The 69,107-nt window shown below is 36.2% G+C and overlaps 2 protein-coding genes and 1 pseudogene across 5 annotated transcripts; all 3 read right to left on the reverse strand.

Moving 5' to 3' along the window:
* Positions 1 to 809: 809 nt before the first annotated feature.
* On the reverse strand, positions 810 to 23,445 carry LOC113436880 (phospholipid scramblase 1-like). 3 transcript variants are annotated; one of them, XM_026701581.2, is made up of 9 exons: positions 23,140 to 23,445; positions 12,112 to 12,141; positions 11,177 to 11,275; positions 9,576 to 9,664; positions 7,759 to 7,801; positions 6,589 to 6,815; positions 3,774 to 3,935; positions 2,337 to 2,498; positions 810 to 1,286 (listed from the first exon to the last, which is right to left on the reverse strand). In XM_026701581.2, the coding sequence occupies exons 2-9, from the start codon at positions 12,119 to 12,121 to the stop codon at positions 1,230 to 1,232; spliced, it is 849 nt and encodes a 282-aa protein (XP_026557366.1). In that variant the 5' UTR covers positions 12,122 to 12,141; positions 23,140 to 23,445; the 3' UTR covers positions 810 to 1,229. The 3 variants fall into 3 exon arrangements, with proteins under 3 accessions (XP_026557366.1, XP_087789417.1, XP_087789418.1); XM_087933291.1 differs by having other exon boundaries at positions 12,112 to 12,286; positions 23,140 to 23,306; XM_087933292.1 differs by lacking the exon at positions 9,576 to 9,664 and having other exon boundaries at positions 23,140 to 23,308.
* A 1,270-nt stretch (positions 23,446 to 24,715) lies between these two features.
* LOC113436946 (phospholipid scramblase 1-like) lies at positions 24,716 to 31,200 on the reverse strand (annotated as a pseudogene). The gene is made up of 5 exons (XR_015743663.1): positions 31,194 to 31,200; positions 27,949 to 28,176; positions 26,941 to 27,102; positions 25,862 to 26,023; positions 24,716 to 25,750 (listed from the first exon to the last, which is right to left on the reverse strand). The product of XR_015743663.1 is annotated as a phospholipid scramblase 1-like (transcript).
* A 13,737-nt stretch (positions 31,201 to 44,937) lies between these two features.
* Positions 44,938 to 66,940, reverse strand: LOC113436881 (phospholipid scramblase 1-like). Its single transcript, XM_026701583.2, has 9 exons — positions 66,463 to 66,940; positions 61,742 to 61,772; positions 60,592 to 60,708; positions 57,312 to 57,454; positions 52,191 to 52,233; positions 49,784 to 50,004; positions 47,820 to 47,981; positions 46,472 to 46,630; positions 44,938 to 45,917 (listed from the first exon to the last, which is right to left on the reverse strand). Exons 2-9 carry the CDS (start codon positions 61,752 to 61,754, stop codon positions 45,858 to 45,860), a joined length of 918 nt encoding a protein of 305 aa, XP_026557368.1. The 5' UTR covers positions 61,755 to 61,772; positions 66,463 to 66,940; the 3' UTR covers positions 44,938 to 45,857.
* Between the last annotated feature and the right edge of the window lie 2,167 nt (positions 66,941 to 69,107).

The raw sequence follows: 69,107 nt of genomic DNA on the forward strand, positions 1-69,107 counted from the left end.
TGATTCCAAAAGAACCTGCAATAGAGCAATTTGATAGGATTCCAGGTGGTGACTAAGTCAATCTGTCCATCGTAGCCTCAAGAAAATTTACAATTTCAAGAAAACAGAGTAATCTGAGAACAGAGAGATATTCCCCCAACTTCTAATCATTTTTCAAGTGATAGGCCCTCAATAACTCAGATTAGGTTCATGGTTGTCAGGGAGACCATGGACTCCAGATTTACTTCAAATTCCACATCAAGCAAAGGCTGGCTGAAATCTCCCAAGATAAGATATGGCTGCTTTAAAGTTTTTAAATGATCAAAGTAGATTTTCAGTTAAAATAACGGTTTTAAACATTTATGGTGCTTGCTGAGCCCCCTGAACATTCCTAAGGTGTTTGATTATCCAACTAGGTAGCATTATCAATGCTAGCAAGTCTGTTCTGAGATTAAAGCGATTTCATCAGTTCTTCTGATTGCTAGTTGGTGTTAATGGATGTGCTGTTATCTTTTGTCTGTCCTACTTATGTTGTAAATGACTCTTAGTTTTTTCTCCTAGGGCTACTAGATTTTTTGGTTTCCTTAAGATGTTTGGTTTTAAAACTTTTATTGGACATAAATCTCTCAATCAATTAAGGTAATCTAGTTATTCTTGCTCTCAAAAGAACTTGCACGCTTACTCTCTTTGCCACTTAATCATATATATGGTTGAGAGTTCAGGAAAATAAGATTATTTTATGATATTGGATAGGATTGCTGGTTGAACGACAGACCAAAGTTAGAGCTCTAGGAAGCAAGTGTATTAATGATTCCTTAAATAAATCACTCAAAAAGGAAAAGATCAACTTTATTGAATTTGTCTGTAATTGTCTGAATATTGAGATACCCACTTTCATTCATTTTATTACTGCAACATAATACACAGTAATCACAGTAAAGGAAGACATAATAGAAGGCAATTTTTAATATATAAGAGCAGGAAAAAAATCGCAAAATGGAATATATCTGTTTGCTGAGTGAAAATTAGCCAAATGTATATACTACATATCTTTGTTATTATATAAGGATATCAATATACTGCATATCAATATTTGTCAAATATTTTGAGTTATATGGAATATTTTGACATAAATGGTATATAATAAAGGCATGATTGTAAATATTGAAATAAGCAACTTTAGAAATTAATAAAATTTATCCTGCAAGCTTAATTCAGTGTGATGAGACTCTTTTATGTCCTGATTTGAGTTAACGTCTACGATTACGATTGTTCCTATTTGCAGCCCGTTCGAAGAACATGAAATCCTAGAATGTAAAAGAATAGGAAAAATATTAGTCAAAAAAACTTCAGACTAAAACCCTTGTTTATTCATATCTTACATCTGCTACTCCAAAAAATAGCATGTGAAGTAACATACAAGCTCCTGAATGTATGAAAAGACTGTTGGGATATCTAATAACATCTCCAAGGAAGGAGTGCAAACAGTGCCTCTTCTTATTACCAACCTCTGAGGATGATCAAGAAGGATACCATGTTTGATAGTGTAAAAGGTTACTAACAGAATAAGTAGAACTAGAAATGTCTTGCTCCTTATCACAGTCTCACCACAGGCTATTCACAAGAGCAGAAAGTGAGGTCTTGATACCACAGCTTAGCTAGCAGCTGAACTGAAAATACTTCAAATAACCTATTTCATCTAAGGTTTCCACATAGATAAAACCATCACCTTCTCTACATTCTTCCCCCGAAAGGGGAGGTTGGAAATTAGTTGATAATTCTCTAAAAGAGTTGAATCAAATGATGTTTTCTTGATGATAGGCAACTTTTTCAATCGCCATCTTCATCCCATTTTCATCCGGCTTCCTGTTACCTTGGTGGAAATTGTAATCAACCTAAAGTATTTGGATCTAACCTACATACTATATACCCCACTACATACTACCGACCTACCTAATAAGTGGTGGAACTGATGTCATAAAGAGCACTATCCATTTTTCTAAAGATAAATAGGATCATATTGTCTCACACAATGTTCAATTACACTGTCTTTGCTCCCTGCATTCAGTGCATATTACCTACTAGCTACAATAGCTGAACAGTAAAATCTCAAGTTAAATGAATGATATGAGCTGAAGCAAGACTTCTGTCTAAATTATAATCTCACACATGCCAAATTTCAATATCCTATCCTACACCTTCTGTTGATGGTGTAGAAGGTTACTACCACTAAAGAAAGTGGACATGTTTGTTTATGGGTCGCCAAGAGTTGTTTTGTTCCAAATTCCTTTTACTAGTTTCAGAACCCATTGTTTACAGAATTCACTGAATTATAATGTTTTAGGTCTAAGACTTACCATAAGAAAGCAAGCCCCTGTTACGATTGCTTTCATGTTAATATCAAGATCCATTGGAAAACGGATTTGAAAAATGCTTGCATCTGTAGCCACCTCTCTTGCTAAACCAGTCCATTTTTTTACTATGTTACCAATTGTAGATTTCCCATCTACAGTTTTCACCTGATTTTATAAAGAACAAGAGAAAAGAGAAAAGAACAGATTTTATCCTTTCTAAAATGTATTAAAATTTTTAATACAAACATTATATTTAAGAAATTATTACCTTTTTTTCTGTGTTTAAATTCCCCACATTGATGTCCCAGATAGCATGATAATATCTCAAAGCAGCTGAATTAATATTTATATGTCACCATCAATTAAATTTCAATATAAATAAATTCATTGAAAAAGCATCATGTTACTTCAAGGTGAACAGCACAACTCCTTTATTTTATAAGTATACTATACTTATATATTTTTATGGAAGATTTTAATTACACTAAGAAAAATACAAACTTTGAGAGAGAAAGAACAGTAGAAGAGACAGAAAGGGCAATAAAAAATAAAAAGAACAAAGAAAGGAAAAAATTTTAAAAAAAGAAAAGGAAAGTGAAAAATAAAGAAATAGAAAAAAATACATAAAGAAGTGGCTTTTAATCTTCATCACAAGAATAAACAAGTTTGGTAGTTCTTCACCTTCTATAAGATTACAAAAGATATATCTTTTTCCCGTAACCCATTTTTTATCTATAAGCAAATCCATAAAAGATCAATTTTTCAACACTACTGTCAGCAAAAAAAATCCATAAAGGTATTGCTAGAATTTTATAAAAATGCCTTTTTACCCTTGATCAAATAATCCAATTTTATATTTCTTCCTTCTACTCCTGAAAATCTTAACCTTTAATTCATTCAATTACTGATAGGATTTGATTTCTCTTAAATTCTTCTTCATCTTATCACATATGCTTCTTAAAGGCTTTAACAAGCCTCTTTTGTTTCAAATGGTTCCAGAATCATAGTTACGCAACTGACAAAGAATAACTAGCAAATTAGCTCTAAGAGGAGAAAGTTAATATTAGAAGGTGTAGCCAACATATTTCATAGATATTTATGATATAAAAGAAGATAAAAACTTAGAAAGACATGTTGTAAGACATAGCTTGATAAGAACATGGAATTCCATTAAAACAAAATTCAGTAATCTCATATTTAACCTTCAGAATTGTTAATGCTCTCCACAATAAAAATATTCTGGGATAATTATTATAAGAAACAAACACAATTACAATTTAAATGGACAATTTAGAAATGAGAAAAAAATAAAAGTAAGAATTTATATTCACCCAAAATTGCTTTGCAGAGTAAAATATGCAGCATATAAAATTAATAAATTAGTGTATATAATCCAGGTCTAAGGCCTACTAATAAATAGTAAATGGAGGGTTTGTTTACCTCAAAATTAACATCCTGATAGCATTGGCAAGGCACACAAGGTGCAGTAATTTTAAGAACATTTTCTCTGGCTTCATTCTGGATAGTAAATTTTGGTAGGCATGGATGCCAGTTTTGTTTCACATATCCAATGATGTTGCCTAGAGGTGCCTGAACTTCAAGCTAAGAGAGGAAGAAAGAGGGGAAAATCCCAGTTAATAAAAAAGGTATATATTATAATTCTTTCTAGCACAAAAGTACATAAACAAGATTTCATTCATTCATTCATAGTCAAAATCAGTGTACACTAATGCTGAAGGTTAAGATAAAAAGACTTGAGGATCTTAATTAACAGAACTAACAGATAATAAAGAGAGAACAGAAATATACTTGAGAAAGTAAATCACTGTCTTAGCCTTAAGTATCTCACCATCCTTCCCTTCTAACCCCCCAAAAGGTTCATGAGGTCTTGCCTTCCTTCAGTGGGAAGATGTCTGTCTTCCAGTGCAATATAGCGAAGAGAGATGCTGAAACAAATTCTCAATATACACATACCAAATGATTTAGATGTGCTTAGATGTTAATATGGAGCCATTAGACTACTTTAGAACTATTTACTATCAAACCCCCATTCATGTATTGCAACTGCCATGTTGGAAGGCCAATTTCCCCATAAGAATGAATGTATCCACTTGGGTCAGTCATGTCTACAAAGAAAAAGTTGTAAGTGAAGTAAATTTATCCCACCTTTTATAATTTTTCTAGATTGCATAGGGAACCTCTCTCTCTTCAATTATCAGATAGGCGGTCAGATAGGATACCCATTGTAGTCAAATCTCTTTTTCAGAGCAGATCAAATCTACCCTGAGTTAATAGCAATTTAAAAGTATTTGTAATTCCTTTAAAAACCCAAAAGGTCTAGGTCTATTGGGACAATGAAATTTTAACTATGCCATTGTGTAATATTTCCTTTGTTTTAGCCTGGCCTTTTCCCCCTAAATCTCACAAATTCTAAATCCCAAACTAAAATTTCATAGAATCATAGGGCTGGAAGCGATCTTGGAGATCTTTGAGTCCAAACTTCTGCCAAAGGCAGGAGTCCTTATATACATAGTCCTCATATAAGGACTCCTGCCTTTGGCAGAAGTTTGGACTCAAAGATCTCCAAGATCGCTTCCAGCCCTATGATTCTATGAAATTTTAGTTTGGGATTTAGAATTTGTGAGATTTAGGGGGGAAAGGCCAGGCTAAAACAAAGGAAATATTACAGCAGTTTGCTTAGTGATCATCTGAAGTTACAACAGCACTGAAAAAAGTAACTTATGACCATTTTCACACTTAAGACCATTGAAGCATTCCCATTGTTACATGATTTACATTTGGATGCTTGACAACTGTCTCACATTCATGATGGTTGCAGTGTCATGGGGTCATGTGATTACTTTTTGCAACCTTCTGAAAGGCAATTGGGAAGCCAGTGATTCACCTAACAAATGTGGCAAGAAAAGTCATAAAATGGGACAAAACACACTTAACAAGCTTCTCTCTTAGCAACATCAATTTGGACTCAATTATGATCATAAGTTGAGGACCAGACAAATGTTGTCCAATCTTTTCTTGAAAACTTCCAGTGATGGAGCACTTACAACTCTGGGAAGCAAGCTGTTCCACCGATTAATCATGTTCACTACCAAGAAGTTCGTTTTTCCAGGTTGCATCTCTCTCCATCCATTGCATCTTGTTTTGCCCTCAGATGCTATGGAGAATAATCCTCCCCCAAGCCCTCTCTTTGTTAAAGATACCTAGTTTGCTTAGCTAGTCATCATCCAAAAACACTAGACACCATCATCATCTTTGTTGCTCTTTTCTGCACTCTTTCTTTATACCTCAGGATCTCTTTTATATCATAGTGACAAGAACAGACACAATATTCCAAATATGGTCTCACTAGTGCAGTATAGAGGTACTGTAGCTATCACTTCCTATGATCTTGATGCTATTCCTCTGTTGGAACAGTCTGAGTTGACTTTTTTGGTAGTAGCAGCATACTGCTGACTGACTAACCGATTCAAGGAATTTTATTACTCACAAGTTTTATTGTAAAAATAGTTTTACTCTTTCTGTGTTATGTTAATATTTGTATGTGTCATATATAATCTGGTATAACAGGTACCCTTTTGCCTATCAGTTGATAAGAGAGTCAAAATGGTTGCTCGGAACATGATACATTTATGTTCAGGTGGAAATAAACTTAAGAGAGCTGTAACTATCACTTGAAAATCATAATGTAACTTCAGAACAAAGAATGGTCCTGCTCTTATACAATAAAAGGACCTGTTTATTACGGATGCAATCATTAGTAGCTGAATTTTATTTTCCCACAAATGAAGGAATGCACTAATTATTGCTTGGTAACAGAATACTATTTGTTTTCCTGATACTCTGCAATATCCTTGCCTCACAATTATTCTCACATTTGATGAAAGAGTATAACATTAGCTACACCCCCTCCCCCTTTTCTGTAATGACTTTCTTCCTGAAACTGTAATTAGTAATGACTTTCTTCCTGAAATTTTAATTCTGGAAATTCAAAAGCTTGCAAATGTTTTTGTAAATATTTGGTCTATCTAGCTGTTAGAAGGCTTCCCAATTGAAACAAAACTAAAATTAATCCTTTGAAATATTCAAAAAATATGTGGAGAAAGACACAACCGACTTGCCAAGTTGTTGGAAGTTGCATTAGAAGGAATTTACAACAGCTGTTCTCTTGATGATAAAGAAACCAATTTAACAGAAAGAATCAAAAATTGGACATGGGAAAGGAAAAGCTGTTCACCTCTTGCAGGCAACAAATACAAGGACAGCAGCAACTGGAGCAGTGGAACTCTCTTGACAATTGCATTACTGGTTGGTTTGTACTGTCAAAGAGTTTTATGGTAAACGATCTCAAAGGGCCGTAACAATTAATGGTGAAGTCATCATTTTCTTCAGCTGCAAAGTATATCCAATGCCCCATGGCGTTTTTTACTTCATACTTATTGCAAGTTTCAAAGCCACTTATCACTGAAAAAGAAGCAAAAACATTACAATTAAGTGAATTAAATGCTCATCATCAATAGGAACTGAGAAAAAAAGAGAAACCAGCTTGAGAAATATTCAATTCCATAACACATGATACAGTATGTTGACATCCAATTTCACCAGCCAGTTCCATCTGGTCAGCCAGAGAAGGTATTTTGTGGATCCCATCAGTCAAAAAATTCCAACTGGTGGGGTCCAGGAAGATAGCCTTCTCTGCCATTTGTCCCATCCCCTGGAACATTTCCCCTCACCAAGGTGAGGAGGCTCCCCCACTTTCCTGGTCTTTCGGAAAGGTGTGAAAACATGATTCTGTGGGCTTGCTTGGGACACACAGAGGAGCATGAAGTCATGGACTGGTTAGTGCCATGAAAGTCTTCTCCCTGCCTTTTACTTAATGTTAATATTGAATTTGCCTCTTTTGAAATTTTATATACCCTTTTTATGTATTAATGTTTTTATTTGTACACTGCTCAGGATCCCTTGGTGAGGGAGATGGGTAGTTTCAAAATTTGATAAATAAAAATAAATTGCCATGTAGACTGTCACATCCTTACTGCTCTTTTCCAGCCCCCAATGAGTTTTAATTAACATATTTATTTTTATTCATTTATCACATTTTTATACCATCCATCACATTTGCATGACTCTGGGATATTTATAAATAATCTCCATCTCTAATATAACCTTAAAAAGAACAAGGCCAGATATGACCAAACAAAAACAGTTTTGCCATACACTCTTCCCCAATTTTATTCCCAAATAATTGTAAGACCCCAAATAATTTATTGGCTAAGTATCATTGTGGATTATGTATAGAGTGCACAGTCAATAAATAATATCTATGATAAATGTTTCAGATTTACAAAACTATATCTTTTTCTAATCCCCAGTAATTACTGAAATAATAATAAAGCAACATACATACTTTCCATGAGCTCAATCTGCTGTTCAATTGTAATCTGATCAAGCTGTTGCCATCATAAAAAATAAATAAGACACAAGTATTAAAACTGAAGAAATATTTACAAGCATTAAATGACCTATTATCCCATAACTATAAATATTTTCAAAAGCCTTAATAACTCTGCCATTTTATTGGTGTTATTTATTCAGATTACATGCTACAGCCAGGAAGAACTAAAACCTATTTTGCTTGGTGTTCTTTTTTCCCTCCAGACAAAGGATAGGATGGCAGTACATGTCAAAACATATTTCTGGATTATCTATTCTATTCAGTCTCTAATTGCTGTTCCACATTCATTATATTTAAATAAATTCTTGAACTTATGTATCAAAAATACGCAAAACTGCAGCATACATTCATGGAAGAAAAGTTAGAACTTGGTATCAGAACCTGGTATTTCTGACTAGCGATAGGAATTTAATACCCTGATTGGACCATTTCTGGTGCTTTGCCTGAGCATAATTTAACTAATCCTCTGAATTTTCTGCAATGCATCACCTAAAGAATTTTGTGCACTGTGACCAATTTAAAGAATAAGTATTGTGCCAGGAGATAATCTACCAATCTTTGCCAAAACAGAATTGTTTTTCTAGGTCTGCTGTCAATTAGAAATGCTCTTCCACTTGCACACTGTTTTAAATTGCTAGTTGTTTCTGTTGCAACTGCCTATACAACTGATTAGGCAAATCCTACATTGACCATGCATATATACTTAGAAATTGTGGAGAAATTTGATAGGTTGACATTGAAGATAAAAGATAAAGAAGATACAAAATACTTTCAAACATGAGATTTATTCTATCAATGGCTGGATAATATAAGTAGAAATTAGAAATTGGAAAATTTTATTATGTATGATTTATGTTCAATATATTATTATATTAAGAAAATGCACCCAGACAATACGCTGCCCATAAAGTATTAATGTATGTTAAGGACAATATAAATAAATCGTTAAAAAAAAGAAATGTTAATACTCATTATTTAATTTATATTTATTGCACAGGGGTGTAATAAATATAGTAACAAAAGCAATCCATTACTGTTTTTTTTTTTTTAAGTGAAGTGCCATGATCTGCCAAGCCCAAATGTGCTGTAGTCTGGAGAGACATGTTACTCACAAAATCCATTGACATTTTTAAAATATTGCTTGAACCTTAGAGGATTTGGATGTACTTAATGTTTTAAAGGAAGTAGCCTGGCAGTATAACAGAAAAAAAATGTAATTTTAAAAAATGAAAAGAGAACAGCAAAAATACTTGATGGAGAGAATTCTTTCAAAGAGAATACAGATAGTCTTTTGACTTGCGACCAAAAATGAGTTCTTGCTAAGTGAAATATTTGCCAAGTGAGTTTTGCTCTATTTTACAACCTTTCTTGCCACTGTTAAGTGAATCCCTCCACTTATTAAGTTAGGGACAAGGTTGTTAAGTGAATTTGGCTTCCCCATTGGCTTTGCTTGTCAGAATGATCCCATCATCCCTGCATAAACACTGCCACTGCATAAATGTGAGTCTGTTGCCAAGCATCTGAATTTTGATCTGCAACAGGGGTACTGCAACAGTCGTAAATGTGAAAAACAGTCATAAGTCACTTTTTTCAGTGCCTTTGTAACTTCAAACGGTCACTAAACAATCTGTTCTATGTTAAAGATTATCTATATGCTCTCTAGGTCAAAAATTAGTTTCACGTTTTACTGGTGACTAAGATATTTGTGTGATCCCATGCTTCTCCACAAAGGAGCAAGAGAATAAACTGAAAATAAGAGTGATATATACCTGGCTGAAATATTCCAATCCACGAGGGCACTTGGGGATCTGGGGTGGCGGTGGCATCCAGATGATGGGTGGAGGTGGATTTGCTTGAACTAAGAAAATTAAAGAGGATTAAAAAAACCCAACCCTTGGACAACTATGTTGAATTTCAGATGGCTAAAAGCCTTATTCTAAAGACCTGTAGTATCTGGATATAAAGGGCCATTTCATACGTATCAATGAAGCACAGTATAGTTCTACATTACACACTGTTGATGCCAAGTTAACAATAAAATTAAAGTAGCTGCAAAACATGAAGAATGAAGCAACTAAACTTTCATTTCAACAAAGGGCAAAAAATCCACTAGAGGGTGCAAAGGAGTTGGTTGATGAAATTTGAAAGAAAATTTCAACAGAAATGCAACAAATATTTTCACAAATACCTTATTGTGGCTCTTATCATGGACCCATAGTTGCTCTGAAGCATCTTCTCATTCCCTGTTGATGCCTCCTTAATTCAAACTTTTCCTAGGATCATATGGCTATTGCATGAGCCCAGGAAAAGACTTGGCTTCTTTAAGCAGTGTCTACCCCTGCTCCAAAGTTCTGAAATGCAGTTCCCTATTATTTGTGACTATAAATTTTAAGCAAAGTTTATTACTTCCTGGGGTGGAGATCAATTATTCTTTATGTTTAAAGCTGTAGCTTAACATGTATCTGTTAGGTAAAAAGTATCTTTACATTTCTGAACGTATCAAAGGATCTGGCTAGGGTTTTCTAGATGTTAGAATTTGGAATGTTTTGGAATATGTGATGGGTTTACCACCTTGTTCTTCTTTTTAATTTGTCCTAATTTGGTTTTGTTGTTTGTTACTTCTTATTATACTGTTCCTATATGGTGGACAGAACCAAACATATCAAATTGAATCAAATAAATCAATTCCCAATGCTGCAATTATACTGGGAAACATAGGTAAGTAACAAAAACATCAATTCACCTAAATCTCTTTAGAGCAAGAATTATCTCTCACTTTATGGTCTTAAGGGATTGAAGCGAGTATAAAATGACTATAGGAAAAGCATGGAAGAACAAATCTATGCTTATTTTATATAAACTACACTCAGTATGCCATGATTATCTTCATCAATTACAATAGAAAAGACACTATAGCAATTGGTCTTAGACTTATATACCGCTTCATGCTTTATAGCCCTCTCTCAGTGGTTTACAGGGTCAGCATATTGCCCCACCAATCTGGGTCTTCATTTTACCAATGCCAGAATGATGGAAGGCTAAGTCAACCTTGAGTTGATCAGGATCCAACTCTTGGCTGTGGGTAGAGTCAGCTTGCAATACTGCATCAACAGGGCTCCTATACAAGCTTGGTGTCCTTCCTAGAATAGCTCAGATCGCTACAATTTTGTTTCTTTGAAATATGATTACATTCTGTAAATTTACATAGTGTAGGACAAATAATATACAATAGTACAATACCCGGATTCTTTTAATGACTTACAATATTATGGTGTTTTTTTTACTTATTTGAAATAGAAACTGTTCCGTTACTTTATTTGTGCTAACTCACCAAATTCTGATAAGTAACTATGATAAAGATTATGATTACCTGGAACTGCATGTCCATACTGAGGATATTGGACTTGTGGAAGTGAATAAGCTGGACCCGAATATTCTGGAGGTGCTGATGTGGGCTTAGTTTCATTTGCTGGAAGAGAAAGGCACACAGAAATGCAGTATTACATGTATGCCTTGCATCGAATACATAAATTACATTTTATGCCCTATTTTCCTGCAAGTGTATGTATTAGTAGATTGAATTTTACAGGTGGTTTATGGGTTATTTTGAATGAACCCATTCATGAATATACAGAAATGAAATAAAAATGTATACATTACATAGCCAAACATGTAAAATAAAATGAAAATATTTATCAGTGAAATATTTTGTATATAAATAGTTCTTTTAAACATGCTAATCTATTGCATTATTCATACATCTACTCCTTGTTCATCCATGGCAATTTGGACTGTCAAATCCATTGTTAAGTGATATCCACATAAAGCATAATGTTACATGATTGTGCCAAGGGACAATGGCAGTTCCAGCAGTTCCATCTGCTGCCTTTTCCATGGACTTTGCTTCTTGGAAGCTGGCACTGACTGTTAAAGGTGATCATGTGACTGTGGGATGCTATGACATTGTAAATGTGAGATGGCTACCAAGCACACAAATTGTGATCATATGACATGATGCTTAAACTAAACAGAGACATCTCTCTTTCTCTCTCTCTCTCTCTCTCTCTCTGGTTCATTTTCCCCTTTATGGCCCTTTCTTCAATTCAAAATCTGTTTGTTCACTGAATGGCAAAAGGTTTCATCTCAGGCAACAAAGTTATTTTTTCAGTCTAGAAACTGTACCGTGCTCCTGCAGACATCCCTGGTTTTACTAAAGAAATAAAATTGTTGTTTATATTCATTTTTAAACTTGAGCACTTCCATACCATTCTTTCACACATATACAGACACATGTCTGTTACTTACACATTTCCATCTTCTTTTATTTCGTCTTATCTGAAAAAACAAGACATTACTTTTATAATGTAAACACATTGTTTCAGATTCTTCAGTTTGCTTTTTGAGTTCATAGATAAAACTAAAGAGAGTTGATCAAATTTTATGAAGAAATCAATGCAGGCTTTCAAAAGACCCAAGAAATCTGTAAATAGAATCAAATATGACCTTTGGAAAAAATTCTAATGTGATATATTTTTAGTAAATGTGGACAAGTACATTGTAACATACATATTTGAAGGAACACTCCATTTCTAGGACAATCTTCTTGGCTCCAAATTTTATACTTCCATAGAAAATCCAAGAGCCTATTCCACATTTCCTTGAAGTTCACCACATTGCTAGTGCTTCAAAATTATCTTTCTTTAAAAAATGATAATTTTGTGTATGCATGTTCCAACTGTAGTTCCATTATAATAGTGATTTTCTAATCTAACAAAAGCACATATCCTTATCTCTTACTAAAACTGGATTTTTTTCTAGTTAGTTATAGCATAATAATAAACTGCAATAATGTACTATTGGTTTTTTCACATAAATCTGATTTTTGAAGCTCTGTCAATTTTAAAATGTGTTTGAGATGGTCTGTGTTTCAAGAAATTCTTCTGAAGTGCACAGAACTGATTTAATTTTATTTTGTTCCAAATGATACATTTATAAGACAAGATTTGGCTCATAATTTTAGAAATGGCATATCTTTCACCCAATGTAATATAATACAGAGAAACTTACTGTATACAGAGTCACATTCTTTTTTAAAAAATAAAGCAAAATATAGAAGTTATTTAAGAACTTAAGTCTGAATAATGTTGCTATTTCCTGTGTGTGCTTAGAAGTATAATTTAACTTGCAACATTTCATTCTTTTGAAAAAGTCATGAAGAATCACTTCACTTTTATGTATTAAAGTCTCCTGAATTTGGATAACCTCTAGATGTGTAGACTTCTGCTCCAAAAAAATAGATATGAGAGTTGTGTAAAACATTCAGAACAATTGCTTTGAAACCACACACCTGGAATACTCTGAACCACTGGTATGGAAAAATTACCCGAATCAAGATGGATTGCTGTAGAACATTCTGTTTCCAAATTGTTCGATTTTGCAGTAAATAAATATTAGCAATAAGTAAGATTAGCCAGACTGACTACATTGATTTTTTTTTTTTAAGATTCTATGTTTCTTGCCATGTTCTTCCTGGATGGGTGAATGGTTGAATTGATATTTTATTAATTGATTAAACTTCTGGGAAAGCTGCAGCATTATTTGAAGGATGGCAAAGGCTCTGTAGCCCAGTTTCATACTGGAATCAGGTACCAACAGGAGTTTTTAGGAAATGAGCAAACATTCTGGAATGTCAATATGTGTGGCCTAAGAATGAAGGATAGCATTGTTACAAATGTGAATTATCTCACGTAGAAAGAGGTCTTATTACAAAAGCAGAACAGGGAGGCTGCAGTTGGATGCTGGGCTATTTATCCACAGCTCTTATCTCCAGAGCCGTTCACCCAATGGTAGATTGATATGTAGAAGCTCTTCAAGAAAGAACAGACTAGGAAACCAAAGTCATGAATGCTAACAGTACTTTTATTATAACAATACAGTAATAGAATCTTGAAAGTTTGAATGTACCTCCCCTCATTTTCCTTTATCTTCATTTGAACTAACATCTTGTCTGAAACTTACCTGGGTTGCAGTTCCAGCCTGAGATTTCTTTTATCTGACTGTTGTCTTGTTGTAGTTCTTCTTTCTCTTTCTATTTTTTTTTCCTTCCGCCCATTACATAAGCCCCAAGTAAACCAGCCTCCTCTTAAGCTGAGTGAGACAATGTGCAGTGCTCCTACATATATCCAGATGGATGTAATTCTTTGGATAATAAAAGAAACTATAACCAGACAGAGTTGGACCATTCATGTTTCATGTCCTTGAGTTTAGCCTAGTAGCTAAGTTATTACAGTAAAAAAAGGGTGTCGCAAGGAAGCTAGATTTAATGTGGGTGAACTGCATGCACATGGCCTACAAAAGAAACGGAATACAAATAAATGCAAGTGAATCTTCACCAGCTCTTATGCTTTTGCTCAGTTTCACAGTGCTGATTGAAAAGAATGGATCTGGATTGGCCTGGAAATTTCTAGAAGTAGTATAGTATATAGCAGAGTGGTTCTCAAACTTTTCTTTACCATGGATCCTCTTTAAATAACTTTTATGGTCATGGAACATGGCCATGGACCCCATTCCAAGACAATTCAAAATTTAAATCATAACATTTCTTCAAGCCTTCTTGGACCCCCTGTGATTATTTCGTGGCCTTCCAGGGGTCCATGGACCACAGGTCTATGAATCACTAATTTAAGGGTTTCAACATATTGGTTAGAGAGATTACCTTTCCCCCCTTGTCTGTTTGCTTGCTTGTTTGTTTATTTATTTAGTAATCTCTATAGCCAACTCAACCAAGTAACTCAAGATGTTAACTACATATCCAATATTTGTAAAAATAGGGCAGGGGGGGAAAACCTTCTGCTGTCTCTATTGAAAACTTACAAGGATATTTCTGATAATATTTTTTAAATATTAAGTATTTAGTAACATTGTAGAACAGATTTGCATCACATTATTTTCTCATGAGAACTTTTACTCTTTTTAAAAAAAAGTAAACAAGTAACAACTTTCTATAAGTTGGTTCCACAGTAATAATCAATTTAGCATTCCAGCCCACTTCCCCTTGTGGTCCCAGGCTATAACAGAGAGATCATGAGCTTGTTAACAGTTAACATATATATTTTCTTTTGATAGAACACTGGTGGATAATTTTGACTGGGCAATTTCCTTCTTATCTATTGTTATATTAGCACATTTTTTCTTTGTTTTATCTTCTTATTAGGCTGCTTTGTGGAGAGACCTTGTGGCTAAATGACAACACAAGTTATTTTCCTGTTCAGGAACTTTCAAAGTGAGTCTCTTATGTCTTTAGTTAATATGATCAGGTAATGTACTGTATGTGAGATTACTGTCTGGTACTTGAGAGTAGATACTATAGAGATCTACATTTGAAAAATGTAATTTGATTTCTCGATGAGTATGCAAGTTCACTTTCATCTAAATGGGTCTGTTACTGAGGTGCTATGGCAGTCACCAAGACTGCCACTGAATCCTGAGAAAAAACAAGTCTGTTCAAAACTTACAAACATTCATTTAGTTACATCCATCCAAAGTTACAATGGTATTGAAAAAAGTGACTTACTACTGGTCCTCTTGCTTATGATCATTAAGGCATCCCCATAGTCACAAGATCAAAATTTGGGCAATTGGCAACCCGCATGTATTTACAATGGTTGCATTATTCCGGGGTCATGTGACTGCCATCTGTGAACTTCTTAGTCAACTTCCCACAAGCAAAATCAATAGGAAGATAGATTCACTAAATGATTGTATTATTTACTTAACAGCTGCAGTAATTCACTTAAAAACCATGGCAAAAGAAATCATAAAAGCAGGTGTGGCTCACCTAACAACTGCTTTGCTTAGCAATGGAAATTCTGGTTCCAAGTAAGTCAAGAACTACCTATATTCCAAACAATGTACATGGTTCAAGTCACATTTTACCCTTCAATTCTGAATCTCTGAATAATTGCAATCTGTATTTCACACACTGCTAAAATCACTGGGGATTGAGAAGGGTGTTTTTTTTTTCCAATTGAAGTCATGAATTTATTGAACTAGACAGGGGCCAATCTAAAGAGCTATGCCCTAAGCCCCATATGTGTCCCCTATGCTGGCTTGTAAGACATCTCTAGCTGAGAAATCATTGATTGCATAGACAATATTAACATGCTTGATGTAAAACTGAACTTTGCTTGCACATGAGGAATACTGGACAACATGTGCAAAAAATGATTAGTTGTGAGCTTAACGTTAGAGAATGTCATAAATGCCGCAAATACTTCTAAGATAAATAATGTAATCTAAGTGCCATCATACTAAAAAGTTTTATTAAAAAATCAGATTTGATCAAAGCCAAAATGGCTAGCAGTGTATTTGGAAGTCCGCAACTAGAAAAGAAAAGTTACGTCTCACATCCTGGACATAAATTGTTTCAACTTCTACCCTCAGAACAACGCTATAGAGCATTGCAGAGCAGAACAACTAGACACAAGGATAGTTTTTTCCCGAATGCCATCACTCTGCTAAACAACTAATTCCTATAACACTGTCAAAATATTTAATAAGACTGCGTTATTCTTATTCTTGTCATCCTTCCTGTTTCCTGTCTCTTTCAACTTATGACTATAACCTTGTCGCTTGTATCTTTACAATTTATATTTATTTCTTATCTAGTATGATTTGACTGCTTTTAGTAACCTATGACTATCACCAAGCGTTGTATCTTATGATTCTTTTTTTTTTTTGTAAATTTTATTTGAGTTTTCACAAAGAGAAAAAAAATACAAATAAAACGTCTTTTTTGAAAGCAGCATAATCCCGGGTTACATTTCTTCGTACAGACACAAATTCAGGTTCATGCTCATTTTTATATTCTATTCCATATCTTATTACTATTTTACATTTTCTGCATAGCTTCTCCCCTCTTTTAATTTTCTCAATTTTATTTTAATTATCTCATTTCAATTCAAATCATTGTATTTATATTTTTTGTCTGTCCTGTTTCAATTATCTATTATCTTTTCTCATTAAACAAAATTTCTCCTGTAGTTACTGATTGGAGTATGATGCTTTTATATCTTTTCCCTAAAGTTGTAACATTCAATATAATACATAACTTCCATTCGGATTCTGCTTGGTACATTCTTAAAATACACACTGTATTCTTAAAAAAAGAAAAAAATTATAAATGTATATAATTAAAACAAAATTCCATTCCAAGTCAATTCTATCATTAATATTAATATTCATAAAAGTCTTAACATCTTTAACTATTTTCAATTAAATATCATACTTCTATGGGAACAATTATAAGCTTTCCATAGTTAATTCCCCCCCCCTTGCACTTATATTTTATAAAACATTAACTAATTAAATGTTCCTGTTCCTTCCTAATTCAATTTTCTCATTTCTTTTATTCACAACATTTCATTAAATTACACCATTTTATCCCTTATTTTAATCATACATTGTTTTCAATTTTCTAAAGTTATTTATATTACTAATATAACAATACAATCTTATGTACCTTTACAGAATTCCTTTTTCAGTTAGATTTTCACCCATTATCTCTAAATAGGTCCTGTTTCTCTATATCTTGCTCTGGTCCTTTGTAACTTCTTTTCCTTTCCTTCTTCCCTCTCTTCTTCTCTCTCCCCTTTTTTCCCTTGTCTCTCTACCTCTATTTCTCTCTTCTGTATTCCCCTCTTCTGTTGCTTTCCAGTATTATACTTGTTTTTCAAATTATTTTTCTTTTCTTTGGTTGTTTTTTTAAGTCTTAAATTCTCCATTCTCTTGCCCACCTTTCCTTTTCCTTCCCCACATAAAATTACTTGTTCATTAAAGATGGCTTCTTCTTTGTCCCAGTCTTCTTGTTTTGCAGTCTTTTCTTGTTGTTTCTCATAGTTCCAAATCTCCATTTCTAAGAATTGAAAAACGAAGCCAAAAGAACCCTTCCCTTCTTGTGCATCTTCTTTGTACTTTTTAAGTTCCATTTTCAATTCATCCAGAAGTGGTGCTATTGTATAAATTTTTAAACAACCACCCGATTGATTTTAGTCATTCAAATATAATAACCAAAAATCCAAAGATCATCAAATAATCCAAATACATGCAAGCTGCTTCTTTTTTGCTATTTTTTTTTCACTTTCTCTTCCTGGGGTTACTATTTAGTTGCAAAGTCTCAGTTAAAATGTATCTTTTAGAAGTCTTGTTGAAGTTTTACTTTAGATTCTTTTTAATTCCAGGCAGTCTCCTCCCTCTTCCAGATCCTGCCCTTATTCTTTTTCTCTCCCTTCCTGCTTATGAAAAAGAAAGTTTTTAACGTCCAGAAATCTTTATTATCCCTTTGGCATTTTGTTTTATTTTCAGCTTAATTGCCTATTGATGTCAAAGTGGATTTTTCCGATTTCTTATTTAAGTCTCTTAGTTGTCAGTATAGGGAAGGAGAGAGAAGGAAAAAAAGCCAAACTTTCCCTATTCACTTTCCTTCACTGCTTCCAACTCTTCTTTGGGAGCGATGTTATTTTTTGTAAGTTTAAATTCCAGGGTACCTTGGTTGTTGCTTTTACAATTTAACCCGGTCAGCCAAAACTTTCACTTCTTATCTTCCTCCTGCACATTCTTTTCTGGTCAAGTTCTTCTTTGTGGTGGCCATTTCTGACCACTGCTGCAACCGCCTTCAGGAAAGGGAGTAATGGCCAGCTGAGGAGAAATGCAGCTCTCCTCGACCCTGCTGGTGGTCTTCCCCCTCTTCACCACCTCTACGGGGTGGCTTAGCCCCAAAAACAGCCGGCTTGGGGCACTCCAGCGGCGAGCCCAGACAGAAACCACGATCACGGATTTCTGTCTGTCGCCAAAGCCCTTCAAACTGGAAGACTCCTATCTTATGATTCTTGATGATGTATTTTATTTTTTCTTATGAGAGTTTATGCACTAAAGACAAATTCCTTGTGCATCCAATCACACCAAAGAATTCTATTCTATTCTATTAAGTGTATTCAAGAAAAAAAATGAGTAAAATAAATGTGATAGAAAACACATTTTTCTGTGCCTGTAAAAGTCAAAGAATGAGGAAAGGAAGAATGTAATGCACCAGAATGAAGATGGTCTAAATTTGTAGAATCCATTAATACCTACATAGAAAAGGAACAGTAGGCAAATTATGAATGAAAGAGCTAGATATATATCAGAAAAAAAAGGCTAGTCTCATCTAAGTTGATGTGTATGATATGAAAGTAGCAATGCATGATATATTTCAGTGAATTGTACTAATAGGCTGAAAAACAGCTTCTATCCCAGGGCAGTAGCTCTTTTGAATTCTGCTGTATAGTGCAGTATTGGTGTAGTGTCGGGGGGTTTCAGTTCAATGTGTGGAGAGTGAAGGATGTGTGTTTATGTTTATTTTCATGGTCATAGTCATGGTCATGATGTGCACTGAAGATGGTGTTTGATTTCATTGTATGAGGTGCAATGACAATAAACTAATGGAAGAAGCAGATATGAATTCAAGAAAAAACTATGCAACTTTTTGGATGAATTCAATGTTGGGGTAGAAAATATTCTGTCAGACAAGGAACTTTTTCATAAAACTCTGAATCAGGAGAAGGTTCCAACTTCCAACTGGTATGCTAAAGAACTCCAGTGGAAAAATAATAACTAGGTATAAAGGAGATCAAGCAAAAATGAAAGGATATTGAAATATCATACAATAGGTATGTCAACATCCAAGACACATTAGAATATATTACCTACTTACAAGAACTTCTTCTAGTACTAGAAGATGAACTAGAAGGTGAACTAAAATCAGTATTCTGATAACTACAGAACTGGATAGCTAGCAGAATACTGTAATGGGCTGTAAGAATAATCTTGAGGATCCAGAAGAGTAGCTTCAATTGATACAAAAGTCAGACAAAGGAAAATTGAATGCAAAGCAGAAATGTAATTTGAAAAAATGCATCAGACTAGTTTGTTAGGGTTTGTTTTGTTCTTTTCAGATAAAGGCAGGGAGTGGGACACAAGACACATTCAGATTCTGTTACCATACCTATATAATAAAAGTATTATTAACATTCATAACTTTGGTTCCCAGTCTGGTCAATTTTACACCCCAAAAAGCTGTAAAATACTTATTGAAATATGGCAACCAATTGCATAAGAATCAGAAAAATTCTAGCCCAGCTGTAGCAGAAAATCTGGAGAGTTTTCTGGACAACCCAGTAGTCAACAGACTGGAAGAGGTCACTCTATATTCTGAAACCAAAAAAGTAGTGTTAATAGACTTGACAAATTTTCACATGCTAGCAAAATAATGCTTAGGATCATCCAATGAAGATTACAGCCCTATATAGAAAATGAGATGCCACATATTCACGTTGGCTTTCAAAAAAGTTGAGGAGTATTGTTTCTGATGCATGATGGATAATTGAGAAAGTGAGAGAATACCAAGAATAAATCACTGTGTGCTTTATTGATTATAGAAAGTCCTTTGATTGTGTCAATGACATCAAACCGTAGAATGTTCTCAGAAAAGAATGGGAATATAGTATTGTGTAATCAGTTAGAATTATTAGAAGCAGCATTTTAAAACCACAGGATTTGTCACAGAGACCCAAGAAAATACAAGGCAGACAATCAAGCTACATACCAGAAGAATCAAAACCACCGCAAAACAGGGGATAGAATCAGGGGTGGGATTCAGTTTTTTTAACAACCGGTTTTGGGGCATGGCTTAGTTAGTGGGTGTGGCTTGGTGGTCATGTGACTGGGTGGGCGTGGTCAACTCAACATCAGTCATGTCAAAGGGTGCTTCTCCTCGCCTGGCCTCTCATGACAGTGGGGATACTGCAACAGTCATAAGTGTGAAAAATGGTCATAAGTCACTTTTTTCAGTGCCATGCATCTGCCCATTTTGTTACATGGAAATTACAGTTGGAAAAGGCAGGACAAAATTTATATTAAATTGACCAACTGGAATTGCAGTACATAAGAAATCTGTGTTTCAAAACAAAAAAAGAAAAAAAAGAAAAAAATACAGTTAGAATGAATATTATAGAAATGGGTGGAATGCAAGAGTGAGTGACCAAAATAAAACCTGGAGCTATTTAACAAATGAAGTTGTCATAAACTATTTTCGTCTATGGTTATCATCTTCAAAGACCTTCATGGCAGAGGAATACGCTGCAAGCATGTTTTTTCATGATTTGCCTTTGCTGTGGTATGGTATTTTTACCTTTGATTTACAGTAGTTCTTGACTTTTTATCACAATTGAGTCCAGAATTATGATTAATGTAGATTATAATTAGATTATAATGTGGATTGTTAAGCAGGGCACCCATTTAACACAAACTCCATCTCCCTCCGTTGTGATCATCAAGTGAAGCATGGTGCCTCAAGGGGTGGGGGAGCCCCAGGAGGTTGCATTGCAGCACATCTCCAGGTCACACATGGTCTGCCTCTGGCATCTCTTGGCCTCCTCCTTCCCCTATTCAGAAGCCAGGTGGCGCCATGCCAGCAGCAAGCACCATTATGGGAGAAGCTGCAATTTTCAGACTATGATTGTGGCCACACCCAAACTGGCACCTGGTGGCATAAAGTGGCCTCTGTGTAGAGAGACCACCTGGCAGTTTGGCTCTTTTATTTCTCAAAGTTGATTTCCAAGCATCACCTTTCGAAAGAAGCCATGTAATGCCATCTCAGAAGCAGGTGCCATTTTGGAAGCTGCCATAATTGAATTGCAAGAATTTTGATTGCTTCTGGGATCACACCATCCAGCTTCGGTATGGGAAGGCTGTATGGCACATCAGCTGCTTCTCCTTGGAAAAGCAAACTGCAGAAGAGATAAATGGAGTGAGACATGATGGGGCATAGGAAGTCCAAAGATGTGGGCCCAGTGGAGCAGGAAGCAAGTCCAACCCTGAGAGGACCAAGCCGGATGGGAAGTACATCCAAGGGACTTAGTGGGGAAGGATGGGGAAGAAGATAGGAAGGTGGAGTAGCTGCAATGTCCCTGCGGTTTGTCATAAGGAAAGGCACATTGTCAAGTGCCCAAATTTTATTCATGTGACTCCAGGGGTGCTGAAATAGCCATAACTTCAAGTAAGGTGAAGTAAGTCCCTTTGTAAGTGCCATTTTAATTCTGAATGATCATTGAAGGGATGGTAGTAATTTAAGGATTATCTGTACTGATTAAATATTGTTTTTTTCTAAGTATTTTTGTGGAATTGCCTTATTTAGCTTATCTCTTAATTGGGCTTAGCGCAACATATATTCTAAACTTTGTAAAATTAGAGCCTACAATACATATTATAATAAATAGCAGAGCTACAATTCACAAAGTGGACAATATACTGTACAGCTTACCTGCTTTAGACCTTGGCTAGCTCAGCACCTCCTGCTCTTCCTCCTGGTCTGAGGTTGCAGGACACACCACAGCTACAATCCCCCCCCCCAAGTGTGTGAATTCAGATTTTATAGAAGAGATTTCCCAATTCTTTAGCTGTGAAAAAGCTATCTTTTTGCAAACCAGTGGAGTAGCTAGGTGATTTTACATTTTACATTTACATAGTTTCACTTGGATCCCTGTTAAAAATTGCTGTAGTGTATAGTAATAAACCTGCAAACAGCTTAGCATTTATCTTCTACATTGCTCTTTGTTTTAAAATTGTGTCCAGATGCTTCACCTGTTGCAGTATACAAACCAACCATGCTTTCCTAGCTCTGGTAAACAAATGCTTTCAGCATGTTTGATTTGGTAGTGTTAATTCCTTTCAATCAGAAAACTACCTCTATTTCAACAGCACTGAGGGAGCTGAGCATTGAGTTCAATGTTCAACACATTTTCACAGGAATACGTTTCATCCTAGAAATGGATCATAAAATAATAACGGTGACAATAACAACAAAACATCCTCCCCCAACCACCCACAACGCCTTATCATTTCTGATTCTACAATAGATATTAGAATTCTGACTTCAGGGCTGCCGTCTGGTTATTGATAAAGAAATAGGGTGATTCTGGACAAACTGGGTGGAAGAAAAGCAAGCGGCAGGTTACAAGTTCAACTTTTCGAAGATGTAAATTCAAGAGTAATCTGACATCTCCGTCTGTGTGTGGAGGAGACAAACTGTCCCTGGTCCCAAATAACAGTCCTGGAGAACTCAGTAATATCTTAGAAAACCGCAAGGAATCTGTGGGCGTTTCCTGTTTACTATTCTTCCGTTTCTTTGTAAGAACGTTGTCATTTTCAATCAAAGCAAATAGTGGAGCAAAGCAACCTTGCGTCTGGAAATCCCTTCTATCCCTCAACCCTGAGTTCTGAGACGAAAGGAAAACTTACATTTCACGCTCTTGCGAGGAAGTTATTCTAGAGTAAGCGCGTCGGAATCGCCTTTGGGGTGCAAAAAAAAAAGGTGTTTTTTTTTCCCACCCGTGAGAAAAACGAGACTTAGGCAACGCCTCTTCTGCTTCCTCCCACACAAGTCTAAGGGGCCCTGCTAGGGAAGAGGATAGGGCGGGGAAGGCGGCAAAGAGCAAATGGAGCTAGATATAGGAGGAGGAGGAGCAAGAGGCCCGAAGGAGACCGTGCAGTTCGGAGTATTCGAGGGAAAACATTCCCCGTCACAGGAAGTTGCATTCGCCAGAGACTATTCCCTTGTTAATCGTACAAAGGAGGAGCTCGCTGCTTAATTGCCTGCATTCAAATGACGAAGAGATGCGCGGGCTGCGGTTGTTTAGAAAAGAAACGAGCGGTCTCTTGTCTACATCACGGGACTAAGCCCGTTGTCTTCATCGCTGTAAAATCAACGACCTAAATCCATAGGTTTAGTAGTCTATAAATCTTTGCCATGGATTAAGAAATAACAAAGCACCCATTATGCCTTTACTCCAACCTGTTCCGTCTACCACCCCAAGTGGGTTTTTTTTAATTTTTTTTTAATTCTTTGGGTCGGTGGTGAATCTTGGAACAAGAAACGAAGAATGGCCTGAAATTTAATCCGAGGCGGGTGCTTTCTGGTAGCACAGTCTCTTCCCATTTTTTCCCTTCATTACAAAACTACTCGTTTAGTATATTCAATTTATTTTAACTTAAGATATCAGGGTGTGCCAGGGGATCTTGGTGGGTACTCAAAAGGGTATTGACTGATGCTCTGACAGCTCAGCGTTAGAAAAATCAAACATTCATTTTGTTACCTAATAAACCATGCACACGGCCTCAGTGTAATTCATTTGTTGTGACAGGAAATGGGAAAATGGGATAAAACCTTTTCTTGGCAGCACCGAATTGTTTAATGTAGAAAGAGCAAAGTAATATAATGAAACAAAATGATCCATGGTTGTTGGAAGTTGGGCTGTTCATTTTTAGGCTTGTTTATTAGCCATGAAATAGAAACATCATTACTGAACTTGTAACAGTGTAACAGTGTCCAAGAACAGAGGGTAGAATATTTAGAAATAGATGGAAGATTATGCATACAAATATAGTACTTTGTATAATGAATGAAAAAAAAAAATCAGCTGTCATTTACAGAGATGTCTTCACTTTTCCTGACATTTGGATTTTTTGTCTCAGCACATCTGGATAATACAAACTGGACAGGCCAAGATAGATCATTTTATTCCTGAATATTAATATTAATATTACAAATTTAAATCTGAATGCAAAAGAAATTGCCTATCTTTAAAATGAATTTAAGATTATAAACAGAGAAGCATGCTAATGAAATATAACCACCTATTCTACAGGAACATAAAAGTAAGTCTTTAGTTTTAGTTTGCTAAAATTGCAATTATTATATTTATTTAAAGTACAATTTTTAAAGTACAATTGTATTTATTTAAACTAATTTTTCCTTTCAAACTAATCAGAAGTTAGAAATAAATTCACGGAGGAAAAAAGACTCCAGAACACCAACAACAGTGCCAGTTTTAATTTGCCAAACAACAGCTCAAGGCCTCACAATCCACAGACATTCACAAAATTTCACTTGGCTTGTTTGCTTTGACAATTTTGTGTGGCCTTTTAGGCATTCTGCAAAGTACAGGTAGTCCTCAACTTACCACAGTTCATTTAGTGACCGTTGTTATGACCGTAAAAAAGTGACTTATGACTGTTTTTTCACACTTACAACTGTTGCAGCACCCTCATGATCACATGATCAAAATTCAGACATCTGGCAGACACTCATATTTATGACAATTGCAGTATCTCATATGATCACCTTCTGTAACCTTATGACCAGCAAGGTTAATGGAAAAACCAGATTTATTTAACAACCATGTTACTAATTTAATAATGGAATTATTCACTTGACAACTGTGGTAAGAAAGGTAAAACTCACTTAGCAAATGTCCCACTTAGCAACAGAAATTTTGGGCTCACTTGTGATCATAAGTTGAGGACTACCTGTATGAGATAATTTATGACAGAAAAAAAGAACCATTCTCCCCCCAGTCAAACACAACTCTGCCCTCAATGAAATCGAGTTTGACACCTCTGTTCTAGAACCATGAGCAGTTGTAAAAAGGTCTTGCTAATATATGATATATTCTAGAGCAGTGTTTTTCAGCCTTAGCAACTAAGATGCATGGACTCCAACTCCTAGAATTCTTCTAGAATTCATACTAGAAACTAGCTAGTATGCTAATGTGCTAATTGAAATCCAGACATCTTAAAGTTGCCAAGGCTGTGAAACACCATTCTATTTCTTGCCACATAAGAGTCCACAATCTGGTTGCTTACATAATATGAGAATACTGTGCCCATAATCAGATTTTTCAGCAATCTCATTTTTCATAAAAATGTCATATAACGAAGTGATAAACTAACCGCTAGACAAGAAACAAAAGCAGCAATATAGATTTTTTTCTGAAGTCAGGAAGAAAGACAAGACATCTGGTTATGTCTGATTGTTGTGCCTTGGTGCAGTTCATTCAAAAAATATGAAATCCTATTAAAAATAAAACATACATGATTTAGATGAACTCCAGTCCAGATCGTTCCTTTTTAGAAGCAAAACTTTTTAAATCTTAATTTATAATGAAATTACCAAGAGACTTACCAGTAGGAAGCAAGCTCCAAGCAAAAGGGTTTTCGTTTTAACCTCAAGATCCATTGGGAATTGGATTAAGAAACTGCTGGCATCTGTTACAGCTTCTGCTGCCAATCCTTTCCATTTCCTGGTGATTTTTCCAATTGATGATTTTTGATTGAAATATTTTATCTGATTTTAAACAAGTAATAAAAATATTCAAGAAAGATGCCATACTGTACAGTAAGGTCTGGTGCTAAGAATGACCCTATATGCAGCTATGAATTTCATAATTTCATGTGTGTGTGTGTGTGTATATACTGTATGTATATATATATATATATATGTATGTGTGTGTATGTGTGATGTATATATAAATTCAGTGTGTGTGTATTTCTTCATTTTGTAATAAGGGTAATAATATTATCAATGCACCATAGTCCTAAATACAATGTGACATTTCACCCTTAGTGAAAAATCAGAATTTGAATTCTATTGATACATAAAACATTAGCTATGAAGGTCTTAAAATGTGTAAGCAAGCACACTCAGTAATCAGCAGAACATATTATGGACCATATGAATATGTATTAAAAATAATAAGCATGAATTAATTATTAGCTAATTGGTGTAATTATCTTATACAGTTTGCCTTATGAGAAAACTTTGTGTGTGGCTTCACTCATTGTAATTCATTCACTGACTTAAATATGATATTTTCACTTACAGTATGTATTAATTTTTTTCTTCGGATTCAGTACTGAAATGTGAAATAATTTTATAATTGTTATGACATCATTCTAAAGATATTAGTTTTAAGAGCATTCTGGTCAGAAATGCAAAATGCATATTAGCATAATAAACAATAACAATAAATATATGAGTACCATCCTCCAGTATATCTTCTAAATTATTATCATATTATATATTATCAAGACTTTATATTGAAATATAAAGTCCGTTGGCTACAAAGAAGAAAAAGAAAACAATGGAGAGGACTGTATGCAACAATCCTATTTCTGCTCTTATGAAATAATAGGTTTATCAATATTTAAACTTAATATATTCCAACACTGAAGGGTGGCCGAAGACATCGCGTATCATCTTACCTGAAAATGAATATCCCTGTTAGCATGGCATGATAAACTAGGTCCATGCAATTTCAAGATGTTTTATCTGGCTTCATTCTGAATAACAAATCTTGGTTGGCAGATGTAACACTTCTGCTTAACATGTCCAATGGCTGTGCCTAGTGGTGCTTGAACCTCAAGCTTTAAGGGAAAAAAACATGCAGCAGAATTCAAGAGCAGCATTTTGTCTCACATTGAGATGTGTTAACAGGCTCTATTACTGTAGTTAGGGTTGAAAAGCACATGGAAAATTAAGACAATGAATGATCAAAATTTACTTGAGCATGGAGTTGGACTAGAAGACTTCCAAGGTCCCTTCCAATTATGTTATTCTGTTAAAAAAGGGACTTAACTGCTAATGGGAAACAGAAGAGCTTTAATATGTTGTTCTTACGTTTTATGTCCTTGGTTTTTTTACTTTTTGTGGTAGCATTAAATCACAAACAGCAAGAGCTTGACTTGCTCAGGATCACTGAATGAATAACCTTATGTACACTAACATATGTGAGTTGCAAAAAAAAATCAACAACCACTATCTGATAGCTGAGTTTGAGTTTTTTCAACCTCTTTGCTTCCACCTAATAGTCATAAGGATGTTTGTAGCTTATATTTGATACCCCTAGGTTAGATATGAACCTAATCTCCCTAATCTGTCCCAGCATTTAACAGCTACTTCAGAGAACTCTTATAAAGGAGTTCTAGAGGAAGACAACAACTTGGGGACAGTTATTGTACATTAATTATTATTGTGTCACCCTGTTTCTGGTTCTACCAGTATCCTCATAAATAGGAAGTCAAGATACATACATAGCACATAAGTATGTGTAACAAAAATCTTCATAATTAAATACTATGGTAATAATAACCATTTGAGAGAAAAAATTGAACACTAATTTCTCTTTCTGTGAAGTTGCTTATACTTTTTGATATTCTAGGAAAAGAACTATTGAACAAAGCAGCCCAAATGAGCAGATGGGTTGAGTTTACCTTTTGTAGGCAGCAAATACAAGGACAGCAGCAACAGACACAATGAAACTCTCTTGACAATTGTATGACTGGTTGGTTTGTACTATCGAAGAGTTTTATGGTAAATGATCTGCAAGGCCCATAACAGTTCAAATTATAACCATAATTTTCTTCAACTGCAAAGTATACCCCACTGGCCCATGGGATTTTCTACTTCATACTTATTACAAGTCTCATAGCCACTTATCACTGGAAAAAAAGAAACATTGATAAGTTAAAGAGCTGTGTCAAAGTCTTTATATATTACTAAAAGTGCAAGACAATGCATCATAGGGCAACAGTTTTGAACCAATGTACCTCAAATGAGCTAACTTACAGAATGCATCCAAAATGACTTTCAAGAGAAATTTGAGAAATTTCATTTTGGTGTTAATAAATGCATGCAGTAGCCCAAGAAGAAATAAACAAATATTCAGTAACATACAATGTAAATAGTGTAACAACCACAATGTAAGAAAACAGATAAAATACTATCAGAATACATCTATGAACACAACTAGTAGTCTGAAGACACAATGCAAAATCCTTAATTTCACAACAAATGAATAGACTTAACCTAGTTTCAGTTGGAAAACTAAACATCCTTGACCAACTGAAATCCAAACATGCTGAGGAATTCCTGGAAATTTGGCACTCAAATAAATCAGCTAGCAACAGGCTTGTAGATAAATAACATTTACAAAACATGCAAAAGAGAAATAAAAAATTTAAAAAGGAAACAAAAAACCTAGAACTGTTTTTTCGTTCTTTTCATCAGCAGGGATTTCTAACAGCAGCAACACAGACAAACAAACAGTAGACAGCAGCCTAATCAAGGAAATACCAAGGAGGAAATGAAATTTCCACTAACACTGATAGGACAAGCCACTGTATAAACAGATAGGAAACCTCATTGCTTTCTTGCACTGAAAATGTTACCTAGTTGGGTAACAAAAAGTCTGCAAGAAAACAACCAAACTTGGAGAGCACCAAGGACTTCACATTCAATTCTGAGATATTCTCTCCTATTAGAAGTGCCAAATGACTGGTTAATCACTGCCATAAGAGATTAAAATAAGTTCATCATAATCAGGGGGAAAAGTGAAAGAATATGGAGAAGCATCTAACAATGTATTGCCAGTGGGAGTGTCTGCATATCTACAAATACCACTCCTGATATTCACCATATCCAGTACTAATTCTTAAAAAAAAACAGTAATGTCATTTAAAAATCAGTAAACAGGAAGGTGACATTCTTAAGCCCCTAGCATCAACTTTCATTACAAAAAGAACTCTCAGAATGCAACTGCCTAAAAACATTTTTGTAAAATAAAAATGCTGTGCTATAGCAGTCCATAGTTGTGGCCTTGGAATTAAAAAGGCTGGGTAAGACTGGGTGATAAATACATCCTGAATAGATGAAAGGATTGATGGGTCATAACTTTCCTAATTTATTTTGTAGTAAATGAGAGTTTTGAGACCAGCTGTCATTTTCACTCTAGATACTGTTTTCACTCAGGGTGAAACTTACAATATTGTGTCAATTTTCTTTGCTAAATTAAGTGATGTGATGATATTTTATTGTCCTATATTGATTTCTCCTACAGTCATCCTTCATAAAATAGTAAATTGGAGCCAAACTGGTTCATAATCAAAAGGGAGAGCTATTTTTGTTCATAAAGGACAGTCGAATAAACCAGAGATTTCTGTGAAGAAAATATTATTTTCATTTATTTCTCCTTGGAGTTCTCTAAATAACCCATGGAAATATAAGAGCTGAAATCAACTCACTATTACACTTGATTAAATTATATATCTGGAGCACCTTTTCAAGACCTTCTTTTTCTAAATAATCTTCATTATTCTCTTATATCTTCTAATATTTGAAGTGCTAAAGCAAAGGCTGGTTTTAAACCAATATCAAAGTTGTGGAGTTGTAGTTGAACAGTATCTGGAAATGCAGCTTCCTGTTATAAAGGAAACAAAACTTCCTTTATAACAGGAAGCTGCATTTCCAGATATTGTTCAAGTACAATCCCATCTTTTTGTTAATAGTGTTGTCACTCTAGAATACCCTTATACTTAAGCCAAATTTATCTATTTAACTGAATGCAGATTTACAAGTGGCTATTTAAAAGTCTCCCAAATGGCTTTTGGTGATGGTTGAAGAGAATTGGACTTGAATTTTAATTCTGATGACTTTTAAATTTTAGTCCTAAGGCTACATTTTACAAACTACAAACTTCAAACGCACTTTAAATCACGTATAGTGCTTCATTTCCCAGGCACACTTAGGTAAGATAATCCAAATGTACATTTAGATTTTTGCTATTTCTAGTGCCACAATTCACAAATTCTAAATATTTTACTTAAATGTTTTGCTTCATTAATTAAAATAGCAATTCACTTTCCATAAGGGCTGCCCAGAGGTATTCAGCCAGCTGCTATGGTTGCATTTAGCTGTAGCATGAACAATCCTTTCTCTAATTAAATCCCAATGCATTATTATTTCTGCTAAAGTTTGTTATGCTATAATGAAGCTAAAATTCTTTTTTTAAGTTTTAGTAAAGATTGCAGAATTAATTGCACACCTGGCTTTTTTATTTAATTATAGCAGCACTCTAGAGGTATATTGATACTTTGATGTTAACTAACAATGTGTTAGGACAAAGCAATTTGCCTTCCTCAAGATATTTTTGGTTATAACATCAAAATTCCTTGATGGATGTTGAAATCCAATTGTATATACATCATTCTTGGGATTAGATACATCCTACATATAGATATTGGTATTAGAAAGATGAATAAATTATACAGAAATGAATAAAATGAAATACTCCATATAAAAAGTTATTACTTAAATGTTCTTTACTACATATTTGAATATATTTTATGTACATATCAATCTGTACTGCAAGATATTTCAATAGATTATAACAGATAGATCTGTACTGCTATGTTTTTCCAATTTTCTTACCATTTCAGAGATTATCATATTGTATTTTAAAACTGTAAATAAAATTGCATTTACTGGTCTTTATTGATTAGTTAAAAATGAAGCAGATGACTACATGTAATCTATTCATCCAAATGATGGACACTGGATGATTTTGTATATTGTGACACTGTCATAAAAAAGGTTAAACTTCATAGTTTATAGATGATTCTTCATAGATGATTCACACAAAAAATATTTCCAATTTTAAAAGTAGTTAAATTTTACTTACACTCCATTTTTCTTGATTATATCTTCAAGTTGTTCTGGAAAAAAAAAACAAGACACCTCCAAGAACCAGTAGCAAAATCAAATGTTATATTTGGCAAGACCTTTTGTAATGAAGGCTGATTCTACTCAGATGACTTTTTGCCTTATTTAGCAGTGCTGAGTTTTCTTTTAAAAAAAAGCATTGGGACAAAGTACTTCTGAACTTGCACAAATACAACATTGCACTGCTGCTCCTTAAAGCAGCTACTTTTTAAAACTTCTGAAAAGAACATGCAGCTGCTTTAATTCTATGTTTGTGTAAGTTCCAACTTCCTCAAAGTCATTTTCAGGAATGCACAGAGGTATTCTTCATTTTTTGTTCAAATACCATGAACTATAAACATGTCAATTTTCTACATTATAAAGAGCACTACATTTTTGTCATGTGTATATTCCACTAATTTCTATCCTCCATAATAGTAGATCATGCTATGTTATGATTTTACAATTTTATAAATCCACACACATTGTCTGGATTTGCATATTGATTTTTGAAAGTCAGTGGCCAAATTCTTACAGACAAAAAAACAGCTAAAGAAAAATCTAAATCATAACTTAGTAGAATGTTAATTCATGCTTGGATAATTACTCATTGGCGTCCTGTAACTTGCTCTCCATGGGCAAGTCTTTGAAGCCAAACTAAATATCTAATGTAAGTCTTAAGTGGTCCTTTTTCATTCATTTACTTATCACATAAGCTTATTTTTGAAAAAGATATTTAGTAGCATTCCTTGGTGAGAGGGTATACAATTGATAATCCAGCATTAATTTGTATGAAGTGTCATGCTCTTTTCCTATAATTTTTCAGATCTTTCCCAAGTGAAATTAATGGGGGCGTTAATCATGAGACTTTCACCAAGGGAGCTGAGCTCAAGGTGTCACTGGGCTCTTGGATCAGTGGGAATGATCATTTTCCCCTGACAGATTTTTCCCTATGTAGAAGACACTGTATTCCTAATTTCTTTATATAAATTTGAGGGAAGATAAAGGTTTTATTGTGAATTACAAATTTCTAGACATCAGCTCTTATAGTCACTAAAATTGAATTTTAATCATCATCCAGATAAGCTTAATCTCTGGGGTTGTTTCATAGTTGAATATCAGCAATAAAAGACCAATGCTGTGAGACAAGGCGATGGTATAAGATAACAATAGCAATAGCACTTTAACTTATATATCACTTCATAGTGCTTTTCAGCCATGTCTAATTTACAGAATCGGCATTTTGTCCCCAACTAACTGAGTCTTTGTTTTACTGACCTCAGAAGAATGGAAGTCTTAGTCAACCTTGAGCCAGTTAGGATTAAATTCCTGGCTGTGGACAGAGTTAGCCTGCGATATTGCATTCTAAGATTCAGTGCTGATTAATTCTATATTCTTCTTTGGAAGGTTTTGATGAACTCATCTTAAACAATTTAATATGAGTGGTCTGTTGGAACTATACACAAAGTGGAGTTGGCTATATTTTAAAATACACCGTTTAATTGATTGAAAGCCAAAATAACCTATTATTTCAACATGCCTCTAGAAGCAGTATAAAACTAGTCCAAAGGTTCCTGAGTTTTTCCCCACAGGCTAAATGCAAATTCTATGTATCACCAATGACCACAGTTAAAGCAATGTTATAGATTTAAAAGCAGCAACAAAAAAGTATAGATATTAAGAAGTAAATCCAAATGTGATGACCAGACAAGGGCTTTATTATGTTTCTTAATTTAAAAATGCAGTTGGCTCTAATAAAAGTAGTGATACTAAAAACAGGGTGGGAAAATCTCTATTCTCAGTTGACACCTTTCTAGATCAGTGATTGACCACAGGTGGGCTGTGCCCCAATGGTGGTCCATGAGAAAATTTTGGTGGGCCGCAAAGAAATGCCCCCCCAAAGCAATTAATCCAGGCTGCATGCAAAACGTGGCTGTGCCGACCTCATGACCCACCCACTGACTATCCCCCCTTTGGCTGAGCATAAAGGCCACCTTTGAAAAGCACCACTTTCTGTTGCCTTCCTGATCTCAGTTCTTTCACCCCAGTGAGAGCTATGTTTCTGCTCACTTTCCTTTCCTGTGCAGCGATGGCTGGGGCCATGGGGGGGGGGGGCAGCAAAGACATCATGGCTGCTCTCCCCCCTCAGCAAGCCAGGCCTGAAGGAATGCAAAGAATTACAGGTGAGTGGCAGAGAAATGCATGTTGGAAATGCCAACACACGTTTCCAGCATGCTCTCCTCTATCCCGAAATAGGATTGAGTGGGGGGAAGGGAGCTGGGGGAATGGTAGGAGGGAATGAGAAGACTGGCTGGCTTTCCTTTGGCATGGGGTGGGGTGGGGAGAAGACCAAATGCCCAGACCAAAAGTGTGCCGAGGAAGACGAGCTCCTAATAACCAGCTTATTTGTGCAGGCGAGAGCTCGAGCTTTTCTGGGCTTGACACCACCCTCTTTTGGCCTCCACACAGGGAGGGACCCTTCTCTGCTTGGAAGTGGTGGGAGAAACCTGGAGCATAGCCTCAAGGAGTCCTCTTTTTGTGTGGAGGCCTCGGCGTTTCCAGCCCAGGCCTCCTTTCCTCCCCCACTACAGGCAGCCACACCTGGCAAAGGAGGGAGAGGTTTCTTCTGATTTGGGGGAGATATGAAAAGATGTGGGGAGCTCTGCTTTTCTTCCATTTGAGGGGGAGCCGGTTCCTTCTCGTCCAGATCTTCCCAGCCTCCAGGCACCATGTGGCTTCTTGAATCCTCTCTCTTTCCCCCCAAAGGATGAGAGAAGCCCCTCCTTTCCCTTCACTCTGCCCCAGATATGTTTAAGCATTTACAATTTTGTTATAATTAAATAAGCATTTTTATAAATTATATATAATATATAATATATATATATATATATATATATATATATATATATATATATATGTGGATCTTTGGTTGTTCGGGTTTTCTCCCGCGTAAGATTCGAAGTATCTAGGCAACGTTTCGATGAAGTCTCATTCATCATCTTCAGGCTTCTGTCTCCGGCTCTGTGCTTCTCAGAGTATTTTTTTAATATTAAATCTATATTTAACATAAAAAATAAAAAAAATTATTAAATATGTTATCTTTTTTTAAAAAATGTATTAGTGGTCCTTGGGATTTAAAAGTATGAGTTTGGTGGTCCCTGAGGTCCAAAAACTTAGTGTCCCCTTTCTAGGTAACATCTCTTTTAGATATCTATTTTTAATCCATTAAAGTGGAAGAGACCTCCTAAGCTCTCATACTGTCAAACCTACCCTTGTTTTTGTAGGTAGTCCTTGATGTAGGACCACAATTGAGTCCAAGATTTCTGTGGCTGAGCAAGGCAGTTGTTGAGGCTTGCCCCATTGTACAACCTTTTTTGGCACAGTTGTTAAGTAAATCACTGTAGTTAAGTTAGTAACATGGTTGTTAAGTGTATCTGGCTTGGCTTTGCTTATCAGAAGGTTGGAAAGGGGGATCAGATGAACTTGACTCACTGCAAACATCATAAATACTAACCAGTTATCAAGCATCTATATAAATCACATGACTGTGGGGATGATGCAATGGTCACAAATGTGTAAAATGATCATGTCAAGTGTTGTTCTAACTTTGAATGGTCACTAAATGAACTGTTGTAAGTCAAGGACCACCTGTATTTAGAAGTCTCCATTCTTTTCTGTCCCTTCAATATTATTCTATTTCAGTCTACGTTTCTCTGCTACACGGTTTCCTTTTTAACACCTCTTTTCAGTTTTGCCAATAAAGCTTTGCACTAATGCAATAAGAGTTAAGTCTAGCATTAAAGGGCAATTCTGATACACTTCTGACACAAAGCTGTCAGTGGGTCACAAATGGGTCATGTTGCAAGAATGATAGGCAGGAATTCTCCAAAGATTGAGGGTGATAGAAGAAGGGGACCACAGAGAATGAGGTGGCTGGATGGAGTCACTGAAGCAGTCGGCGTGAGCTTAAATGGACTCCAGAAGATGGTAGAGGACAGGAAGGCCTGCAGGAACGTTGTCCATGGGGTCGCAATGGGTCGGACATGACTTCACAACTAACAACAATTCTCCAAAAGGTGGGAGGCATCTGCTATTAGATGTTTTCAATGATTCCTTTCCCAGGCTGGGAGTTTCTGGAAGCATTAGAACTAAAACTCCGAGCCAAATTATAAATGAACCAGATTTTCCATAAGAACTCATTTTGCAGAACATGCAAGGCTTAAATGTTGCTAGCTAGTTTTGTAGCTGAGATAACATATAATCCCTTTCAGGTTCAATGCATTGTTCAATAGAGTTAATTCAGTAAACCAAGGTGTGGCTAATGATACAAAGGCATGGTGAAAAATTAAAAGAGAATGCTATCCAGCAGGTACAGTAGATGCTACTCAAAACACCAGGAAAGAATAATTCTTAAAGACTTCAGTTATGAGTCAACAAAAGAACAGTGAAAAGGTTTTCAGTCTGCAACAGCTACTCTAATAGTATAAGGCTGCGTAAAGTTTTAGTGATCATGTACTGCACTTTTTTGGGGGGGGAAAGAAAGACCTTCTGAACATCACAGCTACAGAAAGTTGAGCATTGTCCATTTGGTGTTGGTTTTCTAGGAACTGTAATCCAAGAAATCCAGAAGCATTAGCTACCTCTCCTTCACCCAGTTGTATCAGTTAAGTATCCCAGTCAAGAGTTCTAATCCTAAGAAAAATCAGTACAAAAGCCAATAGTTTAGTGGCATTTATAAGGCATGCAAAACATGAAGTCATAATTTATTAGTCTGCACATCCCATTGCAAATATACAAGGGGAAAATTGTGATTAATTTATTCCATGAATTGCACTAACCTGAGATGCATAAAGGACACCGCCACCCCATCCCCAAGAAACAGCAAGTCCTTCCCTAAACCATTCACAATAATTGCAAAAGGGGAACTGAGGCTGAACAGATCAAATACAGGCCAATTAATTTATTTTCCTTCAGGAAGGAACCTGGCAACGTTCACTTTTTCTTTTCTAAAAACAGCACGCAATCCAATTAAAAAAAACACGCACTCACCTTCAGCCTTAGGGTTAAAAGAGCCAACGATTCCGGATACCCTGATGCATTCAAATCCTCATCACCCTCATCCAATGATACATGTACTGAGGCTGACGGATGCTGTCTCCCCCCTCCCCCTCAAAAAATCTCTGGAGGTACAAAGGCTACCCACCACCGCTGGAAGTAAATTACAAGGCTACAGTGTTTGGTAGCCTGGGCTGGAGGAAAAAAGTGGCTGACGAATGTAAGATAAACATAGGCATCTCGGGATAATGTTGCAGGATCTAATCTGGTCGGTCACCGGGATCAGAGTTTTAGTCTTCCGAACTTTCGGACTCGTGATGAAGGAAGCAGAATTCTCTAGCAGAATAAGATTAAGTTCCCTCAGGAGAGGCTCCAGCATAAGTAGTCCGAAAGCTCGGGAAATTAAACCTCTGATCCTGGTGAGCGATTGATCCTGCAAAAAAAAAAGTGTCTGGCCCCTTTATTGCGCTGGTTTCAAGCGCCCTGCCTCTGGACGCGAAAATAAAGATTTACTAGACAGAACTATAAACAGTAAACGGGACATGAATAAACCCCAATACTACTATTATAACTACTTCATCTCTTTTGCGAAAGGAAGAAGCGCCTGGAAGTGCCTGCATCTTAGAGGAAGAAACCGGTTTAATTAGTCCTGCGAGCTAAGCTAAGTTACTTTCCTGTTGTTTCCTTTTCTCTATGATAATGTCTCTGTGCGCCCCAGAAGTCAGAAAGGAAGAGAGAACTTATGTTTCGAAAGCAAGTGAAAATCCAATTTACGTGATAAGATAGTTTCGGTCTCAGGGGAAGGGGATCCTTACCTCGGCTTAACTTCGGCTTCGTTTCTTTACAGCTTAAAGTGCTACACTGTACCAGTGACCGCATCCGCTTTTGTTTTCCACGGATGGAGAACAAGGAGGGGCAGAGGAGGGACGGGGACCAAGTAACCAGGTATGAAAGGGACGGAAAGATATGGGAACACAACGCTAGACTCCGGCTAAGACAAGAATAGGACTTCCGGGTATGTTGTCCACCTGTGGATCTTCGTGCCCTACAAAAGGTCCATCTTTTCTTCTACTTGTAATATTCTTGGGAGGATGAAAGGCCTGTGTTCTAAAAGTAGGCAGAGGGCATTTGGAAGACAATGCAGTTGTCATTTATGGAAAGTTATACAATGCTCCTGTCATGCCCTGATTTCTTTATTCATTACAATACATGATTGCAAATAGCTTCCAGGGTTGGGTTTTGCTTAATGAAACATTAAACATCATTTTCACATTCTCTGTTACATAACTTGGGATTTCCTCTTAAGATATGGGCAACCATACAAACCAATTTATTTAGAAGCAGTCTATTTCAGAAATAACAATGAGATGTATTAAGGTGTGGAAAACCATCTTTTTTCAATCCAAAATATTTCATTTTTCAGTGAAAAGGGGGAAATTAGATCCTTGAGATTAAATATGTACCATCCTGACTTTTATATAGTATCAGCATGAAACTATAATCAAATAACAGACAGCGTCTATCAGTGCTGAGTATGCTCTAGCAATCTCAGATCTTAAAGTTTTGACTCTGCCATAATGCCAAAAAGGGATTTAAGACACAAATATCTTCATTTTTTAAGACATCCATTATCCAGTCAACATCAAATCACAAAATACATTGTTTACATGTCATGACACACCATAACAGACCTGACATTTTTCAGACCTGACATTTACCGTGCAACCATGGCACAGATACTATAAAAAAGAAAAACTATTTTTAAAACATATTTTATTATTTTACTAGCTCAATACCCATCCTTTGCTACAAAACTATGTGGTTGGCCTTAGTTTTTGGGGAGATAAATAAAGGGGGTAAAATTATGCCTCTGCCTACCAGCATCCATTGATATTCATCTAGCTAGCATCCTCTTAGTATGTAAGAGACTTCAGTGCTGTTTGGAAACTGAAACAGTATTTGCTGTGTGAGCAAGAAGGAGACAGCAAGGAGCCTTGGGCATGGCTTAGCTCAGCTGTTCTGTATTAAAGCTGCTTGGTGCTCCTCTGCTTGTTTTTTGCATTTGGAACAGATATTTTTTTCAAGTGGGGAGGGGGAGTAGAACTCCTTAGCATCGGAGAGTGTTAATAATAATATATGAAATACTAATGCTCTGATAGTTATTTCGAAAAATCATTTCTTAGTGAGCACCTAGAAGCCAAAAGGCTCCATTATGGTCATATGTCAAGAACTACCCGTATTTTCTCTTAAGCAGTGAATTGAACTTCAATTGCATAATCAGAAAAATCTGGTTTCTTTCATATAGATTTGAATATTGTATTCATTCATTCATCCATCCATTCAGTCCCCACATTTCCATACTGCCCATCTCACTTAAATGATCTCAGTTGCTTATAATGGAAATACTTTATCATCATAAAAAAATCAGAATCAAGTTAAAAACAAAATTAAAAGATAGGATTATAGTATTAAAAGTTAAAAGGGTGGAAAGAATATCCTCAACCACCAACCATACCCAGCATTCCCTTTGATTCCCATGCCAATTGGCACAGCAAGTTCTTTATGAACTCTTTATGAAGGCCAGAAGAGTGGAGTCCAATTTCAACTTTGGAAGTACGCTGTTCCAGAGGGTGAGGGCAATGACAGAGAAGGCTTGCTTGTAGCCCACGTCTTCTGTAAAATTGAATTTTAGTAGAACTATGTAAAATTTGCCCAAGTTTTTTAAAGGAAAGTGTATATACATCTTTTAAATAAGCAAATGGAAAGTTCCATGTTTTGGAAATATTGTCCTTTCCTGTCTCAATAGCTGAAATCACTCAGAAAAAAAATGCAGATAGGGACAGATAAGCCTATGTTTTTCTCATCACTTGGTACATTTTTACATACTCTAAGAGAAAACATCTTGGAGTTTGATCATCTCCCATTGGAATTGAAACAGTCAGTGTGACCATCAAGTGTTTTTCAGGATTAAATATTGTTTATAAAGGCATTAAATATTATTTGTGATACATTCCACATAACTTCTCAATTGTTTATTGTTAGATTATCCTAGTTAATAAATTAAATATGAATAAATGTATTATTCAGTTTAGTGTTGGATGTTTAGAAATCATAGACTGATTTACTGTATAGGACCTAGCAGAATTAATGCTTTAAAGATCACAGTTTATAATAATCTATATTAAATGGATTTTTAAATAAAATTATGAGGCCTTGTCACTTTTTGCACCAACTAACAGGCAAAACAAGAAAATTCTGGTTTCTGTGGTTTTTAATTGCATCTGAAAAGAAATTATATTTTATCCCCAAAGACTGGGTTTTTGTTGAAGCCTGGACTGCAAAGGATATAGTTACATATTTGCAGATTATTCCATTCCTCTCTAAATAGATTATTGTATAATTCTCTCATGAAATTCAACATGTTGCAATATTACAGATAAGTTGTCACAAGGATTATTCTCTCTTGTCACATCATAATAATTATAAATAATTAAGACTTTCTTTGGAAGCTGTCAAAAGTGTAATTATTTCAACCTGAAGAAGGCACTGACCTGTCACAAAGAATTCTCCTTCTAAGAATTGCTTCAATTCTTGTTTCCAAAAAGATTTCCTGGGTCATAGCTATCAATCTACAGATCAACAATAAATGCTATTTTCTGTTGTGTTACCAGTCAGTTTACACAAAGTATTACACAGTCATAATGATGTAGAGAAACTAACAGCCTTTGGCAATAAAAATATCATGAAAACCAGATTTTCTCCTTTACGGGAATTTCTGTCCTGAAGCAAAAATTGTGCTGGTACAGGTAACATATGTACTAACTCACCCAAAATTGGAACAGACTATAAATCCGTAAAATAAATAACAATAAATAAAATGTATGTGAGCAAAAGAGATGGTAAATAATAGAGAGTGAGAAAGGGACAATGAAAGGAGGAAAAAATTGATTAAGCAACTGATTTGGAGCTTTCCTCCTAGTCTAAACAAGAGTTGCCACAGGGTTGATTATTTAACAGATAACACATAATCATAATTGGAAGGGACCTTGTAGGTCATCTAGTCCAATCCCCCGCCCAAGCGGGAGACCCTACACCATTTCTGACAAATGGCAGTCCAATCTCTTCTTGAAAGTCTCAAGTGATGGCGCTCCCACAACTTCCAAGGGCAAGCTGTTCCATTGGTTGATTGTTCTCACTGTCAGAAAGCTTCTCCCTATTTCCAGGTTAAATCTCTCCTTGTTCAGTTTCCATCCATTATTCCTTGTCTGGCCTACAGGTGCTTTAGAAAATAGGTTGACCCCCTCCTCTCTGTGGCAGCCCCTCAAATATTGGAAGACCACTATCATGTCTCCCCTGATCCTTCTCTTTACTAGACAAGTCAAGCCCATTTCCTGCAACCGTTCGTTATATGTTTTAGCTTCCAGTCCCCTAATCATCCTGGTTGCTCATCTCTGTACTTTTTCTAGAGTCTCAACATCTTTTTTATAATGTGGTGGCCAAAACTGTATGCAGTACTCCAGATGTGGTCTTATTAAGGCTTTATAGAGTGGTATTAGTACCTCACTTGGTCTTGATTGTATCCCTCTATTAATACAACTTAGGATTGCATTAGCTTTTGGGGGCTGCTGTTGCACACTGCTGGCTCATATTTAGCTGGTTGTCCACTAAGACTCCAAGATCCCTCTCATAGTTACTGCTATTGAGCCTGGTTTTACCCAGTCTATATGTATACTTTTGGTTTTTCTTGCCTAAGTGTAGGACTTTACTTTTCTCTACATTGAATTTCATTTTGTTAGATACGGCCCAGTTCTAGTTTGTCAAGATCATCTGGATCTTGAGCCTATCTTCTTGGGTGTTAGCTATTCCTGCCAGCTTAGTATCATCTGCAAATTTGGTAAGTTCCCCTTCTATTCACTCATCTAAGTCATTAATGAAGATATTGAAAAGTACTGGGCCTAAGACGGAACCTTGTGGCACCCCACTGCTTCCTACCCTCCATGTAGACTTAGACCCATTAAGGACTACTCGTTGAATATGGTTTGTCAGCCAGTTGCAAATCCATCTCATGGTGGTGCTATCTATCCCACTTTTTTCTAGCTTACTAAGAAGTAGGTTGTGGTTTACTTTGTTGAATGCCTTGCTGAAATCTAAATATATTATGTCCACAGTATTTTGCTGGTCTACTAATTTCATCACTATGTTGAAGAATGAAATAAAATTGGTTTGGCATGATCTGTTCTTAACAAACCCGTGCTGACTGCTAGTTATTACTTTACTTATTTCTAGATGTTGGCAGATCTGTTTTTTTTTAAATTATCTTTTCCAGTATCTTCCTGGGTATTGGTGTTAGGATGATTGGTCTATAGTTTCCTGGGTCTGTTTTTTTTTCTTCCTTTTTTGAAGATGGGAACCACATCAGCTCTTTTCCAGTCCTCTGGTAGTTCCCCGGTGCTCCAGGATTTTTGAAAGGTGTGGTGCAGTGGTTCTAAGATGACCTCTGCCAGCTCCTTTAAAACTCTGGGATGTAATCCATCAGGCCCCAGTGATTTGTGTTCATCAAGATCAAGATTTTCCAGATTTCCTTTGATTACCAAAGAGAGTCATTTAGAAGATGAATTATTAAGAAGCATAATGCATGTTACTTTAATAACTGAATGCTCCAGGAAATGGTCACAGCTCTGATAACATTAGTTTAGGTAGCTACCTTTTCCTTACAAAGTTTTATGAAGACCCAGTCAAATTGCAGATAAAATTTAGAGGAGGGTCCATAAAATAATCTAGCTTGGATTTTAGCACCTATAGCAAGAAGATGGTCTTCTTTCTTAATCAAATGTATCAATCCTTGGTAGACTCTTCTTTCATTTACTACAATGACTAGAACTTCAATACTCCATATTTCACATGGTAGGCATTATTTATATTGATGGTCTTTAAGATCATATTAAGGAATAATTCATCTTTTGCTAAAATTGTTCTTGAAACCAGAAACTTACCAACTTCAAGTGAATCCTGTTAGTATGTTCATGTCATTAGCATGAATGCAGATACAGGTAACCAAACTAGCAATCCAGGTGTCTAGTATTTCAAAATTGGGAAACAGGTTGTCATATCATGCAGCTGATGTCATCCCTGTTCCTGTCTTACACAACTGGGACTGAAATTCTGCTCCTAGGTCATTGTGGCTGTAAGTTGAGGCCAGGTCTGATTTTCTGGTATTTTCTGTGGCAGTTGTCAGGCAAGTCACCAGAGTTGTTAGGTAAATCATGCAGTTGTGAAGTGGACCTATTATTCCAAGTGGGTGTTTATTTGCTGGACACTGACGAAAGTATCAGTCATTTGACCACGAGACACTGCAATTGGTCATAAGCATGAGCTGATTGCCAAGCACCCAAACATTTTACGATGGTCAGAAGTGTTTATGGGCCCTGTTCTGACCTAGGCTTCCCAAAATCACGAAGCTGACTCCTCGTCCCAACAAAACCCCTTTTATTTAGGTTAAAGTGATTTCCTCTCGAGCAAAGTCCGGGCAAACAGTCTTTCAAGTGATTGCACAACTACAGACCTTTATTAGGCTAGTAAAGTTGCCAGGCTGATATCTTCCAAACACCACTCTGCAGAGTCAGAAACAGATCTTCACCCCAATGAATTGAACTAATTGTCTCCTGAAAACACCATTCCCCTTTTGCTCCTCTTTAATCCATATGAGAAAGGCCATTCACCATCCACTTGTGCCTTTACTCCCAAGTTGACCCTTGTTCCTTAACTGTTCCCTTCTCCTGGCAGCTCTGCGCATGCACAGTGGAACAGGCTCCAGCTGTTCTTCTGCTCCACTTATCTCTGACTCTGAAGGCAGCTGATAACTGTCAGATGGCCCTGGCCCCATCTCTGCCTCTGATGCAGAACACTTGTCAGCCTTCCCCAGACTCCAGGACTGGCCCATGTTCCTCCCTAACCTCCTCACTGCACATTTTTAACCATCTCTGCCACTTACAAAATTCGTTTTGGCTTGTGTGGATATTTTTCATGGAATCTCCCCACCAATCTATCAGCATTTACTTTCCAATTATTAACTCAAGTCGCTTGTGAAATGAATAGCCTTTCCAATAAATTAAATATTGTAACTTCCCCCTGAAAATCCTAGAATCCAAAATTTTCTTAACTTCATAATGTTCATAGCCTGCAATGAACAAAGGCTTCAGGGATGCCTGTTCTGCAAGCCTTAAGGAAGAAGTAACAACCAGCTTTAATAAACTACTGTGAAACACCAGATGTATCTTCCCCAACAACCTAGGGAGATTAAGTTTCAGAGTTAGTAGGTTTATTACTTTATTTATCTGAAAAGGCCCTATAAATCTTGGAGTTAATTTTCTAGAAGATAAATATAACTTTAAATATTTAGTTGACAAATAAACTTTATCCCCCGCTTTAAATTGTGGCTGCTGGGAACGGTGTTTGTCAGCTTGTATTTTTTGGATCTGTGCTGCCTTATTCAAGCCTTTTTTGTGTTCTCCCAAGAGTCTTTAATTGCGTCCATCCACTCAATTACTGACATGGATGTGGAGGATCCTTTGGCAATTCAGGCATGGGAATGAACTCCATCCAGTATTGATTTGGAAAGGTGTTAACCCAGTTCTACTATGTACAGCATTATTATAAGCAACTTCTGCAAATGGCAGCAAATCAGCCCAGTTGGTTTGTTGATAATTTACATAACATCTCAAATATTGTCCAATCATTTGGTTAGTCTTCTCAGCCAATCCATTGGTCTGGGCGTGGAAAGCTGAACTCAGATCTTGAAAGATCCAATTGCTTGTATGAATTCTCTCCAGAATTTTGCAGTAAATTGAACCCCTCTATTGAAATGATTCTGCGAGGCATTCCATGTAGTCTATATATATGATTCACAAACATTTTGGATAATTTTCTGGCTGATGGTAGACCTTTACATGGAATAAAATGAACTTGTTTGGAGAATAAGTCCACTACAGTCCAAATTACTGCATGCCCCCCACTGTGAGGTAAATCTACTATAAATAATTTATTGGAAAGGCTATCGAATTTCACAAGCGATTTGGGTTCATAGCTGGAAAGTAAATGCTGATAGTTTGGTGACGAGATTCCATGAAAAATATCCACACAAGCCAAAACCGAATTCTGTGGGTAGCAGAGGAGGTTAAAAATGTGCATTGTATGATTGTGTTTAACCTAATTTCAATCTTTGTGTTTTATATCGGTTTTCGAATAAGGGAGGGCAGCCTGTCAAGCCCAAAATTGTCATAAGCGGAGCCATTTTAGTTTGCCTTAGTATATATTCTTTTGCTTATTTTCCCTGTGGTAGACATGGGGGCTTGACACATTCCTAAGGTGGGAGCAGTGGAGATAAAGAGAGTGTTATGGCTAGGGTATCTTCTTTCCCGTGGGAAATGAGCTATCCGGGTTTGGGGCCCTGGAGGTGGAGATTTACAACATCAAGTAACGTTGTATTACTTCTATTGGATAATGTGACTTTTTTGGGGGGGTATTTCTAACTTCTAATATTGTGGGATAATTCCAGGTTGGGTCAGATCTGGAATTACCATGGACTTTGCCAATTTGGAAATCTTTTTGAAGATGGACTTTGTTATTTTTCTTCTAACATGGATTTCATTACTTGGAAACCTGACAGATACAGTCATAGAATATTTATTGAATCATGTAAAAACAGCAATATAAAATCTATCAGATATGAACAAAAATAAAATATTTTCCAAGGTAACTTGAGGTATACTTTAAGAAACAGAGCGATCTAGGTCTAAGTAGTCTGAATTTGAAAATTACATAAATAGTATCCAGTACTCAAATATGTTCATATTTACCCTTTCTTGGTATCAGATGAAGAAGTACATATTCAGTCTAATATTTTTTTTAAAAAAAATGTTAGAACGTATCATAATCCTATAATAAGAATCAGTGTAGGAAATTTAAAAAATTATGAAGAGAACACTCAAAAAGTAAAGTAAATTCATATTATTACAATACGTACTATAGACATGCTCCAACACTGTTTGCAAAATAGTTATAAAAATGTAAACAAAATCAGTTGTAAAAATGATATTCTTCCTGGAACATGATTTTTATTTCTGTACACATAGGTAAAACGTATCTATTCAGTCTTAGACACTATCAAATTCAATGTGTATTGTAATGGAAAACATGAACTATCTTAAGATATACTCAAAGCACAAAAACTTTATTTTAAAAGTTCACTTTATATATTCATTATGTACAAAATATAAATTTGATTAGTACTTCAAGTTACAGTACAAAGTTTCACATTAACACTATTTGAAAGAAGGTTGAAGATGTGTGTGTGTGTGTATCTTTTAATATAAATATGTATAATCACTTCAATGTCACTATACATAACTATTTATTCTAAAATAGTCTTCATAATTTAGGAGTAGTTTGAAATCCTACTGATGTAAAAGCCATAGCATAATGCCAAAAGAAAAAGAGTGTTTATTGAAAATGTCTTATAAAAGACATCCACTGAAAATAAAAACGGTGAAACTACTTCACTAGAAATTCCTACAATGAAGATTGTACTCTGTTACCAGACCCCAGCACGTTGTTGCCGATTTTGTCCTGTGTGTTCAAAAAACATGAAATCCTATTGAGAAGAAAAACAAATGGAATTATTAAGTAAATCGCTTGCTAAAATTCAGACGTTCTTCTATTTTAGTCAATAGGTTTCTTTTAATGAGAAAATCCTTACGGTGAGATTCATTGAAATTGACATACTGCGCTACAACTTCCCCAAACCTGAAGAATTATTGGGGCTACGGATTTCAGTATCACTAATCTAAGGGATGTTGGGTTTGGAAAGTGTAGAGAAGACTACACAACATGTGCTGCTTCCACCCTTAAAATTGCAACTCTTTTGGCAGTCCATTCCATAGCCTTAAGATTGTATCTAATCCAGTGTCCTTTGGAAATTTCGAAGTTTCTTTCCAGAACCGGCTACCAAATTTAATACTTGAGGTAATTAGATAATCTTCTCTGGTAGACAAAAGAATTTAGCAATTTTCCTGATGGTTCAAAAAGAAACTCAGTTCAAGCTATAGTAGATTCCATTAGGAACTCCACTGATGTATTACACTAAAAACTCTATAATTGAATTATACAATTAGTGAATAATACAGTATCTGAGAATATTATACTTACTATAAGGAAGCAAGCTCCAAGCATCACAGCTTTTATTTTTACATCAAGATCCATTGGAAACTGGATTCCAAAGTTGTCAGCATCTGTAAAAGCTTCCCTCACAAAACCAGTCCACTGCTTGGAAATTTTTCCAACGTTGTTCCCATCTAAAGATAATACCTAGTTCAGAAGAAAATACAGAAAAAAATTATAATGTAGAAAATTCAAGTATCTTGAAGCAGATATAACTATTACTTATGAAGAAAAATAATATAATAAAATAAAATTGAAAACAAAAATATCTTAGGAAATCAAATTAATATTCCATAGTCATAGGAAATATTTACAATATTATTAAAACAGTACGAATAAGATATTCTAAAACAAGTTAATCTAACATTCAGAAAACTTTAAAAATATGCCTTGTTCTTCATTCCATTTTTATCAAACAGAAGATACTTTCTGAATATAACTCATTCTATCTGTGATTTTTTTTTCTTTTGCTGGAAATTTCCCTTAAACTAGTAATAATCTACATATATAAAAAAGCAAAACACCACTCTCACATCATCACAAAACCTTTAGAAGTGTAAAGCCTACAAACCTGAAATTTGGCACGTATGTTCCTCTTGGCTTCTAGGTTCTCGGTAAGAAAGGATTTTTTGAAATGACCATCAGAGCATTAGTATTTCGTATATTATTATTAATACACTCTGATCAGTGGTGGGATTCAAAGTTTTTTACTACCAGTTCTGTGAGCGTGGCTTGCTGGGCATGGCAGGGGAAGGATACTGTAAAATCTCCAGTCAGAGGTGGTATTGGCCGGTTCTCCAAACTACTCAAAATTTCTGCTACCGGTTCTCCAGAACTGGTCAGAAGCTGCTGAATACCACTTTTGACTCTGATGCTAAGGAGTTCTACTCCCCCTCCCCACCTGAAAAGAAATCTCTTCCAAATGAAAAACACAAACAGAGGAGTTTCAGTTTACTTTCACAGAAGCAAACAGGTTTAGTACAGAACAGGTGAGCTAAGCCATGCCCAGGCTCCTTGCTGTCTCCTTCTTGCTCACATAGCAAATACTGTTTCAGTTTCCAAACAGCCCTCAACTGTCTCACACACAGGACGCTAGCCAGTTGAATACTGATTAATGCTGGTAGGCAGAGGCAGAATTTTTTTTGCCTTACTTTCCTCCCCAAAATCTATGCCCGACCACATAGTTTCATAGCGAAGCACGGGTATCAAGCTAGTTCCATATAGAACTATAAGATTTATCCTAGGTCCCATAAAATGGGAAGGCTGGTTTCCCATATCAGACACAACATGATTAATCTCTTAAAAAGTAGAATATGATCTTCTAGTATTAATTCACCTCAAAATCAATATCTGAACAACAGCTGCAGACTACACAGGGCCCAACAATTTTGAGTACATCTTCCCGTGCTTCATTCTGGATTACAAATTTTGGCAAACAAGGATCCCAGGTCTGTTTAACATATCCAACTGGAGTGCCTAGGGGAGCATGAACTTCAATCTTTAAAAAATAGAAAAAAGAGATAAACAGTTAAATCTACACAAAATTCATTGAAAAGAATATATTTATAACAAAAAGTTTGTTCTTGTTCAACACTCGGTCATAATTCTTGCCTGAAATCCTAGAATGATATATGGTCTTGGAGGCAGACCCCCGATCCCTTCAGAAGATTCTATCAAGTTTTTAAAATACTATATGAGACTACAAAAATATTTAATATGTAAGGACTACCTTCCTTTTTAATGAATCCAGTTTAATACTACTTTTAAATTTAGTTTTTGTCCTATATCTACCTATGATTTAGAGTACACACCTAGTATCCAATTCAAAGGTCAAGTGTGTCTCAGCCCCAAAAATGAAGCAGCCAACTGTTAATACACTGCTTTACAAGGTACATGAAGTCAGACAAGTCCAAAGCACTGAACCGACTGGACTACATGAAACTTTAAAGCGTATAAAAATGGGGCTACATTCACTGATCATGCTGTAAATTCTCCTGTATTGCTATTTCTGTTCACCTTAAACTCAATGCACCAAGTGACAATCAATTCTTGTCATATACTGGTCTCAACTCAATCCAGCAACCTGATTTATGAACATCAAAAGAAAATTTTAAGAATCTAGGATATTCAACTAAGAAGCAGAAATAACAGCACTGTGGGGAGTATCCAGATAGAAATAATAGACAGCCAATTAAGTCTCATCATCATTGGTATTTAAGGCATGCCTGTTAGACTAAGGTCTTATATGGAATGCCTGAAGTCTGTAGCCATGCAGATTGGATAAGATAATGTAAAGTTATGCTTCCAATCTTGGATTTCTTTTGAGTTTTTCTACCTCTAAGTAGTATTAGCTACAGTTGCTTGCGGAACCAATTTGGTTAAGTTAAGATGCTGACCTTAGAATCAGAAGACCATGACCAAGACCTGCCTTAGGCATGAACGAGGTTGGTTGACTTTGGGTCAGTCAGTCTCTCTCTCTCAGTCCAATCCCCAAAGGAAATAGGAGCAGGAAGGAATGTTAGGTATGTTCACTGCCTTGAGTTATTTATAAATAATAAACGAGGGAAAATAAATAAACTTTCTTCCAAAATCTTGAATTAAGAGGAGAAGGCATATGTACATTGTGAAAGTCTTGGTTAACCAAGAAATATTAATTAAATGATCTATTTTTCATGCCATTTACAAAGAATTAAATTTGTTTATTATGAATTTTGTATTCGTTTGCTTGTTCTCACACTTTGATTTACCTATTACAAAGGGAAATGTATTTGCCTTCAAGGGCAATGCAAAGGAGAGAAAAGGTAACACAATGAAACTGGACTCAAAGGTACAAAAATATGTACTTGTTGCTTAGGTAAGAACTTAATCTTAGAGACAGCACAAGACTCTACATTCACACACCGATGTCCCTCCACTTGAATTTTCCTTTTGCCAAATTACCACTGTGAAAGAATATCGAAGTCCAAGATTGTTCCATTGAAGAGGGGAAGGAAACTTTCATATGGCATCAAAAGGTGCTGAAAAGAAATTCTTTGATAGAAAAAGGACCCAAAAGATAGATTGAGATATTTGGAATTTGAAAATTGAGAAGTCAGAGGCAATGAGGCAACATAAATAAGAATAAAGAAACATAAAGAAAATGCTGGCTTTTGAAGGGAAATTGAAAGTGAATAGAAAGCCAGTGTAAGAACTGAAAGAACACATCTTATTGGCTGTATCCCAAATCAATATCCATTATTTTGAGAATCTTAAATTGGCTTTAAATTATCCAAAAGAGTCATGAGACATCAAATGATTCACCTCCTGTAAACAGCAAGGACAGCAGCAACTGGAGCATCTCAGAGGTCGCATGAGATTTATGACTTCCCGGCCCATATTGTCCATGACTTTCATCGTAAATGGTCGTGATGGTCCACAGCAGTTCAAAGTGCAACAGTCATTTTCCTCGGCTGCAAAATACACCCTTTGCCCCATAGCATTTTTAATTTCATATTTGTTGGCAGTCTCAAAGCCAGTAATAACTGAAACAAAGAAACATACATACATAAAGCTGTTTGGTCATTTACATTTTTCACAGTTAAGCTATTCCTCTCTTCAAGAACGCTAATGTATGTCAAATAAATAATCTGCAAAGTTCTACTTAAAGCTATGAGACAGTGAAAAAGGAGAAACATAAAGAGAAAAGATACCCTGCAATTGTATTTAATATTGTTTTCTGGATGATACTAGAGTGTTTTAGCTCCTAATCCAATGTCCCCAAGTACTTCCAATCCCTTCACTAGAGATGCACAATTAAGTAACAGATTTGCATGTGTTCCCAAAGCCTTGGGTGACCTTCCATCCTCCAACTTCCCCCAAAATAATTGGACTTTTAATTTCTAATTTTTGATGTGATAAAATATATGAAATACATGATTGGAGACAAATCATATCAACTATAGATAATTTCATTCCACTTACCTTTAATAAAAATCACATTTAGTTCATGGAGTGCTTTGTGGGCCAGGCAAAAATTTTGCATAGTTTCCCTATGTTCAAAAGGAAGGTTTGAAGGAAATTCTTATTTCCATTCACTAAAAGTTGGTTAGGAATATTCACATAATTGTAAGGTCTGATAAAACAAGATCCCCACATGCACAAATGTTTCCAGCAGCATTTTAAGAAACAGCCAGCAGGTCAAGGAGAGAGCAGCTCATGGAGAGAACAAGGAAGCTCCATAAGACGATGTTTGGGACAGAATGCACACATGTCCATCAGCCATGTATGTCTGGCAGGCCAGATTAGAAACTCAATTTCTGGCTCACCTTTCTTGATCCAGAGGGAACTAATGGAACAAATACTCTCAGCTTTTTCCTGGACTCAACAAACACAATTAGAGTTTCCCTTCCCCAAGTCAATGTTGAGGCAACTAAAATAACTTATTTCCAATCTACAGTACTGCGCGGGGAGAATATTTTTTTCTTCCTTCAAAGGCAACTTCACCTATTTGTTTTAAAGCCCCAAGTGACAGAAATATAGAAATAAGGTTGCTTTAGTTTACATTATGTTCCAGGAACTAAAAGGTAAAACAATTCCCAGTGACCATACAGAATGTAATATATGAATGATATGAAATTATTCCTTTTTCATTTCATTTTTTGGAGATGGGAAATTCTTGATTCCTCCCCTCCCCCATGGATGTAGATGATCTTTTCATTTACACTGACCATCAATTTGACTGCATTGGAAGTCTTTGGTTATATATAATCCCATACATAGGGCCATGACCAATGGTTGGATTCAAATAATTTAACAACTGGTTCACCAAGGGTCAAGTTGGACATGATAAAAGGCATGGCCCATGTCTGTTCTCCAGCTTTGCCACACATGTGGGGTGAGCCTCCCATGATGGCCAACCTGATCCTGGGCAAGCAGGTTGTTAAATTACCCCCTCCCCCACACTATCAAAGTGGATCCTGGGTTCTGCGATGCAATGGAGAAACGGGAAACAGAGCAACTTGCACAAGGGGAGGAGGAGGAGGAGCAGGGAGAAGAAAGAAGGAAAGCCTTTTCCTTCCTTCACGCCAGCCACTCTGTTGCCTGTTTCTCCACTGCAACGCAGCACCTAGGATCCACTTGGATATCCTGGGAGGGTGGGCAATTTAATAACTGGTTTTCCCAAAGCAGTGTGAACTGACTGAATCCCTCCACTGGGCATGATAATGTGCCATCTATGTATATTTTTGTCTGAGAATTTAAGAAGACAATAATTGTATATAGCATTCTAAGATATATTTTTGCAGTATGCTAAACATCAAGATTTGGAGAGCTTCTAAAGCTATTGCACTATATGCAGTCATTGAAAATGCAAATATCCATGAATTCAATTCCTGATAGTGAGTATGAAGCCCACAGAATACCATCTGGCTAAATACATCTGAAAAAAACCAAATATGGGTAGTCCTTTTCATATAGGCAGAGCTGGCACATGAGAATCTGTGGTCCTCTTAGGCTCTGCCTGCTATTTTTGTTGTTGTTGTTGTTGTTGTTTTCCTTCTCTAAACCTAGGTGTGCCTTATGGTCAAGTGCGTCTTATGGTACAAAAAATACGGTATATAGCACTATTAATATAATTCTGTTCTCACATATAAAGACTAGTAAAAGAAATAGTATATTCATCTGAATTTTTTTTCTAAGCCATTAATATCAAACAGTATAAAATACTTACTTTCCAGAAGTTCAATTTGCTGATGGATTAATATCTGATCAATCTGTTATAAGAGTGGATTAAAAAAAATTAGAACTGAGCTATCAACAGATTCATTCTGCAACTAGTCTGTAAGTTATCAACCTCATCATTTAAGGGAAGTACCTTAAAAGGAAACTAAACTATTTTCTTTTTGGTCAATTTTCAGAATTAAAAAGGAATCTTATTTCAGCATCTGTCAGCCCTGATGCCTTTCAGAAAACTGGACCATCACTCTAAAATATCCCACCAGTATAAATAATCTGTCAATTGGGAAAACAAGAAGTGGCAGGTCCAATACATCAAAAGCACACCAGTTTTGTTTGGTTTCAAATTATCGATGGCAATAGAAGCAACAACTTTCACAAATCAAACTACAAAAACAGAACTCGGATTTCTTTACATAGAAGTCCTCTGTACCATTCCAATCTTCTGGCAGCATCTACACCATCAAATAAAGTTGTCCTTTGATTCCACTGTCTCATGGCCATTCTTCTAAACCAGGGGTCTTCAACCCTAGCAACTTTAAGATTTTTGGACTTCAACTCCCAGAATTCCTCAGCCAGCAAAGAATTCTGGGAGTTGAAATCCACAAGTCTAAAGTTGCCAAAGTTAGAGTCCCCTGCTCTAAACCTATACGTCAGGGTTTGTCATCTTCCTCGATGAATGAGACATGTTTCACCAACTGTAGTGCCATGAAATGCAGAAACACTCCTGTTCTACCTGTATCAGGCTGTGGCACATGTTGTTATCCTAGAATTCATTCTAAATATAGCTAGGCTGGTATTTAGTAAATGAGTGCATGTCTTGCATTGAAAACTATTCAGATTCAAATTTAAGCAACTTTATGCAGAGCTGAAAAAACTCATAGTTAAAAGCTTGGGATATGGGCTGCGTTATTCTAGAAGGATATTCTAGAAGGAAGTTCTGCTTGAGAGTCAAATGTGCCACTACTCGGCTTATGTTTCGAAAGGCCATGAAGACCTGGATCTTCGCCCAAAATTTTGGTGAGCATGATTGAAGCCCCCCTTTCTTCATTTTCTCTGTTTCAATCCAGGTTTGTTATCTCTGCCATCTTTGCTCTTTTTTGGTTATGTTGTTTTAATCTTTAACCATTTATGGACTGTTCAGAATTGCTAGGAATTGGGCAGCATTTAAATTTAATAAAACATCATCATCATGTTAAATGAATGAATGGCCTCTACTTTCAGTGACCATTCTTCCTTAAAAGAATAAAGAACAGGGGTGTCAAACTCACGTCATCACGGTGGTGTCATGTGACATATCGGGACTTTCCCCCCCCTTTGTTAAATCGGGTGTGGGCTTGGCCAGCAGGTATCTGGCCCACAGGCTGTGAGTTTGACAGCCCTGATAAAAAACTAATCTGAAAAAGGAGGTGTATAAGGATTTTTGAAAATGTTTATATCTATACCTTTACTTTACACAGGAAAATAAAGAGCAAAAGCAAGGAAAAAAAATAGCAAAATTCATATCCTCATAAAAATATCTGAAATCAAAAGGTAGATGTAAATTAATCTTAAACCCACAGTTCAGTTTCCATATTTTCCACATGACTGTGAACAATTATGAATTAAGTGTTGAAATTTTTGTATAGTAAACATTAAATGACCAAAAAAAAGGGCAACATAAAACTTTTTGAAAAAAAAAAAAATCTGAAGGGCAGTCTTCTAAAATACAGTACTGTCCTTTATAATAAAAGACTCCTGGTCTCCATATTTAAAACTTTTTGCCAAGATAAGCACAACTGCAAAAATGAATCAAGCAAACGCAAATTCATTTACACTATAAATTCACTCGCCAAAACCAACACCAACCATAAGAACCTCCGTTGTCGCCCTGACCTAACCATACAGCAACGTGCCCGCTCCCGTGTACTCCGCACTGAACTCAAAAAACGTCTAGACAATGGAGAGAAGGACCTGTACATTGACTACCATGCTGACTGTATCAAAAGTAAGTCACACATCCCACAACTCAGCTTTAACCTTCAACCACAACCCTACCTTAACCAATCCACCATCACCTAAGACTAGGCACGCATGCCCCTAACTACCTCAATTCCAACTACTGCTGGCCTTAAATGCAAGCTACTCAATGCAAGAAGCCTTGTAAATAAAATACCTGAATTTTTCCTCCTACTAAATATGGCTAAATTCGACATTATATTTGTCTGTGAAACATGGCTCAACGCATCTCTCCCTGACTCCATTACCACAGTAAGAGACTATCATGCTTACCGATCAGATCGTGAAATTCGTAGAGGAGGTGGTGTTGCTATCTTCTATAAAAAGTCCTTACATCTAAAAAATATCCAAGTTACCCAGGAGCTTGCTCTTCCTGAGACCATTATCTGTGAACTATCCTTAAATATCACAATTCTATTCTTACTATGCTACAGAGTACCTGATTATGACATTGAACATATAAACAAGCTAAATACATTACTAACATGGGCAGCATCCTGCCCGTACCCTTTTATCTTTCTTGGTGATTTCAATCTGCCTCATATTGACTGGACCCTAAATGAATGTACAACTGAAACCATACACGCAACCTTTTACAATGCTGTTACAAATCTGGGACTGGAACAACTAGTAACCAATAACACTAGACTAAACAACTGCCTTGATCTCATCTTCTGCAATAGTTTGAATTTAATTTACGGAATACAAACTAAAGAACCCTTTTCCAGCAGTGACCACAATATGATTGACTTTTGTCTCAACATACGTCCACACAAAAACCACCACAATGACGTAATCCCCAATTATAACTTCAAAAAAGGCAACTATGATCTTATAGACAACGATCTCTCATCCCTTGATTGGCAATCTCTATTCACTGGATGCAATACTGTTGAAGACCATTACAACATATTTTTACTTGAAGTCAAAAGAGTCATCAAACTATATGTACCAACAACAACTCCCAAAACAAAACAAAAAAACAGATTGCCCATAACAATAAGGAAACTTCAATCCAAAAAGAGATCACTCTGGCGGAAAAACAAATCTGGTCACGTTGCCAATTTCAAAAGCCGATACAAAAATTTATGCCACCAGATAAAGACCGAATGCACCAATTATCACATTAAACAAGAGGAAAACCTTCTAAGCACCAATTCCACCAGTGCTTTTTACAATTTTGTAAACAACAAACTAAAAGATTCAAGGTCCATCCCACCCTGATAGGACCTAATGGTAAAGACTGCAACAACGACACCATTAAAGCCAACATCTTTAACACATTTTTGGCTCAGTATTTGTAAACAGCAATGGATCATGCCCAGTATTTCCTAGCCGAACCACAGATAACTACAATGATCTAATACATAAAGATTTTACAGAAGACAATGTTGAAAAAGCACTTCGCAATCTAAAACCATCTCTATCTATTGGACCGGATGGAATATGTGCCTATTTCTTAAAAAAGCTATCCACTGCCATAGCCAAACCTCTAAGCATAATCTTTGAAAAATCTTTCAGGACCAGTTCCTTGCCTAACCTATGGTCACTAGCCACAGTCATCCCCATCTTCAAAAAGGGAGACCCTAGTCTAGTTGAAAATTACAGACCAATCTCCTTATGCTGCGTCACCTGTAAAGTCATGGAATCAATTATTAACCAATCCATCATCCTCCACTTAGAGACAAACAACCTACTCTCCAATAAACAATTTGGTTTCAGAAAAAAACTATCCCGTAATCTGCAACTCTTACACTGCAAAAACATATGGACTACACAACTTGATCAGGGCAAAACAATAGATGCAATCTACATAGACTTCTGTAAAGCCTTTGATTCAGTGGTACATGACAAACTACTACTAAAAATAAAATCCTATGGTATCTCTGGACAACTGCATAACTGGATAGAAGCATTCCTGTCAAACAGACAACAAATGGTCAAAATTGGGAGCGTCCTATCAAATTCTGTACCTGTCAATAGTGGTGTCCCCCAAGGCAGTGTTCTAGGACCAACTCTCTTCATACTCTACATAAATGACCTCTGTGATCATATTAAGAGCAACTGCGTTCTTTTCGCTGATGATGTAAAGCTGTTCAATACCACAGACAATACTGCTACCCTTCAAAAAGATCTTGACTGTGTATCAGAATGGTCAAACAAATGGCAACTTCAAATCTCAACAAATAAATGCTCTGTCTTACATATTGGCAAAAAAATCCGAAAATAAAATACAAGCTGAATAGTCAAGATCTTGTTGATGATCCAAGCTCTGTAAAGGACCTTGGAATACTCACCTCTAATGATCTAAGTGCTAGAGCCCACTGCAACTACATAGCCAAAAAGGCATTAAGAGTTGTTAATCTAATCTTACGTAGCTTTTTCTCTGGTAATATCACACTACTAACTAGAGCATACAAAACATTTGCTAGACCAATACTCGAATACAGCTCATCAGTCTGGAACCCACATTATGTATCTGATATTAGCACAATTGAGAAAGTCCAGAAATATTTCACAAGAAGAGTTCTCCACTCCTCTACTCGTTGTAGAATACCTTATGCCACCAGACTTGAAATTCTAGAACTAGAAAACCTTGAATTACGCCGTCTTCGGTCTGATTTAAGCATGGTATATAAAATCATACATTGCAATGTCCTACCTGTCAATGAATACTTCAGCTTCAACCATAACAACACAAGAGCACACAACAGATACAAACTCAAGGTTAATCGCACCAAGCTTGATTGCAGGAAATACGACTTCAGCAACAGAGTGATCAATGTCTGGAATACTCTACCCGACTCTGTAGTTTCTTCCCCAAACCCCAAAAACTTTAACCTTAGACTGTCTACTATTGACCTCACCCCTTTCCTAAGAGGTCTCTAGGGGGTGTGCATAAGCGCACCAACGTGCCTACCGTCCCTGTCCTATTGTTTATTTTATTTTTCTTTTATTTTTCTTATATGTACCCATTTCATGTATTCATAACTATGTATACACTTATACTTATTATCTTGTAAACAATTGACAAATCAAATCAAATCAAAAAAAATGTCTTCACACAATTTGAAGAAATTCAAATTATACTTTATCAGGTAGAAGGAGAAGAAGGTACCTGACTTAAATATTCTAATCCAGGAGGGCAATTTGGAATAGAAGGTGGTTCTGGCATCCAAACAGTGTGGGGAACAGGTTGGCCATAAGTGGTTGGTGCTCCATAAGCTGTTGGAAATGCATACGGAGGCTGTGCTGGAGCACCTTTTAAGAAAAGATGAAACAACAAAACAGTTTTTTAAAAAATAAGCAGTCCATGCAGATTTTTTTGTTTTATGTTTAAGCAATTAGGTTTACCAATGTTCAGGACGTATTATGCATAATTTTCTCCTCCATCACAAAGAAAGAAAAAAAGCAAACAATATATGCATGTGTAGCATTTGAAATGCAACGTAGTTTTCCTTCTCCCTTTAATGAGACACATGATGGGTATCTGTATGATACATTACAATGATAAATCACACTAACACTGTAAACACATATGTATTTCCTTTGTAGTAATACCTAGCGAAAGAAAGACTAATCTGTCCATACTGTATGTGGACAGATTTTGGAAGACATACCCTGGTTATTAATTTCTTTCTAGCATAAATCAAAGTGTGTTTTTGGACTTTTGATTTCTCCAGCTTTTAAAAATTAGCATGACGGCAGGTAAAATGAATGTTTCTGTGGTGGCAATGCATACTAAAGTTCCTAAGAAGGTTCATGCAGTATTTTATTATATATTTTTTTCATTTATTCATCTAGTAGTGCTGGCCTAGAAACCAGGAGATTGTATTCTTATGCATGAAAGCCCTAAGAAAGCCAGAGAGGTGACTTTGAGCCCAACACTTTCTCTCACCTAAAGCATTCAGGGATTTGTGGTGGTGGGGAAAATAGAAGGTAAAAATATTAGGCACTTTCTTAAGTTATTTATATAAAGGCAGGATATATCATTTTTAAATAAAAACTTTTTTTCATTACATTGAGTTACAACAGAGGCCCATCAGGGTCATAACTTGTGACCGTTGCAAAGTGAGTTGGTCACATGGTCTATCTGATTTTATGACCTTTTTTTGGTGGTAGATGTTAAGCAAATCCTTAGTTTTTAAGCACATCAGTTATTCACCATGGGCACAGTTTTACCAAAAACTGGAAGTGCTGATTTTTGGCAAAACCATTGTAAAACATGATCACAGGAGCAGAGGGCACTGCAAATAGCCATAAATATGACTCCATTTGCCAAACATATGAAATGCAATCGCTTGGCCAAAGGGGGATTGTCCATCAAATTGCAGTATTTGAGATCCGGACACTGATTTTTCCTGTGCTAATCAACAGGAAGAGCAAATTTTGAATAATGGTTAAGGCATCAGAGTAGACACCCAGGGACCATGGGTTCTAGTCCCACCTTAGGCAAAAAACAGCTGGGCCAGCTGTTTCTCTTTCTCTCTGTCCTAGGAAGGAGGCAATGGCAAACCACTTCTAAAATCTTGCCAAAAAATCTAGAGGGACTTATCCAGGTAGTCACCTGATAGTCATTGATTCGGAGGCAGAAGGAAAAAAAATCAACAAGAAACAGGACTATATTCCAAAAAAACCCTGCCACATCATCCAGAAAATTGCACTACTGATATCCCTCAGCTTACAACAATTCATTTAGTGTCCATCTGAAGAAAAAGTGACTTATGACTGTCACAGTGTCCCAGGGTCACGTGATCACCTTTTGCAACTTTCTGACAAGCAAGTTAATGGGGAGGCCACTTTCACTTAACAACCATGTTACTAACTTAACAATTATAGCGATTCATTTAACAACAGTAGCAAGGTAGGTCATAAAATGGCGCAAAATCAACATCTCACTTAGTAACCAAAATTTTGGGCTCAATTGTGGCTATACATAGGAGGGCTACCTTTACATTCTTACAAAAGTAAGGTTGGGTATGACAGTGTGATTGCTTAGGAGGCAAATAGCTCTGATTTCTACACTTTCTCTTTCCTCTTCCCTTCCCAAATGCAGCATGGTTTTTGGTCATGTTGGAAAGAGATTCAAAATGGAAATGGAATGCCTTCCAGAGACTTATCACTTTAATTCCTATTCTTTAAAACAAACATACTCAAAAGCAGAAAATGAGACTGGAAATTTAACTCAAATTGCTTTCACTAACATCTGACTGAGGATTGATCTGTAGCCCTTAATAAAAGACAGGTTTCAGATTGGGGTTTATGTTCTGCACTTGGTCAAACTTAGGTTTTATTATTTTGTGTGAATCCAATCAATTGGAATTTATTGAAAAAAATATGTTAAAACAAAGGATGACTTAGCCTGATATGCAGACTTAGTCATGATGTGATTTCTCTTTTCAAAACAGTTATCTATTCAAGTTCTTTTTTTTTTTTTGCCTCTCTCTTTCTTGGTTAATGTATTTATCCTCACTTCTGAAATCTCTGCAGAATTCTTTTTAACTGTTTTGATATGACATTACTTTCATTCTGCTTTTTTTCACCAGGAATCTTACACTTATTTTGCAACAATTTTACATCTTGGTGACATTTGCCCTGTTGAATGGATGGATATAATTGAACTTCCCCTTTCATATTATTAAACACAATGATAGACTTTTTAAAACAGTAAATGATGGCTTTTAACAGCCTACAATTTAGTTATTTTATTAGATAAAGTGATAAGATTCAGATAAAATATCAAAATGTAGGTTAGTCCAACCTTTAGCTTCTAGGAACGGTAACACAAGAATACCCAGCCCATGAGACATTTCTTCAGTGAGAAGGTTTTGAAAGCACCGGGAGCTTTTTTGCCAATGGAGAACTACTAATAGTGTATGCTTTAAAAAGTGAAAATGTTATATTAGAAATTCAAAATGGAAAAGGCTGTGCAATGCTTTGCACGTGATCCCAATAATATACTTCAAAGCGCTTGAGTGTATGGAAGTCATATAATGCACATACAGCCCTAATAAAGGCAGAGGTGGTATTCAGCAGGTTCTGACCAGTTCTGGAGAACCGGAAGCCACCTCTGACTGGCCGCGGCCCCATCTATTCTCTGCCTCCTGAGTCCCAGCTGATTGGCTGGGTCGTCTTTTGTTGCTCTGCAACAATGGAGCTGGAAAGCAGTTTAGTGGGGTGGGGAGGGAATGGGATTTTGCAGTTATCTTCCCCCAGGAGTGGGGAGGGAATGGATATTTTACAGTATCCTTTCCCTTCCACGCCCACCAAGCAAGGCCCACCAAGCCACACCACGCCCACCAAGCCATGGCCACAGAATCGGTAGAAAAAAACTTGAATCCCACCACTGAATAAAGAGACTCGAAGTTTAAATGGAAATATTCCTACAAAATATTTACCAGGGAAACCTTGTGGAGCAGGGTAAGGAGCCATTCCAGGAGCATATTGAGGATATCCATACTGTGGCTGTGGTCCAGGGTATCCAGGAGCTACTGCTATGGGTACAGGATTATTTGCTAAAATAAAGGAAAGGCAGGTCAAATATTTAGAAATCTTCTTTCATTTAGGTTTACTTAGACATATATGAATCAAATAAATATTTCTGCTTTTTTAATTTTTAAGAAATGCTATCTTATTCGGGAAATTGCAGAAATAATAATAAATTTCAACTTTGAAACATAGGAAAAATATCAGATATCAGATATCAGTCTACATTTCAGTGATCCACTGCTTAACAGGCAAATAATGGGAAAAACAATATATTTAACCTTATATAAAGGAAGTTTTCACAACATGCTAATCTAGGGTGAAATGGGGTTTGGGTATTTCTGTGTGTTGTGGGAATCCACCTTAGCATATTATAAAAACTTGCCAATTTGCTATAGAGAGTATTAGGCAAATTATCTCATTTGAACATAGCCTATGTGCTTTGCTGATATGAATTTAGTATGTTGTATGAACCCAACTCCTTTGTTCGTATTATAGGTATATATTTTCCACGTGTTGCATTGATATTTTTGCCTGCCTTTTACCAAGAATGATTATGCAATTATCAGATGCAACTTGATGGAATGGACATGTTTATTTACTAAATATGTACAGTAGCCTTGGCAGCTACTGTAGATACAGAAATTCTAACAGGAAAAAAAACTTACATAGTTCCAACTAAATTATCAGCATAAAGCAGAGGTGGAAAAACTCTACAGCATTCTGAATTAAATCTACAAGCATAATTTCTATAACAACATACTAGTTCCTCAACATTTAGTGCAGCATATTTCCCACACCAAATTAATAAAAGAATGCTTATATAAATAGTTGCTGAAGGACAGAATTAAGTATATTCTCTGGACCTTCATTGATACTTTTCCTGCAGCCTGCCAAAAGAGTTCAGCTCTTGAGTCTTAGCTACATATTCAGCTATCTAACCCTATACCTTACCAACTGTTTTATCAGAATGCCTGTGATGTACTTTTCACATTTCAATGCCAACTGTTCTACACCAACTAACCCTAAATTACCAATTGATGAAAAAAGAATAATACTCACCTTTATTTTCCATAGTTACATACACTTGGTTCTGAAAAAAATAAAAATTTAAAAGCCTTTTAACTAAAGTATAGTATATTTCCAGTACCGTGCCTGTGAATCAGTTGCTAAAGAGAAAATGTTTACACAAGCTTAACATTTCCATGTTTGTACTTGAGAAAATGTATCTTACCTATTCTTTCTACAGACTGCATAATCTTTAAAACACAATTATACCACCAAACAAAAAGGTTATGTTACAAATTCTGGACCACTCTGTTTCCATTTCAGATTGCTTGAGAACAACATTAGCTAACAGAGTTATAGTCTGGAAGTGGGAAGGAATTTGGGAATTGACAGGGAAAGCTATCTGGCCCAGATCCAATCAGTGCAGCTATATGCTTTTCAATTGCACAATCATTTACATTTGAAGATGACTTTCCACAGAAGCTTCACTGTAGAACTTTTAATAAATCATTCCTATACCCATTCTTGGTTACACTTTTATAAGCTGTTCTAGAATCTCTGTTATTTCTGCTTAACAAGATAGCTTTTTAATTTAATCAGGTTTTCCTGCAATTCAGTTTACAAGACAAAATAACTGATGGCACAACTGTGTCAATCTAAACAAAACCAAATATTTACGCATGGGGAAAGCCAAGATAAAGTATAAGGTCATGTGCTAGCATGGATCTTTTATTACATGGGCAGTGAAGCTGTAATGCAATTTCAGTAATATTTATTATAAAATGAAAAAAAATACAATTATTGTTATTTGCCTTATCCCCATGTGTGGACAATTATAAGTACTAATTTTATTTGTTTATTTTTAGTTATCAAATTTAGAAATAGACCATCTCCCTTACAGTGGGACTTTGAGCTATGTACAAATCAAATATTAAAACATGAAGACTGTATATAAAATAAAATGTAAAAGAGTCAACTATGGTTAAAATTCAACACAAGGCCCCAAACCAGACAGCAGAACCAGTTGTTTTGACATTTTTGAAAGGCCAGTGGGGGGTCGTGTCATCTTTGGAAGAAGGAAGGAGAATGGTCGAAAGGGCAGAAGCAATGGCAGAGAAGGCTTCCTTCCTAGACCTTGCCAATCAGAATTCTTTAGCTGGCTGATTCACAGCAAACCTTCCCTCACAAATGAAGGTCAATATATGTGTCCCAGAATAATGTTCAGGGAAGAAGTTCCCTAAAGATGGGCTGCAGCACGAATCCAAAAGCTCAGGAGACAAAACTTCTGCTTCTGGTGACCAACCCAGATTGGACCCTGCAAACCTTACCTTCCTAACTGGGTGGGACCAACTGACTTAATGTGGTGAAAACTGTTTTGTATATACCCACGTTTGATTATATTTCTAGAAGCTATTCTAGAATCTCTGTTATATCTTCGTAATGAGATATCCTTTTATTTATATTGATAATTGCCTTTAATGTTAATGTTTATTTATAATGATAATTGCCTTAATGTTTTGATTTGCAAGAGAAAACAACTGATGGTGCAGCTGGATCAATTTAAAAGAGACCAAATATTTACACATGGGAAAAGCCAAGATAAAGTGTAAGTCATGTGCTAGTATGGATTCTTTGTTACGTGAGTAGTGAATGGGGGAATGGGCCAATATAATGGAGCGAAGACGTTCTGTATAATTATTGTTATACCTATGCTTGGTTACACTTCTGGAATCTGAGAAGGCTTTCAAAAGGCTATTAAAAAAGATTTTATTTCTGGACCCATGAGTCGACTTTCTATGGGGTTTGCAGCATACCTTCCTTGGAAAGGCTGATTTATAGGGGCAAAACCTGGTTCATGGAGTAATAATAAACAATATTATTATCATCATCACTACCTCCATCCTTCAGTACATAGTAGGTAGCAAGTCAGGTAGGACTTAGTTTTGGGAAACCACCAAAAATTCCAAGACTGTCCATATAATTAAAAGAAGTAAACCTGACTCCATAAGTCTTTTTTTTTCTTTTTTTAAAAAAGAAGGAAACTAATAAACATACAAGACCTTACTTCTCTTCCAACATATTTATTTCTGAAAAATAAATAAATAAATTTCTGAAATGTTATCTCTGCCCTGCTTTAAACTATGCAAAATGAACAATATTCTACTAAAGAAAATTCACCATCTTCTTCTAATGCTGCATTATCTTATTGATGACTAGTAGCATAGATGTATTTATATGTTGACAGAGGACACTTTGTAACAATGCAGACACTAATTCCAAACAGATTTTAATCAATTTTCCTATCGTTCTCTTTGTTCAATCTAAACTAAAACTAGAGGTCATTTTATGATTTAATTTTTGTCTTATAAACCTAACATGAAATTGGCAGGTGAAAGGTTACATGAAATTAAAGGAAGTGAAAACTAGGACAAGAGTGCCTCCCAGTTCATTAAGGAATTTCCCTTTACAATGGCTGGAGGGCAGCAAAACAATTTGCATTTTTTGGAAACCGATGAGTCATGTTACATGAGGAACTGGCCACCAAAATAAGTTCAGAATTCTATTATGAGTAAGAAAGGAAAATCACATTGTAGTGAAAGAGTGTTTTTAAAAGAGATGTTAAGCATGTGATTTATGATTATTGTATTCATATTTATCCCAAGAAACCCTTCATACCATCTGCTTCTTGATCAACCACATTCTATAATTATCTTCCTAAAAAGCTAGACACAGGAGCACTGTACTGGAGACATTTCAAAACTGCAGTAGTGCTAGACTGCTCAGCTTTGATTTTCAACAGGTTATGGAAAATCGGAAATAAAATATCAAATGAGATAAAGGAAAAATGGCAGTGAAAAAACATTCCAGTGAAATGGTGTCCTATTACAGGCTTAAATAGTGCCCAAGTAGAAAAATGACGACAGCGTGGGACCAAGCCCTTGATCTCTCCCAAGAGGAACACAAAAGAACTTGGAAGTCAACATTTATTGCCTATACATGGAAGTAAAAGGAAGGGGAACATACTAAGGAAAAAAGTGCTGCCTATTAGTGAAGTCCTTTTATGACTCTGATTTGTTTTAGTACTTTTTAAAACAACATAAAAATGTTTGCAGGAAGAACTGCAAAGAAAGAAGCTTGAAAGAAAAGACAACCCTTTGGCTAAATCCTTCCTGCTGCAGTCCCATAACAGAGTGGTCAATGTCTGGAATACTCTACCTGACTCTGTGGTTTTTTTCCCCAAACCCCAAAAACTTTAACCTTAGACTGTCTACTATTGACCTCACCCCTTTCCTAAGAGGTCTGTAGGGGGCGTGCATAAGCGCACCAACGTGCCTACTATCCCTGTCCTATTGTTTCTTTTATTTATTTTTTATTTTTCTTATATGTATCTATGTTTTTACTTATACCTATTATCTTGTAAACAATTGACAAACACAATAAATAAATGAATGAAAAATAAATGTAAAGAACTTTCTCACCAGCTGGTGGTGCACAGGAAAAGGAGGAGAGTGAAGTCAGAAGGACAGCACTGTCTATATACCATGTATAATCAGGACAGCACCATTCAGAGTTGCCGTGGATAAATCAGAAGGCACATTAGAAACTGACAACAGGCGCAGCAAATTTTTTACCTGTAGAACTGTCTACATCTTAAAGAATATGGCAGATGCCACTCAGTATACAAGCATCTCCAAAGCTAACAGGTGTCATGTGACTTGAGGAGTTGGGGAACTAAGTGTGAAAATATTACATTAACTGTAGTACAGCTAGACTTCATTCTGGATAGAATGGGGAACAAGATGAAGACAATACCATAGGAACATGGCTGAGAACAATCTAATTCCAGGTAGTGTCTGCATTGCGATTTGGCGGTGGTGGTGAGTAGAGGCCTTATAACTTAAAATAGAATAAGGGAGGGGACCTTGGAGGCCTTCTAGCCCAACCCCCTGCTTATATATCCTATACCATATCAGACAAATGGTTCTCCAATCTCTTCTTAAAAACTTCCAGTGTTGGAACATTTACAATTTCTGGATGCAAGGTGTTGAGCAGCTGCCGACCCCAAATATAGATAAGCATGGAAGCCAAAACCTTAGGGGCCTGTAGTGAACCCTTTTAGGTGACCATAGTGTATCTCTTTCTTCACTTCCTTCAAGGTGAGGCAACCTACATTAGCTATTTGAGAGAGGACCCAAAGCAGTTCCAGGGGCGCGGTGAAGCAAAACGCGATGGCTACCCTTTATTAAATACAAAGTTGGGGATGAGGTTGAGGCACGCAGCTGAATATAATAATAATAATAATAACAACAACAACAATAATAATGCCCTGGCAAACCCAAACACATACAAGACACAGCTCTCCTCCGTCTCAGTCGTATGTCTGACATTTGCTCTACGCAAATACAAAAAAAAAGTAGGAAAAGTACCGTAAAGAATCAGCTTTATCGTTATTATTTCAAGAAAGAAATGACAGAACGAGAGAAAGAGGAAGCGGGAACAACGAAACCGAAACCACTTTGGAAAGTAGCTTTCGTTTTTCTGGTCTTTCCGTTCTAAGTTCTCAGGGGAAGAAAAACAACTATCTTAGCTGGAAAACAACTGTAACTCTGGGGAATATCCATCGACTAAATGTCCGGTTTTACCTAACCTAGCCAAGCTAAAGTTTGTTTCCAGTCAGTTGTGCGCTCCGTCCCCACCCTATTTTCGCCTTGTTTTTCTTCCCCATCACTGGACATCCGCGCCCTCCAGCATCCACTTCTGTTGAATTCATTTACCTCGACCCGCGATCTCTGTACGTCTTTCAGATCCTTCCTTTACTGGAAAGGCGCAGCAGGAGAAGAGGTGAACGGCCAACCCCTAGATGAATTTCCTTGGGTCAAAACGCTGGACACCAAACCCCCTCTAGGTGCGAATGCGTCTTTCTTCGGAAAAAATACACGACGTAAGTCACGGGTTAGCCTTGCATCATAGGCAGAAACACCCAGCTGGGGTCGGAGCAGATAAGCCCTTCCTTTAGGTTTGGGGACTGAAGACGATCCTGAGCGGAGAAGAAAAGAGGGAATCCGTACGAGCTACGAAGATTTAACTCCAAAAACGAGAAGTCAATACTTTGTGGGCGGTTGCTGTCTAATTTTATTGAGAAAGAAAGGCTCACGATTGTTAACAAGCTTTCTTTCTGATGTTTGGAATTTCTGGCGCCGAGCTAGACTCAGTCTTATCTCATCGCAGGGAAAGTGGGGAAGTAATTTGCCTACTGCAAATTCTTTATGAATATATTTTCAACTTCCTTGTTGGAGAGTGGAAATTTCCAAAAGAGATCCTCTGTTTATAGTAAAAAAAAAAAAAGTAGATCCTACCCTAAGCTCCTTATTAATTTTTTTGCTGAAACAAGACAAAAATGAACTTGTGATTTAGGGATTTGTTAGTTCTAAAAGGAAAACTAAAGAAAGAAGGAAATTATGCTGTAGAAAGGAAAAATATAATTTTTATATTTATATTTATATTTATATATATATGTTTATATATGATATATATGCTCCTTTATAACTTTTCTTTCTCTTCCCAATTTCTTTTAACTTTTTTCACTTACGAATGTTGCAGCATCATGTGATCAAAAGTCAGGTGCTTGGCAGCTGACTCACATTTATGACGGTTGCAGTGTCCCAGGATCCTGTGATTATCTTTTGCGGCCTTCTAACAAGCAAAGTCAATGGGAAAGTCAGATTCACTTAACAACCATGTTACTAACTTAGCAACTGCAATGATTCACTTAATAACAATGACAAGAAAGGTTGCAAAATGGGCAAAATGCACTTAACAAATGTTTCACTTAGCAACAGAAATTTTGGGCTCAGTTTGGGGTTGTAACTTGAAGATTACCTATATTTGCTATCTGGCTATGGTAGAGAGGGACGCAGTGGCTCAGTGCTAAGACGCTGAGTTTGTCGATCAGAAAGGTCAGCAGTTCAGAGGTTCAAACCCCTAGTGCTGTGTAACGGAGTGAGCTCCTGTTACTTGTCCAAAGTAGAATAATCTGAGCTGATTATTGTGCCTTGAATGAGAATTCTAGGTTGATTTGTTCATTGATCCATCAATTCTCTCAGCTATCCATAGTGTTCTCAGGAATCTTTTCCAAACTTCAAAAGCATCACTAGTTTTCATAATCTGCTTCTTCAAAGTCCCAATTTAGCTTCCACAAATCATCACAGGAAAAAGCACTTCCTGTGTGATTCTGATAGATGTAAGTGTAGGCACAGCATGGCATGTGAATATGTTTCCTAAGAATTTAAATAGATATTTAACAGGTGTTTGTGGCATATTTTTGACTGTTGATAGTCATTCCTAAAAGGCAGAAGACATTCACTACTTCAATGTATCAATTGTCAGTTCTGTAGCTGATTATTACTGATGGCATGTTGCTATCAGTCTGGTGCTCTTGATGTTTAATCTTAGCCCCAGTTAGTCTCACTATGCCCCTTGATTTTAGAAATCACTTGCATTTTCAATCATCAAAGTTGATGTTAGCATTCCAGAAAACCTCCACTCCAACAAATAATTCTGAGACAGGTATCTTCTCAAAAGTTCTGCTTTATTTCGGTAGTAAACTTATACATCTGGGAAATCCTGAATCTGAAACTTTTGGGTTTCCTTGCAGTAAGTAAAAAATACCAATCCACCCCTGCACCCATCATTGCATTGCATGCCCCAATCACCATCTGTCTCAACTTGAGATGTCCCCTCACCCAGGTGCAGAATAACATAACCTTGACTTAGAAGAAGAATGCATAATAGCATTCCAAGAAATTCCCCCCTCCCATTTCCCCAGGCTCAAGAATGTGGCATTGTGGAAGCGTCTGGTGTCAATATGACTTCCAAAGCTGACAGGAGTATCATCAAAATAATTCAGGTTATTGATGCAGGTTTTCTCCTTTAATTTTAAAAATGCTAATTTTCTTTCAATCCCAGCCATTGGCAGAGATAAAATACATTTAAAAAGCATTCAAAAGATACAATTGAAAACTAGAAATACTAGAATTCATCATCTCCAGTGGTCAGTATGGAAATAAGCAGGGATCAACACCAGATAAACAATCAAGCAGAAAGCAATTTCCAGTCAAGGAACCACCAAGGAGGAAACCATACCTACCAAATCTTGTGAACCAAACTACTGTATACAAAAGGAAACAAATCTCACACTCATTCACACTGATCAAATTACCTAGTTGGACAATGAATATCTGGAAGCAAACCACCAAGCATTCCACATTAGTACTCTGAAAGAATTTTAGGTCTTTCTCAATACATGTTGACTCATTTGTTGAGTATCATCTGACATATGGGGCGCAGAGAAACAGGGAGATGACTTTGAAGACAATAGCCAAGAACTATTTTATAAGCAAAGAAGACTGAAATATTTGGA

This window comes from Pseudonaja textilis, chromosome 4 (assembly GCF_049901715.1).
Source record: "Pseudonaja textilis isolate UNSWEBS1 chromosome 4, rPseTex1.2, whole genome shotgun sequence".
Classification (NCBI taxonomy): domain Eukaryota; kingdom Metazoa; phylum Chordata; class Lepidosauria; order Squamata; family Elapidae; genus Pseudonaja; species Pseudonaja textilis.

Bases quoted from the DNA above. Each gene is read 5' to 3' on its own strand.
- LOC113436880 (XM_026701581.2), bottom strand. The intron at 2,499-3,773 runs GTAAACAAACCC...TTATAAAATCAG, and splicing joins ATCAGGATGTTAATTTTGAG to GTGAAAACTGTAGATGGGAA. The intron at 1,287-2,336 runs GTAAGTCTTAGA...TTTACATTCTAG, and splicing joins CAGGGGCTTGCTTTCTTATG to GATTTCATGTTCTTCGAACG.
- LOC113436881 (XM_026701583.2), bottom strand. The intron at 46,631-47,819 runs GTGAATTAATAC...CTTCTGAACTAG, and splicing joins GTTCAGATATTGATTTTGAG to GTATTATCTTTAGATGGGAA. The intron at 45,918-46,471 runs GTAAGTATAATA...TCTTCTCAATAG, and splicing joins TTGGAGCTTGCTTCCTTATA to GATTTCATGTTTTTTGAACA.